This window comes from Microtus oregoni, unplaced genomic scaffold (genome assembly GCF_018167655.1).
Source record: "Microtus oregoni isolate MIOR12 unplaced genomic scaffold, Mior012 000029F_ref0000214, whole genome shotgun sequence".
Taxonomy (NCBI): Eukaryota; Metazoa; Chordata; class Mammalia; order Rodentia; family Cricetidae; genus Microtus; species Microtus oregoni.
Window position 1 is genome coordinate 14,624,669 of NW_024543088.1, and position 53,736 is coordinate 14,678,404.

The window sequence follows — 53,736 nt, forward strand, 5'->3', positions numbered from 1 at the left end:
ATAACTATTGGCCATAAATTTAAAAGTAACACGAATAACTACATAGAATAAATTTTCAGCAGTAGCTTATATTACAGAATAGATTGTCTGTAATAAACAGTGATGGAATCTTTTACTTTTAATAAAGTATACACTTCAGAAAACCTTTCTGAAAAATAGTTCAATAATTATAACTTTTTGCTTTACTATGTTAAAGTAGTTTATGATAAAGTTAGTTAATTGATCAAAATGATCATAATTTTTGAGAGTGTCCTTTGTTTTTGAAACATTTCAATATTTCTTATCAGGCCTTAGGAGTATTATGTAGCACTTTGGGAAAAATATGCACCCAAGCATCCCTGCAGTCGATGCCAAGATGGAAAAGACCTCCACAGCCACCATGACTTTGTCTTTGGTGCTGTAGTATACAGGGATGAAGGTGACCCAGACACTGCAGAACACTAGCATGCTGAATGTCAGGAACTTGGCTTCATTGAATCTATCAGGCAGGTTCCTTGCCAGGAAAGCCACAGTGAAGCTCCCTATGGCCAGGGTCCCTAAATATGCCAACACACAGTAGAAAGCAGTGACTGAGCCCTTGTTGCACAAAATGATGATGTGATCATATTCAGAGTGTACATCTGCTTCAATATAGGGAGGCGAGGTTCCCAGCCAGACTCCAAGGAGAATAAGCTGGATCAGGAAACAGATGGGGATGACAGAGTTATAGATGCCTGAGACAAAGAGCCTTCTCATTGTTTTTCCTGGTGCCGTGGCTCTAAAGGCCAGAATTACAGTTATAGTTTTGGTCAAAACAGTGGAAAGAGCCAGAGTGAACACCAGAGCAAATGTAATTTGTTGCAATATGCAGGAGGCTGTATTTGGCTGGCCAATGAAGAGAAATGGGCACAGGAAGCAGAGGAGGAGAGAGATGAGCAGGATGAAGCTGAGAGTCCGATTATTGGCCTTAACGATGGGTGAGTCTTGGTGCTTGAGAAAGATTCCAAAAACTACAACTGTGCTGACAGACATGCACAGAGCTGTGCAGGCCAGAGCCATGCCCAGAGAGTCATCAAAGGACAGGAATGTCACTGACTTTTGTAGGCAGCTGTTCCTCTCAGGGTTTGGATACTCTCGAATTGGGCAAGGGATACACTCCTGCTGATCTATGGGAGGAAAAGAACCAACATTTCAATTTCTAAAGTTATTACTCATTCCATATTTAAGTTTTGGAGAGCAACTTCCACTGAAATCGTGTATAGCCTGTCACAATCTGCTTTACTATAGTGCCAAGAAGGACACTAATGGACTAACTCTGTAGAAATTCCCTTTTACTGTCTGTCATGAATCCCTCATGATAAGCCTCGTGCAGACAAGTTTGTTACTCTTTGCCTTGGGCAATGAAATAATGATCTACTTATTCAGATAAAGTAAAATTGACATATAATCATACAAGAAATTCTAAAATTGTGTCAGACTAGATTGATCAGACTACAGATGCTCAGTTGCATGCCAAAAAAAAAACAAACAAAAAAAAAAAAAAACCTGATCTTCTGCTACAACAAAGTTCAACTTAATCACCAGAGGGCAAATTCTTTATTGGACAGAGACTCCCAGCTAGACCAGAGGTCATGTCAGGTGCCAGAAATCTAGGCCTCAAAGACGATGAAACCAAAGTGGAAAGAGAAACCAGAAACAAAACACCATTCAACAAAGAGAAATTCAAAATTCCATGACTAGAATTAATTATCCCACAGTTAGATGCCTAAATGACAGTATTCAAATATAATCAACAACAACCAGAAAAATAGGATGCCACAAGAACTTATCTATCCCCATGGCAGAAAAACCTGAATATTCCAACATGGTCAAAGCAAAAGGAAATTACGTTAAAACAACTTTATTGGAGATGATAGAGGTCCTTAAAGAGGAAATGAAAAACTTCTTTGAGGAAGCTGAGGAAAAGTTCACCAAAGAATTAGAGGACATTGACAAATCCCTTAAAAAATATCAAGAATAACAAGAAAAAACAAGCAAAGAAGAAAACATTCATGACATGAAAATTGAAATTGAAGCAATAAAGAACACAAACTGAGGGAATTCAGGAACTAGCCAATCCAGGAGAGCAAACATGAACTACAGACACAAGGAGTACTAACAGAATACAAACGGTGCCAGGGGTTGAAGCTGCAGTAGTAGAACTAATTTCATTAGGCAAAGAAAATGTTAAATCTAATAAAAACTCCTAACAATAAACATCCAGGTAATCTGTAATGTCTTGAAAAGACAAAATCTAAAAATAATCAGAAAAGGAGAAGAAGCTCAGCATAAAAATACAGAAAATACACTTAACTACATAATAGAAGAAAATTTCCTAACTTGCAAACATGACTATAAATTTTTAAGAAACTTACAGAATGCCAAAGAGATTACATCAGAAAAACAAGTCCCCTGTCACATAAGAATCAAAACACAAAATGTCCAGAACAAAAAATGCTTTTAAAAGCTGTAAGGCATAACAATAAAATAACATATAAAGATGGATCTATAAGAATTACACCAGACTTCTCACTGAAGACTCTAAAAGCTAAAAGGGCATGAACAGAGAGATGTATTGTAGACTCTAGGACTTCAAAGATGTAAGCCCAGATTAATACTCCCAGCAAATCTTTCAACAATCATAGATGGAGAAAACAAGTTGATAAATGTCAAAGTCAAATTTAAACACTGTTTATCAACAATTCCAACTTTATAAAAGGTACTACTAAAGAATAGAAACTTCAACAAAGGAAACTAAATACACCCATGAAAACATAATTAATAGATAATCTCACAAAAACAAAATCCAAAGAAGGAAAACATACACATACAACCTGCCCATCTACACACACACACACACACACACACACTACACTACACCACACCACACCACACCATACTACCACTGTCAACAACAACATAATAACAAGATATAACAAACACTGGTCATTTATATCTCTCAATGTCAATAGGACCAAGTAGACAATTAAAACACAGAATTGATAAAAAAGAAAACAGGATCCATCCTCTGTTACATACAAGAAACCCACCTCAGCATCAAAGATAGACGTTACTGAAAAGGATTGGAAAAAGGTTTTCCAATCAAATGAACCTAATTACCAAGTTGGTATAACTTCCCTAATATGTAGCAAAATAGTCTTCAAAGCACAGTTAATCAAATGAGAAGAAGAATCTGGGAGGTGGTGGTGCACGTCTTTAATCCCAGCACTTGGGAGGCAGAGGCAGGCAGACCTCTATGAGTTCAATGCCAGCCTGGTCTACGAGAGCTAGTTCCAGGACAGGCTCCAAAGCCACAAAGAAAACATGTCTCAAAAAAAAAAATCAAAAGAGGTGCAGAAGGACATTTCATACTTATTAAAGGAAAACCCACTGGGATAACATCTCAATTCTGAACATCTATGCCTCAAATGTAAGGACACCCATATTTGTGGATGAAACATTACTCAAGCTTAAATCATACATCAATGCCCACATGTTAATAGTGGGAAACTTTACCACCACACTCTAATCGATTGAGAGGTCATCCAAACTGAAACTAAACAGAAATAATGGAAATAACAGACATTATGACTCAAATGGACCTAATAGGTTTTTTTTTACAGAACATATTAATCAAACACAAAGGAATATACTTTCTTCTCTGCATCTCTTAAAATCCTCTTCAAATTTAACCATATACTCAATTACAAAGCAAATCTTCACAATACAAAAAAATTGAAATAACATATTATCTATCAGACCACCATAAAATAAAGTTGGGTTTAAACAACAACAAAAACAACAGAAAGCTTACAGACTCATGGAAACTGAACACCTCTCTAAAGAATGATTCATGGGTCAAGGAAAATTAATGAAATAAATGACTTACTAAAATTTAATGAGAATTAATATACAACAGAGTCAAATTTGTGGGACATAATAAAAGATGTGATAAGAGGAAAATTCATAGCACCAAGTACCTGCATAAAGAAACTGTAGAATTCTCATAGAGAGACTTAGCAACATATTTGAAAACTGTAGAAGAAAAAGAGAAATAGATGTCAGGGAATAAACAAACTGAGGGTTAAATTCAATAAAATAGAAACAAAATAATAAAAAGAATAAGTGAGCTGGTTTGTTGGGAAAATCAACATCATAGACCATCCATTTTCAAACTAACTAAAAGGCAACAAAATAATATCCAAATTAAAAAATACCAGAAACCAAATGGGGAACATAACAACAGACAATGAAGAAATCCAGAGAATCATTAGATCATATTACAAAAATTTTACTCCACAAAATTGGAAAATCTAAAATAAATGGAAATTTTTCTAGATGGGTACCACATACCAAAATTAAATCAAGACAGATAAACAATCCAAATAGACTTATATCCCCCAAGGAAATAGAACCTATCATTAAAAGTCTCCTGACCAACAAAAGCCTAGCTTTATTGCTATGTTCCATCAGGCTTCAAAGAGAAGCTAATACCAATACTCTTAACATTTCTCCACAAAATAAAAAAAGTAGGAACATTGCCAAAAATACATTTTATGAGGCTACAGTCATCCTGATACAAAAAACACACAAATACTCAAAACTAGATTTTCAAGCTAACTTCCTTCATGAAAATTGATGCAAAAAATCTCAATAAAATACTTGCAAAATGAATCCAACATTATCATAAATATTATCCACCATGGTCAAATAGGCTTCATCCCAGAGATGCAGGGATGGTTCAACATGCAAAAAATCTGCCAATGTAATCCACCATATAATCAAACTGAATGAAAATACTAAAGATGATTTCACCAGTTGCTGAAAAATCCTGTGAGGAAATTTAAGTCCCCTCATAATCAAAGTCTTTATAAGATCAGAGATAAAAAGAAAAAGTCTAAATATAGAAAAGGCAATATATAGCAAGCCAATAACCAATATCAAATTAGATGGAAATTCAAAGTGATTCCACAAAAATCAGGGAAAAGACTGTCTACTTTCTTCCTGTGTATTTGATATGGAACTTGATGTTCTAGATAGAGCATCAAGAAAACTAAAGGAGATCAAAGGAATAATAATTGGAAAGTAAGAAGTCAAAGTATTTCTATTTGCTGATGATATGATAGTATAATAAGGGATCCCAAAAATTCTACCATGACGCTTCCGTAGATGATAAACACCTTTCAGCAAAGTGACTGTATACAAAATTAAGTAAAAAAAAAAACCCAAGTATCCCCCCTCTATACAAATGATAAAGAGACTGAGGAAGAAATCATGGAAGCAATACTCTTAAAAATAGCCACAAGTAATATAAAATATCTTGGAGGTAACTAACCAAAAAAATTAAAACCTGTACAACAAAAACTTCAAGTCTTTAAAGAAAGAAAATTAAGAATATATTAGAAGATGGAAAGATCACCCATGCTCATGAATCAGCAGGGTTAACATAGTAAAAATGTCTGTCTTACAAAGAGCAGTTACAGATTCAGTGCAATCCTCTTTAAAATTCCACAAAAATTCGTTATAGACATATAAGAAACAATACTCAACTTCTTAATGAAAATGAGTTAGCTGTAAAAGAGAACCATGCTACATCTCACAAATAAAGAGAAACTGATGCCTAGTCCAACAATAATCAGAGACTCCAAACCTAGAAATTGATGGAAACAGAAGCATACACACAAAGAAAAATATTATGGAGGGGTTTATGGAATCCTGAGAAAGGGGGAGAGGAAGGACTATAGGACACATTGGTGTCATGGTACCAAAAGACCGCCTATGGAACCAGCTAAACTGAGCTCATAGATGCTCGCAGAGACTTTTAGACTATTTGTGTGATATGTATGTTTAAATATTTGTTATGTTAATGTTATAGAAATCAAAATAATAAGTTTTCAAGCATCATTATTTATTTACTATTGTAAAATCAGGTAGTGCATATTTAAGAATTAACTATCATGTCAAATACAAACACTGACAAACACTGGCACTGTTCTGCTCTTAAGCACAGATGATATTGTGGAGCACATGTTTGGTGAATGCAATGATGTTGCCACTTTATTATACTCAGAGAAATAGTTAGTGCTGTGTCTACTCTCAAACTATTGATCTTGTTCATTTATTCCAAGCCATAGTAATACAATATCACAGGATTTAAAAAATGTTCAAAATTTGTTTGTGTATGTATCATGTGTGAAATTCTGATTCATTTATAAAATAGAAAGTTGTGGTATGTATAGTACAGACATGATAGAAAAAGAAAATATGTTTTATTATTGGGTTCCAGCCATGTGATACTTGTATTTCATACATTGAAACTTACTTATTGGTACTTGATGTGGCTACCTACATAGTCTTCCACCGTCTCTCCCCCTATGATATAATCAGGTGAGTCTCCAAGATTTTTCCATTTTTCTTCCTTTTCAAATTCCCAAATCTATTCCAAGTCCTACTTCCGGTGCCCCAATCTAGTTTGGCCACTACCACCTTCAATCCAATCAGTGTCTAGGCTTCTACAATGATAAATACCATTAAATCAAGACCAGGTGAACAATTTAAATAGACCTATAATTCGTGAGGAAATAGAAGCTGTCATAAAAAACCTCCCAACGTCCCCCCCGCAAAACAAGCCCAGGACCAGATGGTTTTAATGCAGAATTTTATCAGAACTTCCAAGAAGAGTTGATACCTATACTCCTTAATGTGTTTCACATAATAGAAACAGAAGAGTCCTTGCCAAACTCTTTTTATAAAGCCACAGTCACCCTGATTCCAAAGCCACACAAAGAACCAACCAAGAAAGAGAATTACAGACCAATCTCACTCATGAACATCGATGCAAAAATTCTCAATAAAATTCTGGCAAACAGAATCCAACAACACATCAAAAAAATATTCATTACAATCAAGTAGGCAGCATCCCAGAGATGCAGGGCTGGTTTAACATATGAAAATATCAATGTAATCTATCATATAAATAAACTGAAAGGAAAAAATATGATCATTTTATTAGATGCTGAGAAAGCATTTGACAAAATTCAACACCCCTGTATGACTAAGGCCTTGGAGAGATTAGGGATACAAGGTTCATACCTAAATATAATAAAAGTAATATATAGCAAGCCAACAGCTAATATCAAATTAAATGGAGAGAAACTCAAAGCCATTCCACTAAAATCAGGAACAAGACAAGGCTATCCACTCTCACCATATCTCTTCAACATAGTGCTTGAAGTTTTAGCAATAGAAATAAGATAACATAAGGAGATCAAGGGGATTTGAATTGGAAAGGAAGAAGTCAAACATTCATTATTTGCAGATGATATGATAGTGTACATTAGTGACCCCAAAAACTCCACCAAAGAACTCCTACAGCTTATAAATACCTTCAGTCATGTGGCAGGTTACAGGATCAACTCAAAAAAAAAATCAGTAGCCCTCGTATACGCAAAGGACGGAGAAGCAGAGAGGGAAATCAGAGAAACTTCACCATTTACAATGGCCACAAGTAGCATAAAGTATTTGGGATAACTCTGAGCAAGGAAGTGAAAGCTCTATTTGACAAGAACTTTAAGGCACTGAAAAAAGAAATTGAAGAGGACTCCAGAAAATGGAAGGATCTCCCATGCTTTTGGATGGGTAAGATCAACATAGTAAAAATGGCAGTCCTACCAAAGGCAATCTATAAATTCAATGTAATCCCCATCAAAATCCCAGCAAAATTCTTCACAGACCTTGAGATAGCAATAATCAACTTTATATGGAAAAACAAAAAACACAGGATAGCCAAAACAAACCTATACAAAAAAGGAACTTCTGGAGGCATTACCATCCCTAACTTTAAACTCTATTACAGAGCTACAGTAATGAAAACAGTGTGGTACTGGCATAAAAACAGAGAACGTGACCAAAGGAATCGAATAGAAGACCTGGATATTAACCTACAAACCTATGAGCACCTGATTTTCTACAAAGGAGTTAAAATTATACAATGGAAGAAAGAAAGCATCTTCAGCAAATGGTGCTGGCATAACTGGATATCAACCTGTAGAAGAATGAAAATAGATCCATATCTATCACCATGCACAAAACTCAAGTCTAAATGGCTTAAAAACATCAATATAAATCTGAACACACTGAACCTGATAGAAGAGAAAGTGGGAAGTAGACTGCAACACATGGGCATGGGAGACCACTTCCTACATATAACTCCAGTAGCACAGACAATAAGGGCAACAGTGAATAAATGGGACCTCCTGAAACTGAGAAGCTTTTGTAAAGCAAAGGACACTGTCATTAAGACAAAAAAGCATCCTTCTGAATGGGAGAAGATCTTCACCAACCCCGCATCAGACAAAGATCTGATCTCCAAAATATATACAGAATTCATGAAAGTTGACTTTAAAATTCTAGTTAACCCAATTAAAAAATGGGGCACTGAACTGAAAAGGGAATTCTCAACAGAAGAAGTTCAAATGGCCAAGAGACAATTATGGTCATGTTCAACTTCCTTAGTGATCAGTAAAAAGCAAATCAAAACAACTTTGAGATACCATCTAAAACCTGTCAGAATGGCTAAAATCAAAAACACCAATGATAGCTTATGCTGGAGAGGATGTGGTGTAAGGGGAACACTCATCCATTGCTGGTTGGAATGCAAACTTGTGCAACCACTTTGGAAATTAGTGTGGCAGTTTCTCAGGAAATTCGGGATCAGCTTACCTCAGGATCCAGCAATTCCACTCTTGGGAATATACCCAAGAGATGCCCAATCATACTACAATATGATACATACATACATTTGCTCACCTATGTTCATAGCAGCATTATTTGTAATAGCAAGAACCTGGAAACAACCTAAATGCTCCTCAATTGAAGAATGGATAAAGATAGTGTGGAATATATACACATTAGAGTACTACAAAGCAGTAAAGAACAATGTCATCTTGAATTTTGTATGCAAATGTATTGAAATAGAAAACACTAAACTGAATGGGATAACCCAGACCCAAAAAGATGAATATGGTATGTTCTCACTCATTTGTGGACTCTAGCCATATACCAAGGTCATTAAGACCATAATTCACAAACCCAGAGAAGTCAAATAACAAGGTGAACCCAAAGAAAACCATATATAGATCCTCCTGGAAATTGGAAGCAAACAAGATTTCCTGGCAAAAGCTGTGAGCATGGGGGTAGGGCAGGAGTGGAGGTGAGTTCGGGAAGAGAAGGGGAGAAGGAAGAACTGGCAAGAGCTTGGGAGAGTGGGAGGTTGGGGATGGAAGAAGGGTGAATATAGGAGCAGGGAAGAAGATACCTACAGTAAGGGATCCATTTTAGGGTTGGCAAGAGACTTGGCTCTAGAGGGGATCCCAGGTGTCCACAGGATGTCTCCACCTAGGTCCTTGGACAGCAGAGGAGAGGGGCCTGAACTGTCCTTGCCCCACTATCATGCTGGTGATTATCTCAAATATCACCGTAGAATATTCGTAAGGTGACAGATGGAGATAGAGACAGAGACCCTCATCAGAGCAACAGACTGAGCTCCCAAGGTCCAGTTGAAAGGCAGAAGGAGGGAGAAGATGAGCAAAGAAGTCAGGACCACGTGGGGTTGGTCTACCAACTGAGGCAGTGAGCCTGTTCTAATGGGAGCTCACCAAATCCAGCTGGACTGGGTTTGAATGAGCATGTGATCAAATCGGACTCTTTGATTGTGGCTGACAATGGAGGTTGACTAAGAAGCCATTGATAGCTACGGAAGCTGGGTGGGCCAGGAAGAAAGAGGCAGCACCCAGGGAGTAGAGGCCCTGAAGCTAAGTAAGAAGGTGAACCAAAGGAAAAACATATAGTTATCCTCTTGGCTATGGGAAGTAGACAAAGTTGCCGTGGAGAAAATTGAGATCTTGGGGGTGGGGTGGGATGGGGGTAAGGGGAGATGGGGAGAGAAACGGGAGAAGGGGAGGAAGGGGGGAACTTGGGGAAAAAGGAGGATTGGGATAAAGGAAGGTTGGATAGGGGAGCACGGAAGCACAATTCTTAGTTAAGGGAGCCACCTTAGGGTTGGCAAGAGACTTGAACCTTGAGTGGCTCCCAGGTGCCCAAGCCAAGGTCCCCAGTTAATTCCTTGGGCAGCTGGGGATAGGGAACCTGAAATGACCCTATCCTATAGCAATACTGACGAATATCTTGCATATCATCATAGAACCTTCATCTGGTGATGGATGGAGACAGAGACAGAGATCCACACTTGAGCACTGGAGTGAGCTCCCAAGGTCCTAATGAGGAGCAGAAGGAGGGAGAACATGAGCAAAGAAGTCGGGACCACAAGAGGTGCACCCACCCACTGAGACAGTGGAGCTGATCTAGTGGGAGCTCACCAAGGACAGCTGGACTGTGACTGAAAAAGCATGGGATAAAACTGGACTCTCTGAACATGGCGAACAATGAGGGCTTATGAGACGCCAAGGACAATGGCACGGGGTTTTGATCCTACTTAGTGTGCTGGCTTTTTGGGAGCCTAGCCAGTTTGGATGTTCACCTTCCTAGATATGGACGGAGTGGGGAGGACCTAGGACTTACCACAGGGCAGGGAACCCTGACTGCTCTTTGGGCTGGAGAGGGAGGGGGAGAGGAGTGGGGGGAGGGGGAGAAGGGTGGGAGGAGGGGGAGAAGTGTGGGAGGAGGGGGAGGGAAATGGGAGTCTTGGAGGAGGTGGAAACTTGTTTTTTTTTTCTCATTTTCTCAATAAAAAAAAGAAGCCATTGATAAAGGCAATGGGACTTGTTTTTATGGCATGTTCTGGCTTTTTGGGAACCTAGTCTATATGGATTCACAGCTCCCTAGGCCTTGGACTTCCCACAGGGCAGGATTCCTGGCCCTCTCTCAAGCAGGGCATGAGAGGGAGGAGGGGATGTGGGAGAGCGGGAGGGGATTGGGAAGAGGGAAGGAAGTGTAAGTAATTGTTTGGAAAAATAAAAATTTAAAAACATAACTTTATGAAGATGATAGACCTCCTTAAAAAAATAAAAAAAATTCCCTTAAAGAAGTAGAAGAAAAGAAAGAAATTGGAAGAAATCAGCAAATCCCTTGAAGAAAGCAAAGAAAGCCCAAAAGAACCCCCCCTCCACACACAAAAGAACCAAAGCCCCACAATCAAACAAGTGAAGCAAATGCTTCAAAACTTGAAAACTGAAATAGAAGCAATAAAGAAAATACAAATCGAGGTAATCGGGAAATGGTAAATCTGGGTAAAGGTTCAGGAACTGCAGATAGATGTAAGCATAACCAACAGAATACAAGATATGGAAGAGAGAATCTCAGGTGTTGAAGATACTATAGCAGGAATAGGTTCATTGATAAAATAACATTAAATTACAAATGTTGAAAATACTATAAAGGAAATGAATTCATCAGACAAAGAAAATGTTAAAGTCAAGGAATTCTTGACACAACATATTTAAAAAATCTGGGACACCATGAAAATACCAAACCTAAGAATAATAGGGGTAAAAGAAGAAGTCCAGCTCAAAGGCACAGAAAATATATTCAAAAAAAATCAATGAAGAAAACTTGCCAAACTGAAAGAAGGACATGCCTATGAATATACAAGAAGGTTACTTAACACCAAATACACCAGACCAAAAAAAAGTCCTCTCGCAACATAATAATCAAAATACAAAATATACAGTATAAAGAAAAAATATTAAGAACTGTGATGAAAAATGATCAAGTAACATATAAAGGCAAACCTATCAGAATTACATTCAACTTCTCAATGGAAACTCTTAAAGCCAGAACTTCTTAGATAGATGTTCTGCAAACACAAAGAGGTCATAGATGGCAGCCCAAAAACTACTATTTCCATCAATACTTTCAGTCACCACAGATGGAAAAAACAAGATATTCTATGACAAACCAGATTTAAACACTACCTCTCCACAAATCTATCCCTTCAGAAAGTATTAGAGAGAAAACTCCAACCCAAGAAAGTTAGCTACATTGAAATAAATGTAGATAAACTCAAATTGATTCCACTAAAATCAGCGTTGTCCACTCTATCCATATCTATTGAATATAGTACTTGAAGTTATAGCTAAAGGAATAAGACCAAAGAGGAGATCAAGGAGATACAAATTGGAAAGGAACAAGGCAAACTTCCACTTTTTGCAAATGATATGATAGTATACCAATATCGTGACCCAAAAAGGTTCTATCAGGGAACTCCTACAGCTGATATACACCTTCAGTAGTATGGCAGGATATAAGATTAAGTCAAAAATATTCAGAAGCCCTCCTATATACAGACAATAATTTGAATGAGAAAGAAATCAGAGAAACATTCACAATCACCACAAACAACATAAGATATCTTGGGCTAACTCTAACTAAACAAGTGAAAAATCTATATCATGAGAATTTTAAGTGTTTGAGGAAATAAATTGAAGTAGATATTAGAAAATGGAAAGATCTCCTATGATCTTGGATAGGGAGAATCAACATAGTAAAAATGTCAAGCTTACCAAAGGTATCTATAGATTCAATGAAGTCCCCATCAAAATTCCAGTACATTTCTTAACAAACCTTGAAAGAACATTATTCAAATTTATATGAAAAAAGACAGGAAATATCCCAAACAATGTACAATGAAGGGACTTCGAGAGTCATAACCATTCCTGACTTTAAGCTGTACTATAGAGCTATAGTAATGAAAACATCTTAGTATTTGCACAAAAGCCGGCAGGTGGATTAATGGAATTGAATCATACTAAGCCACAAACATATGCTCACCTAATTTTTGACAAAGAAGGTAAAATTATACAATGGTAAAAAGAAAGCATCTTCAATAAATGGTTCTGGCATAACTGGATTCCAACATGTAGAAGAATGCAAATATATACTTATTTATTGCCATGCACAAAACTCAAGTCCAAATGGATCAAAGATCACAACATAATGTAGCCTCACTGAACCTCGTAGAAGAGAAACTAGGAAGTAGCTTTTGAACACATTGGAACATGAAACTACTTTCTGAATATAATACCAGTAGCACAGACACTGAGAGCAACAATAAATTAATCAGACTTCCTGAAACCAAGCAGCTTTTGTAAGGTAAAGGACTACCTTTATTGTTATCATAGAATCTACATCCAGTAACTGGTGGAAGCAGATGCAGAGATTTACAACAAACTTGGCCAAGCTTCTGAAATCCAGTTGTAGAGAGGGAGGAGAAATACCATAAGCAAAGAAGTCAAGACCATGATGGGGAAACTCACAGAAACAGCTAACCTGAACTAGTGGGAGCTCACCAACTCTAGACTGAGAGGTGGGGAACCTACACATGACTGAAGTAGGCCCTCCAAATGTGGGTGACAGTTATGTGGCATGGGTAGTTTGTGGGGCTACTAACATTGGAAATCGTATTTATTCCTAGGGCATGAAGTGGCTTTTTGGACCCTGTTCCCTATGGAGGAATACCTAGTCATGGTGGGAAAGTCTTGGTCCTGCCTCAAATGAAGCAACAGACTTTGATTAGTCCCCATGGGAGGCCTTACCTTCTCTGAGGAGTAGATGGAGTTGGGGTGGGAGAATTGTGGAGGGGGGGGAGTGAGAGGAGGGAAGGGAGGGGAAACTGAGTTTGGTATGTAAAATAAGATTATTTTAAAAATAAAAATAATTCTAATATTAAAAAATGGAAAAACAGAAAGAAGAATATATAAACCCAGGTGATGGTAATACATTATGAAATTAAAGTAGATATCAATAAAATGGGAAAAAAGAAAACAATAGGAAGAATTAGCTAACCTAATATCGGACTCTTTGATGAGATAAACCATAAGGTCAGACACTTGGCTCAAGTAACCTAAAGAAAGAAACAGAGGACTTAATTTAAAAGAATCATAAATGGCAAAGAAACATTACAGCAAATATGAAAGAATCTCAGAATATTGTTAGAAAATATTTATTTATTTATTTTGTAAAAAGAAAGCAAAACATATTTTTAATTTTACATACCAATCCCAGTTCCCACTCCCTCTCCTCCTCCCATTCCTTCTACCTTCTCCTCCACCCCACCCTCCACTCACTCCCCAGAGAGGGTAAGGCATATTACTCTGAGGAAGTACCAAGGCCCTCCCCACTATATCTAGGCTGAGAAAGGTATCCACTCAAAAAGAATGGGTTCCAGAAACCCAGAATGAGCAGTAGGAAAAAAATCCTAGTGCCACTGACAGTGGTCCCATAGTCTGCCCCAGTTATACAACTGTAACCCACATTCTGAGGGTCTAGCTTGGTCCTATGTTGGTTCCTTCACTGTCCATCTGGAGTTGGTGAGCTCCCATTAGCTTAGGTAAACTTTTTCAGTGGCTATCCCCATCATGGTCTTGACCTCTCCACTATTGCTTAGGGTCTTAGCTGGGGTCATCCTTGTGGATTCCTGGGAATTTCTCTAGTGCCAGATTTTTTGCTGTCCACATAAACACTCCCTCAATAAAAATAGCTCTTTCCTTGCTTTTTGTCTCAGTCCTTCCCCCATCCTGACTATTTTATTACCTCAAATTATTCTCCCCTTTCCCCTTCTCCTCTCTCCTCTTCTTCTGCCTTCCCTTCTTTCCCCATCCCCATGTTTCCATTTTTTCCAGGAGATCTTGGTAAGAGAATATTTTTAAAAAGAAAAGAAAATGTGTATTTCAGTAAGTGTGTAAACCTTCATGAAATGGATAAGTTTCTACCTTTGGCCATGCCATAAAAATTAAAACACCAAGTCAAGAAGCTAAACAAACCCATAACACACAGGAGATTGAAATAGTAACAAAAGTCTTCCAGCTATATAAATATTAGGACCTCATGAATTCAGAGCAGAATTTCACCAGAGATTCAAAGAAGATGTGCAGTCAATCCTACTTAAGATATTAAAATAATAGAAAGAGAAAAATAATTTCCAAGTTCCATTAGAAAGCCATTTCATCCTAATACCAAAACCAGGTACTGACACAACAAAAAAGAAAACCATGCACCATTATTTCTTATAAATGTAGGCTCATAAAACTCAATAAAATTTTTGCAAATAGAATACAGATTTACAACAGAACTATTGTATAATACGACTAAAGTGGCTTTTTCTTTGACATAGAGCAGTGGTTCAACATAGTTAATTCAATAAATGTAAAACCCACAAAAATGGATGTATAAAACATTAGATGTTAATGTGACAAAAGCGTGACAAAATAAAACTGCCTTTATCATAAATGTTCTATACAATATACAGAAAGAGGGAACATACACCAGCACAATAAACACTATATATAAGAAACTCAAGCCAACACCATTCTCAATAAAGAAAAACTTAAATCAATTCCACTGAAGTGAAGAATTAATCAGCTATATCTACCACTACCACTCCTTTTCATTAGTGTGCTCAAAATTATAGCTGAAGCAGTAAGTCAAGACAAGTAAATTAAAGGAATAAAAGTAGAGAAAGAATTCAAACTATCTCTATTTGCAGTTTATAAATACTATGCATTAGTGATCCAAAAAAGTCTACCACAAAAATTCTTCAAGTGATCAGCAAATGCAACTATGTGGCAGAATACTGAATCAACCTACATAATCAATGTTCTTTCTATATATAAAGAACAAACATAGAAAGGAAATCTGGACACACTACCATTCACAATTCTATGAAATAAAGTACATTATTTAGGAATAAATCTAAGCAAGGACACAAAGGAATTTGACAAGAGAACATAAAAACTCCAAAGAAACTGGGAAAGGCATAAAAAAATAAGAAGATATCTCATTTGAAGATTACAGGTAGGTAGAATTAACTTAATGAAAAATATTGTACAAAATCTATTTATAAATTCAATGGGCACTCAATAAAAAATTCTGATATTTTTCTATGCAGACAGGAAAAAAATATTATACCAAGACTCAACACACCAAGGCAGTCCAAAATAATATTGGATGAAAAAGCACCATGGTATAGGGATTACTATTCTGAATTTAAAGTTATATCACAGTGCTAATGTTAAATAATAACAACATAAACAACCACAAAATTATATGACATAGGCAGAAAATAATCTGTAGACCAATGCAGAAACATATCCAAGACCGAACTTGAGCACATGTTAGCTCAATCATTTAATACTCAGTAAGTACACCAAAAGCATAAGTTAGAGAATGGAAAGCATTATGAAGACAAGTAGAACAATGAAGTTAAACCTACACTTATCACCTTCACAAATTCTAACTCCAAAAGGATCAAAGACTTAAGCCTGAAACCTCTAAAACAAACTCTTAGAATAAAACATAGGCAAAATCCTCTATGATCTAGTTTTAGTTAAAAAAAAAACTTCATTAAATAGCCTTCATTTGTCCAAGAATTAAGGCTAACAACAGACAAGTAGGACTTCATGAAACTAAAAGCCTCTGTTACAGTCAAAGAAGCAATCTACCGAGTGGAGAGAAACCCCTCAGAATGGGAGACATTCTTTGTCAGGTATATATCTGACATTGAAATTATAGAGAACTGAAAAAAACCCAAAGAGTTAAAAAGTCAAATGCATAAGAAAAATGACCCTGGAGTGACATACACCTTTAATCCCAGCCCTCAGGGGGTGGGGACAGAGGCAAGCGCAGCTCTGTGAGTTCGATGTCAGTATGGTCCACAAGAAATAGTTCCAGGACAGGCTCTACAGGTACAGAGAAACTCTGTCTTGACACACCAGAGAGAGGGGTGGGGGGGAGGATCCTAGGATCTGAACAGTGGATTTTCATTGAAATAAAATGGATAAGAAATATTTCAAAATATGTTGCCAACCTTATCAATATAGAAACATGAATAAAAACAACATTAAGATTTCATCATACCTGAGCCAAAACAGCAAAGATCCAAAGAACAGCCAACAAGAAGTGTTTGAGCTGACCCAGAGGAAAAGGAAACACTATTTAACTTATGCTGGGACTGTAACTGGTTTAGATAGACACCTTGGAAATCAGAATGGGGAATTTTATAAAGCTAAAATTAATTCTGTCATATGACCACCCCTTGGCATATGTCCATATGACATGCCATTGTACTCCACAGGTATTTGCTTCACATGTGCAATGCTGCTTTTGTTCACTGTATTTAGGACATAGAAAAAACCTAAGTGATCTAGTTCCGTCAAGAGGGTAATAAAATTGTGATACATATACACCATTGAATACCATTTATCTGTAAAGGTGAATGAAATAATAAACTTTATGGGTAGGTGGGTGGAACCAGAAAAGATACTGAAAAGTTGAGTCATGAAAGCCCAGCACAGAAAGACAAATGTCAGGTGTACTTTCTTATCTGAGGCTCCTAGTTCCAAATATTGAGGTGTGAACTCATGTCCTGAAGAAACTGCAGAGGATAGGAAAATGAGCAACAACTTCAGGAGCTTGAGGAACAACAGAAAGAGATAGCAGGGAACAAATAACATGAAACGGGAAAAGCAAAAGATGGAGATTCTAGTTATAGAGGGAAGAGGAAGATAAATACAGTTGAAGTGAGTAAGAGAGTGAAATAACAATAAGGATGTCTGGAGAGAAAGGAAACATGGGGCAGGGGTGAAAGGGATGCAAATACAGAAGAATGAGGTGTTAAAACATCAATAAGGATGTCTAATAACCCACAAAGAATCATAATATCACCATTTCCTGAAAATCACACCTAGAATAGAGTTAATCCTCTTTACACCTTACATATAGTTTTAGTAAACTTTTCTTTTCTGGGCTTTTCCTTCCAAGAGCAGACAACATATACAAATCCAGTAGCAGACATGGGAAGCTTCCTTTAGAGGTGTTGGCTAGGGTTGATAAAGGGACACCCAAAGCCTACAGCCTATTGCTAATGCCTTTGTTTATCATCCAGAGTTGAAAAGTGAGTCCCTATTGTTGAAGACACCATGTACTTCAGAAGTAGTGTCCAGAGACCCTTGAGGTGGCTCTGATATAAATGTCCTGTCCCTGAGGATTAGCTTTCAAGATTCCAGAAGACATCATGTAAGCTTTCAAATGATGGAGACAGTCAACAGTGCTATTCTTCTATGATAACTATGAGCCACATCAATGACCAGACTATTTCTTCTTCTACTTAAGCAGTTTGAGGAAAGGGATTATTTTTCTACCTGTCTGGTTGGAAATGTGCCCTTCTGGACAAAACATACAAGAAAAACAGCATATCGGTCTTTCTTCTTCTAGAATTTTCCAGAAACCTGGAACACAGCTCTGTGAACATACAGATTGAGGACTCTGAAGGCAAAACAGAAAACCTGGTCATAAATTTGCATATCAGTCACAGGTTTAAAATATTTTTAAGCTAAATAATTTAAACTGCAAGTATACTATGACAGTTGTACATATTTATGAGGTACTGTGTAGTTTTCTCATAGGCGTATAGTGTGTAGAGTTGAAGTTTGGACACTTCCCATTGGTAAATGTTCAAAGTTTCTTTAAGGTGACAAACTATGACTCACTTATGCTACCTTTTTAAGAATGTGTAGAACAACCATATATCCTCTCCTGGGAGACAGCAATCTGGAACTTCTACTTTGTATGAATTATGCAACAGTTGAATTGTCAGAGATACAGAAAGATGCCCTGTCACTCTTTTTTTTAACAGTTTTTAGTTTTTAATGAACTTGTAAACAAAAATGTCCCTTTTCCAAATAAAAACAAAATCCCAGATCATATAGATGTTTACAGTGATCACATTTATCTAAGCAACACACATACATGTTCAGTTGTAAGACAGTAACTAAATTTGTGACAAATATGCTTTATAGTAGCAAGAATATTATAGAGTTAATGCAGAGTCCTAAGGATAATCTAGTAGTCGCTATGTTTTTTTTTCTTAAGTCTTCACTTTAGATGCTTTTATTACTAGCACAGGTAAGCAGGCAGAGTCTATCAAATGCTCAAACACTGGAATCTTTGGTTGCTACCATATCAGCTGGCTTGCAAACAAGAAGCCAGCCTTTTAAAGAATGTTTTAAGTTAACAACTTGCAGACCCCAGGGAACACACAATTGTGAACATTCACAACCATCACAACTGTGGCTGAAGACTGTTCATGCCGTTCTTCTGAAAAGAGATCACAAAAGCAGTATAGTTCAAAATAAAAGGTTTTAAACAAAAGTATTGGCATATGCACAATTTCTCCACCAATTTGTGTGTCAACCATTTAGTTAACTTTTCCACTTGAAAAAAAATACAACGGAAAACCGGACACCATGTTTCACTACATCAGTTAATATTCACAATTACAGCAGCTACAGCTCAGGGTCAACACCAGCAATGCTGCCCAGGGCCAGTTTATACTGAAATTAAGTTCTTTACACCACGGAAATGGTTGTCCACAACCACTGGCTAGTGGACATATGAACTAAAAGTCCAGTTTGGGGAGGAACAAAAGCTGCTCCAATCATCTGCTCTGCTGCTTCTCTTCCTCAATTCTTCTGTTTCTATCTTTTGCTTCCCTAGCTTGTGGTCACAACCATTCACTCTGATTCACATTTCCCATGAAAGAGGGTTTGGCCATTGATGACTAGTCACAGCTTCTGCTGGCTCCATCACATATTGATATTCTATAGACACTGAAATACTATCCATTACTGTGACTTTCACCCTTGACACCTAATGCTCAGAATAATGCCATGTTCTCTCCTTTGAAATGCTAGTGATAATATTGCTTAGCATTTTTTCAATTGCCTTATTTAACCACATTAATCATACTAACCACTATACTTCTATCACAATTTTAGTTTATTAATATTTTTAATTTTTGTATATTCAAGCATATTTTTCTATTCTTCCCTTAGACATGCTTCTTGCCATGATTTAGACACAGTTTTTGTCTCATAAATATCTAGGTATGTGGGGGTAGAGATTTGGCTCACCAATTACGAATTTATATATGTTCCACAGAGAAACCTGAGTTCAGGTCCCAGCGCACAAATTAGGTAGCTCATAAAAATCATTTATGAAGATGATTTGTAAAAAAAATCCATAATATCTTCTTTATGAAAACTATGGACATGTTATCTTAAAAGGAGGGATTTAATGGGGTGGTGATGGCACATGTCTTTAATCTCAGCACTTATGAGACAGAGGCAGGTGGATCTCTGTGAGTTTCAGATTAGACTGTTCTACAGGAGCTAGTTCCAAAACCGGCTCCAAAGCTACAGAGAAACCCTGTTTTGAAAACAAAAACAGCAAAAGAGAGCTGTATTGAGCATCATCATGCTTATATAAAAATGTGTATGATTGTGTGCCCATGTGTGTGACTTCACACAGAAACACCCAGACACATACTTCTATATATAGCAATTACTGCTGTCTAGGAGAACAGCTTCAAGAAGCACAAGTCTTTGAAGGAATCCATGGAGTCAGTGATGTTAACCTTTTCTATCTGAGAGGGGTTAGAGAAAAAGGCACTCACAAGCTCTCTTAATGTTTTTCTTCTTTATTCCTTCTCTTCTTTATTGTTTCTCTTAATTTTCTCTCTCCTATCTCATGTTGTTTTGCAGAACTTATATCCCAACAGAATCTTCCAGGCAGTGCAAGAATCAAAACAGTTACATTCCACTTTTTAAGTAAATGGTTATAAGTAAAACATACTTTTCATCTCCCTCACATGATTGAACATTTTATGTATTACAGAGAAAAAACAAATCATCCCAAGAACCCACATACATTCATACTCAAGCAACTTGTTACAGATTAAGCGCGTGCAGAAACCAAAGTGTTTTAGTCAGGTCTTTTACTATCACGCTATCACGCTGTATTTTGTAGTTACAAATAGAGGGCCAATTACTTTATTACTTGTCTTGAAAGATAATTTTATAAGAAATCTTAAAGAAATTAGAAATGAAAACTTATAAAAAAGAATCAGTCAGCTTTACCTAAACTTTTTAGGATATATAAAGATGTAGGAATCATTTTTTTACATCAGTACATTGAGGACAGAAATGTGTATAAGTAATTCACAACCATCACCTTTGGTCATCAACCAAACCTAAAAAGTAGAGTATGTCAGCCAGTAATAATTGGGTTGCTTTGTTCTTGCTCCATGACATTAAAGAGTTCCACATTCAACTATTCCAGTATGTGCCTTTCAAAAACTTTAAATTGTCATCTTGGGGTTTTTACCTCAAACTTATTTAACAAAAAAATCTTAGTCTAACTTTGTTAATTTTAAAGCTTTGTTTCAGCTGTGATGTACTTCAAGACCTATGAACATCTCCCAATATTAAGATTAAAATTATTTAAACAATGGGCTAATGGGACTCAATTGCTAGTCATTAACATGAACTATAATCTGTGCAGCTCCTTAGGTGAGACTCACAGACCCTGGCTGTGAAACATATCCTTGTATTTATTTTCATTCATCAAAACTCTGTATAAGTTATTATTATTATTATCATCATCATCATCATCATCATCATCATCATCATCATCACATTAGGCAGTAAAGCTTAGGGAGGGGTAATCTTCTTGACAGTCCACAGGTAAAAGTGCCCACTAGAACAGGTAGTTTCCAAGAAATTAACATACTATATTACAGACAGTGGAGATTTCTTACATCTGCTCACATCATGCTAGATACCAGAGAAAGAGAGTAGCAGCAAACGTGTATATACATAGCAGAAGTAAAATCATTCCAGTGTCTGTAGTCCCATGGCCTTGCCTAAATGAGATTGGCCCATCAGAGGATTCACTTCTGGTGAACTGACCCCTGGAACTTCAACTGAAACTCTCTGCTCCTCTGGCATGGGCAATGGCAAGTCACAAATAGTGACTTATTCATTTATTGCAACATGAATGAACACACACAAATTCAAATTCAATTCAAACGAATTCTAACTACAGGAATTAGTTAAAAATATGTGAGTGCTTGTATGTCTATGTACAGGTACATATACAAGTATATGCATAAATACCAAGGTCAAACTCAAAAGACTGATTTAATTCTAAATTAAAGACATGAAACAGATCTAAAGAGATGGGTCAGTATTTAATATGCTTGCCACATAAGTATGAGGTCCTGAATTTGATCATTCAGAAGGGTAGTATAGAAAATTTAGGCACAGAACTTTATGGCTCTATTCTCAATATGGAGGTAATAAAGACAGGGAGAAAGCATGGGGCACATTTCTCCAGAGTACAGTTAAGTCAGAAATCAGGGAGTTCAGTTACAGTTTCTGTTTATAATAAAATGGAGAAAAACTGAGGAAGGTAATCAGGGCTGACTGTCCCCACAATAGACACATGCACTAACATGTAAGCACATTCATACAGTACACAGCAGAACTAAGAACTTCGAATATAAACATCTCTTGAAATTTCAAAGAGACATCACACAACCAATCTCATAACTCTTCAGATACTTCTTGACATATTAATGACTGAAATTTTGCCAGACCTGATTGAAGTTGCTTGGCCATTTGATCAGAACTTCATTGATGAACAAGTCTTGATCTTGTAGACTTTTGGAGACAAACTCTCCTACTTTAACTAGAAATGGAAAATGATTAGCATTTCTCCTAATGTTTTGTATATCATACTTTTCCATATGATTCTTGCACTCTTCAAAGCATATCTGGTCTCCAGCAGTGTTTGTAAATTGGATTTTCCTCAGAAATGGATGAAGCTGGAGAGAAAAATCATCTGGATATGAATGGTGCATACAAATTTCTCACTGATGGTCCCTAAGAGCAATCCTTTCTCTCTTCCTACTCTAACTTTCTGTTTGAAGAAGCTTCATTTGAATAATTGTCTCCAAGTTGTTCCAATAAGATGTAATTTTATCTCCATGAAATTAATGTAGGAGCAGCTGAACCCGAATATGGTACATATATGTGTGTATGATTGGGTATATAAGTATCCATGTAGATATAAAGAGTATCATGATGTGATAATATTAGCAGCTGTTTATGCAAAGCTCCAAGTTCATGAAAATATATATATATTAAATGTACAGAAATTTTGTGTGTCTTTATAATTCAGGAAAAAGAAAATAGACCCCCTGCCAGCCTCCATTCCTCCTTGATTTGATATGGATCACAGCATTTGACGTTCAACTTTGATATGAACAATATTGGAGACAAAATTAAAATCCGAATGTTACATGCTATAGCTAAATTTAAAAAAATAATTTCTTTGTAGTTTTAGATTTTGTTTAGTTTTGTTTATGAGTTTCCTTACTTCATATATGTATGTGTACTACGCATGTGACTGATGGCACTGGAGGACAGAAGATGGTGCTGGATCTCCTGGAATGGAAATAATGCAAGCCTGTTATGTAGACACTAGGAACTGAAACTGAGTCTTCTTAATTGCAGCGAGTATATCTAACCACTTAGCCATCTCTGACCCCTATATTTGTTCTAATTTTATTTCTGTGCAATGCCTATAGGCATTTATATATATCAACTGCATCCCTGATGCCTGAAAAGGACAAAAGATTGTGTCATATTTTTTAGTTCTGGAATTACAGACATTTGTAAGGTATCATGGATGCTAACAAGCAAATTTGGATTCTCTGGAAGAGAAAGCAAGTCCTTCTAACCACTTCGTCATCCCTTCAACATGATTTAATTATATATTTAAATTAGCACAATGGGTTAATTCTTCAAATTCTGACATTTAATGTTGTGTTATTATCTAATAACCTATTTGAAAGTGAACATCAAGGATCATAAGTATAAATGAGTCATAAGTTTGAATAAGGGTGTCTTAAAGCCAACCATATCCACTTATCAAGAGCAATGGAGGTGTGGCCTCAGTTTACCCTATTTCAGGAGTGGGTAGGAGTTGGGGGTTGGAGATATTAAAGGGAAACTGTTGCTGGTATGTAAGATGAATTAAAAAATTAAAAAGAAAATGTTTAGAATAATTCCCAAAGAGCTAATTAAAATAAAATAATCAAAGAAGGCAAAACAGAGTAAATAATCTGCAAAGAGCAAGTACTTTTTCAGCTACTTTTGAGTTTATGGCAGACTATTTTTATTTCCCATAAGAGTTTCTTCCTATACTCTTGGATCTTTAAATGAAAATTACATTTATATGAATTAGCTGATGTTAGAGATTGTCCCTATGTTTCAATCTGATTATTAAACTTGCCAAATTTAATGTTACTTGCTTTTCGATATCTTACAAAATTTCACCTCATAACTAGGAAAAAATTTGTTAAAATATGTACAAATTTAATATCTTGAATGCAAAACAACCAACTCCAAAATGATGCACCACAATTACAGACACAAACACACCCATTGTGAAAGAACGCATTTACATTTTATCTAATCTTTTAAGCATAAACTGAGAATATTAAGTGTATTTGACCTCACTGAATTACCTTCTAACATGTAGGTTCCCAATGCTTCTTTTGCTTATTAGGTAGGCTTACCTGCCAAGGCAGAAGCCAGTCCTGGTTTGCATCTTTGTGAGGTGCTATTTCTGTTTTCTTCAAAAGCAGTTTATGGAGAGCATGGGCCACTGCATACACTGCATTCCATATGGAAAAACTGAGATCAGAAGTTACCATCACTGCAATTTTCTCTTGCTTATTCTTTAGGGATAGATTCAGTGGGCAGGGTTTTTCATTTCCAGATAGCCAAAGAGGAGGTGAGCAATTAAAAGTGTTAACCCAGAATTCATGGAAGTAAAGATCACCTGGGTACTGGGATGGCGTAAGTGACTCAAGAAAGTATTTGAAGCCAGGAATATTTCTCTTCTTTGAAAATGAGAAGCTTCCTTCAAAAAAGTTCATCAACTCATTCTGCTTATTGAATCCAGATTCTAAGTAAACTAAATGGGGTTTTGCCATGATCCACACCCTTCTTCTGATTGACATGATTTCATTTCGAATGCATAAAAGCTGTAATTCATTCATATCACCATAGAATACATTTACATTAACTTGTATATATTGAATGGAATCTACCAACCCAACCTCAGACATCTGAGGTTTCCAATGAGTTGGGATTTTTTCTGTAAAGGCCACACAAATATCTTCTGATGCCATCTCTGCTTTCAAGTCTGAGAGGAACTCCGTGCCTTTCAGATCATCAGATACAACGATACCCACCCACGTCCATCCAAAATGCAGCAATAAAGAGATCACCCCTTGGGTAAGAGCTGTGTCTTTATGAGATATCTGGTAAAGGGATGGGAATGTATCCTTGTCACTTAGAAAAGAATCAAACATTCCATATGTGACCTAAGGAAGTAAAACAAAAAAAAAAGTGATTTTGAATTTGTAGGTATTTGTAATCATCACCATTAGAAAGGAAATGAGTTCATATTCACATAAGAGAATCAGGGAACTGAATATTGGTTAGGAAAATGTCTTCTGTGAGAATAGCTTCTCTCATTCATTTAAATATGGAATGTGGCTTTTGTCAAATACTATGGACTCCCAAGTTACTAACAGTTATGAAGCAGCTAAGAAATGAACAGTATTCGGTTAACAATGTATTTCAAGAACATGATAGAGTTTTATTGTTCCAATTGAAATGGAACAGAGTACTGCCTGTAGAGAAAGACTGCAGAAGTATTACTAAGTGCTTCACTCTGACCACAAGACATCATCTACGCTAGGACTTCTAGTGTTAGGAAAGCAAATAACAAATTTTATCATAGATTTTGCTACTCCATTTAGAAAAGAGCATCTATAGGAACATCATCAAGTATTGTTGCCTCTTCCTTCTCTTATAATAGATATGACAAAATCATCACACAGTAACTAATGTAAAATTAAAATCTCTGAGAAAGATGGAAATTATTGTATATATTGTTTTTCATACATTAGGATGCAATGCATTTATGAGTTGTTTAACCAAGTTATAATAGTGTTACTTTGTCTGGTTTTCTAATCTTGATTATTACTAAGCATAGGGCTCATCTACTGTTTCCTCTGTTTGCAGTGGTGCCTGCTGATGGTTGCTTTGCTTCAGCAGTGCCAGGCAAGAGCAAATTGCGGGTCTATATTTATGTAAGTAGCTGTTTTCTGTCAGTGCTATTCAGAGATCTACTTTTTTGAATGAGAATTAAATTTCTTGGAACATTTTCACTAGTGATGGCCTTGAGAATTGTTCCAAATTTATTTACATGTCCTGGACTTTCTATTCCTTTTTCTGTTAGTCATTGGCCACTGGATGAACTGTGAGATATTTATACTCCAGTTGGGGCAGTTTGTTATCTGTGATGTATTTTGACTTATGAACAGCATTCAGCTTTGAGCTGCCACAACACATCTTGACAATGATTTCAGATAATGCAAAAGTGATCTAAGTGATCCTCTTAGAAAACCACAGTATTTACTGTCTATGTTTTTGCCACACTTTACTGTTGATCATAGCAGGACTCAGGTTATTCATTTATTTCTATGTTAATCACTGGTAGTAAACTTAGGCAACTATTCTATTTTCTTTTATCAGTTATCCACTTTGACTATGGACACCAAAATTATATTAACTTACTTGTGGAATTTTGTACAGCCCCAAAAGGGTTTCAATTGCAGCAGAAAATTCAGGACTGATTCCTGCAATGATTCCAAGAGCATTGTATTGAGTTTTGAATTTGTAGTTCACAATAAACTCACTGCTTCCAGACAGCCACATCAGAGGGCCCTCTAATGTTCTTTTGTGAGAGTCAAAGGTGTTGTACATGTGGAAACCCAAGGTCACATTGGGAAGCAGGTGAGAATCTTTATTGATCTCCTCAATGGCAAAGTAAAAGGTCAGCAAATATTGGTAGTTCTCCCATCTTTCCCTAAACAGCAAGAGCAAAAGGATGAGCACACTCAGGACATTATTCTCAGAAACTCTTTAGGAAATTCAGGAAATATGGAGACTAAAAATCAGAAAGACGAAGCTAAACCACTAGAGGTCAGGCAGTGGTCGCACACAATATTAAGCCCAGGATTTGCTAGACAGAGGCAGATGGATCACCCTGAGTTCAAGGCCACCCTGGTCTATACATGATCAATGCAGAAACATTCCAGGTGGTGATGGCCTACAAATTTTATCTCAGTACTAGGGAGTCATATGCCTTTAATCCAGCAATAGAGGGAATATAAAATGAGAGGAGAGAGGCTTAGTCTGTGCTTAGTGTGCTCAGTCAGCAGTCACCCACCCTTGGAAGATGGAAGATTCTCTAACGTCTTGGCTGCTTTTCTTTTCTGGTTTTCTGGTTGAACTCCAACATCTGACTCTGGGTTTTGTTATTTGTGCTGCATATATGTGTGTAAATGTAAGCATGAGTATAAATGCATGCATGTATGTAAATATATTGAAGTGTAGAATGTCTATGTGTATAAATGCACACATGTGTATAAACATGTACCTTTGCATAACTGCAGGTATGAAAACTCCTAGAAAGTGCTGTGTCTTCAGACTGACTGATTAGAAATTCAGTGACCTGAGGAGATTGGAATGTTGCGGGTCTAGAAGCTTGTTATCTTATTCCAAGGTAATAATAGCACCCTGAAGAGCCATTTATGGGCACCTTTGCAGGTTAACAAATCTCCTATAAGTAATAAATAAAACCCTTTTGGAATTTAGTCTCTTAGTAGAGCACTGGCTTCTGACATCCTAAAAGCCAATATTGAGATGAAGTAGCATCTTGGGCTTGTAAGATAACTTTTCCCATTTTGCCTGTCACCTCCTCTCTGATTCTTCCACTAACTGATTGACAGATTTCTTAAATTTTCAGTGAAAAGTTCATGAAACTACCTCGACATTAGAACATGGTATCTGGGATCAACTAAATTTGTGTTCACTTGCCATAGACACACAAATTTGGATCTAGAATAAATTCTCTGTTTTCCTATTTGAGCTAAGGGTTGAGATCTTTTTCCTATGGCACAGAAGAAATATGCAGCACCAAACAATTGATTCCGGTGGTTATTTTTATTTATTTATATATATGAGCATTTTCTTCATAGCAATAATTCTAAAACAATGACTTCGAGAGGGAATGGAGCTGGGGAGACAGGATAGAGTTGGAGGTAGGATAGGAGTGCAGGAAAATTATGAACAAGAGGATCAGGCAGCAGGTAAGTTAGTCTAGGAAGGCATAAGAAAGTGATTCCAGCCATGGGCAACCACAAACCAAGCTTCTTACCAGAGAATTATCCTGGAGTTTAAATGAAACCTCTGAGCCTGAGACCAGGAGGAGGGTAAAAATACAGAAATGTGAATCTGTTGGTCATTGCAGTGAAGCACATGACCATGAGTTTCCTGTGGTCTGTCTTAGAGCCACACACAAGCCCCCTTGTCTGGTAACTAACAACCAAAAGCTTTTCAAGTGTCAGGACCTTTACTGTTCTCAAATCTTCCCAGTCTCAAACCACTATGGAGACACCCTCCAACTGAAATCAACCACAGCAGTATGGCCTGGGTTTACTTCAGAGAGTGAGAGAATCCATCTAGCACTCAGAATTCACAATTCAATATGTCTACAGAATTCTGATGTTCAAAGTGAGAAAATGGGTCCTATTAACACAGGCTGGTCGACATTAGACAATAAAATAGAATCTCAGGTACAACTTCAACCAAAGAAAAGGGAAGAGTCCACACTGTCAGTTGACCTCCCTCCATATGTACATCTGGAATCTGCAATGACTGAGAACAGGGAGAGGCCTTTCTCTAATACTTCATCTTCCTTTCTGTATTTTAAAATTTGATTCAAATTTTCTTCACAAAATTAGTAGAGTAGGTATGTTTTCATTACATGAGACTATCTTGCATGCATAGAGTGTGCTTTTATCAAATATGCACCAACTCTCACCATCCATGAATGTTAGCAGGTAGAAATAAAGTTTTCAAGTCAGCCTCAACTTGATTTCTCCGTGTCCTATGACTTGACTATGTGATGTGCTATTAAACAGAACCTACCATCAAATTCTGTAGGGTAACCAAGAATAGTGGAAATAGCTTGTAGTGTCTGAGTGTACATGGACAACATTCACAAATGATTTAAAACAAGCAACCCATACCTAGCACGGGGCATTGCATTTAATGGTCCATGGTATCTGGGAGAAGCATGATCCCCCAACTATAAAATAACTCCATTTAAATGAGTTTTAGGTGTATATATTTTAGAAAAGAGACTACAGTCGTATATTTCCATTAGGTTTTCTGCAAGGTCTTAATGTTAGTTATTCATCAACACCCTCTCTCCACTGGGCTCTCCCATCATTCCTCACAAAACACTTTCTACTCCAGTATTTCCAATTTCTGCTTTGCATCACATGTATTCTATTTCCCAAATTGTGAAATCTCAACTCTTTTGCACCTTTTATTTTACTGATATATATATATATATATATATATATATATATATATATATATGTGTGTGTGTGTGTGTGTGTGTGTGTGTGTACTCCAGGTAAGTAGAGATACATGAAAATTCAAAACTAGAATCTGCATATGAGCACATTTAGCATAGGAAGACTTATCTTTCCTGAGGAGTGAATGGGGGATTGGGAGGAGGTATAGATGAGGTGCAGTGGGAGGAGGGAAGTGAGGGGGATCTGTGGTTGGTATGAAAACTGAATAGAAAATTTATAATAAGAATAAAATGAAAATAAAACAAAGTTGTAATCTATAGAAGATAATTAAGACATGCACGTTACAATCCCTTACTTCAAGCTCTACTACAGAGCTACAATACAGAAAATAACCTGGTATTGGCATTAAAACAGGCTGGAGGACCAATGAAACCAAATTGAACACCTACATATTAATCCACACACCTTTGAACACATGATTTTTGACAAAGAGCAAAAAAAAATATCGAATGAAAAAAGGAAAGCATATTTAACAAATGGTGCCTGCATAACTGGATATCAACATGTATAATAATGAAAATAGAGCCATATCTATCACTGTGCACAAAACTCAAGTTCAAATGTATGAAAGAACTCAACATAAAGACAACCACACTGAACCTTATAGAAGAGAAAGTGAAAAGCACACTTGAATGCAATGGCACTGGAGACCACTTTCTAAATATAACTCCAGCATCACAGACATTGAGAGAAGCAATTAATAAATGGGACCTCCTGAAACTGAAAAGCTTCTGTAAAGCAAGGCACACGGTCAACAAGACAAAATGACAGCCTACAGAAAGGGAAAAGGACCTTCACTAACCCCACATCAGACAGAGGTCTGATCTAAATATACAAAGAACACAAGAAATTGGTCATCAAAAGAACAAACAATCAAACAAAAATATGAAATACAGATCTAAACAGAGAACTCACAACAGAGGAATCTAAAATGGCTGAACGACACTTAGGAAAATGTTCAACATCCTTAGTCATCAGAGAAATGTAAAACAAAACAACTCTGACATTCCATCTTACCTATAAGAATGGCCAAGGTCAAAACCACTGATGACAACTTGTGCTGGACAAATTGTGGGGCAAAGGGAACACTCCTGCATTGCTGGTGTAAATGCAAGCTGGTAAAGCCCTTTTGGGTGTCAGTGTGGTGATTTCTCAGAAAATTAGGAAACAACCTTCTTCAAGACCCAGTAATATCACTTTTGGGCATATATCCAAAGGATGTTCAGTCGTGGCACAAGTACACGTGCTCAGCTATGTTCATAGTAATATTGTTTGTCATAACCAGGACCTGGCAAAACCTAAACGCCCTTTGACAAAAGAATGGATAAGGAAAATGTGGTACATTTACACAATGGAGTACTACACAGCAGAAAAAAATAATGGCATCTTAAATTTTGCAAGCAAACGGATGGAGCTAGAAAACATCATTTTGAGTGAAATAACCTCGACCCAGAAAGACAATTATCATATGTACTCACTCATAAGTGGTTTTTAAACATAAAGCAAAGAAAACCAGCCCACATATCACAATCCCAGAGAACCTAAACAACATGAGGACCCTAAAAGAGACATACATAGATCTAATCTACATGGCTACTAGAAAAAGACAAGATCTCCTGAGTAAATTGGGAGCATGGGGACCTTGGGAGAAAGTTGAAGGATAGGGGAAAGGCAGGTAGGGGAAGAGAGAAAATGGTAGAGCTTAATAAAAATTAAAAATCAAAAGTCAAAAAAGACATGCAAGTTAATGATATTCAAAATATTCATGTAAGATTCAGAGTGGAGCCTTTTAGCCACCTCTGACAGATCAAACAGACTCCAGATAAGTGTTGTTATCAGTTAATAGTGCAAGCATTTCTGCCTACTGCCTATTCCTGAGGATTCGCTTTCTACATCCCCTGGTCTTGGCACTCCTTCTACCTCCTGTTTTACTGGGTTACTAAAGTTTCCATGCTCTGAATGTATTCCTAAGAGTACTTAAAATGACAAATAAATCAGTCATTTCCAGAATTTTCTTTTCACTTACTCTATAACGCCACAAATACCTAGAGGCCTAGAAGGGTGATTCCTGCTCACAGAGAAGTACATGGCTTGAACTTTCAAGAAACTACTTCTCAGTAGAGGACCCTCTTATTTTAGAATCAATGTTCAAAAGAACATGGGTAACAATTATAGGAACAACAGGGGAAAACAACAGGAAATCTGAAAACTCAAGTTAAATAACTCCTCCACAATATCATAGGTAACAAACAAATGAAGTCAAAGGTATTCAGAGAGATCAAGTGCCAGATGAGTAAATCGAAAAGTGAAAAGATGAATGACCTAGACGAAAATAAAAACAAGCAAGTGAATTCAACTGGGCATTGAGACAAAACACAATGCTGTACAGGAAGAAAAAGTCTGAGGGGAAAGAAAAAAAGCAGTATATATGTATATGACTCAGTACCAAGAAGACAAATAAAAAATATAAATACTAATAGGATATTGAAATTCCTGGAGAAGGGAATAACAAATAGGAATGCTTGAAATAAAAATTACAAAACCTTCAATAAAAACACTGGAAAGTGACTCCAGCAGAACTCACAAAGCAAAAGACAGAGTATCAAGCATGAAGAATGTGATTTTCTAACCACTGCATTAAAATGTTAATGAGAAATTAGTAAGTAATAAACCTGACTACAGTGTCCAAACTCTGATGTCCTTTAAATAGAACCATGTGGGATAGGAGCATATGGGATAGGAGATGATATGATATCTATTAAAGACATGGGTATTTAACAGAAACTCTCCAAGTCTGTAGAAAAAAAAACAAAACCAAACATATAAACATATGACATTTAGATCCCTACATATATGTAAACAGGGTGGAAACTCTCCTTTTCCTCTCTGAGTCAGTGTGTGTAAAAATAATATAAGCTAACCATAGAATCACAACATGGACAGACACAAAATTTAGTGATTTCCCTCTTTTTTTCACTAACTGACTAGAAAAATGAAGAAGAGGAATACAATGGGCTGTAGTAGCTTAATGAAAGAATAAAATTTGCAACTGAGTTTTACATTTTTGTGTTTATAATTCATTATTCTTAAAGGAGTTACATGTGTACATGGAGCATGAACTGTCATGTAGCCAGAATACCGTCAGCACAGTCACACAAGTACTTACGTATTGATATTGAATAATAGATCCGGTTTGCTATCAAAAAATACCTTGGTTTCTCGAAATAGTTCTACTGTTATATAAATTGGAATAAAAGCACCTAGGATTATGTCAGCCTTCATAAAGATGCTGGACGTCCTGTATTCAGAATAGTCCCGTTGACATGTTTCTGCTAATGTAAACAAAGACTGCAGGAATAGGAAGAAGAGAAGCAAAGAAATGGACATGTCAGGTCTGCACGGAGACAATGCCCTGCAGTTAGGATGAACCAAGGAGATTATTGACTTAGGTCATGGAACACCTCATCAGTATCACAGAAGACTCTGTTAGCTACAAATGGTTCCCGATGTTGCATCAGTCTCTCAGGCTGCACATAGACTATGGTTGTCATGCCAGGCATAAGCACTGACAGAAACAAAGTCCAGACAACTGAGCGTAAGTTGGAGTGTTCAGATTCCCCTCTAAATGTAACCAGTGTTGTCCTGAATGCACTGGCTTTTCTTGCTTCTATTTCCCTCTCATGCTCTGGGGATCTCATAGCACTAGGACACTGCACCTGTACCCTCTATGTTTTGAAAAACATACTTGTTTTTTTCCTATTCCCTCAACTCTGTGATTTCATAATCAACCACAGTTGACTTTGGAAAGCACCATTACTTGAGACATAACTGTATGTCACAGAAATTCTGCTTCTATGTTTTGGATTGCTATTTTGGATGACCCATAGCAAAAGGATGAGAAAAGGTGAGAAAAAGCCATAGCTGGACCACACAAAGCATTCAGTTGCAATATTCCATACAATGGTTTCACAAGAGGAAGAAGTGGTGATATCAGTTTTTAGTGTCTGTTATCCAGAAACACAATAACCTTGCATCTGTCTTGACCACCTTGTCTGCTCTCTCATCCTTGTAGCAATAAGTCTGAAGATGTAGAAATGAGTAAGGACATTCCAGACAAGTATAGAAGATCATTTTTAACCTCAGCTATTCACGGTATTAATGTCTCCAACCAGCAAACTCATTGTCTGTACTCTGCTGTTAGTGCACTCTGATACATCCTCTCCCCCCACAAAAAATTCAAAAAACAACTAATAAATAGTAGAATAATACTTCATCTCTTTATTTCTTCCTCTTTTTTCTAATACTACTTATCAGAAATACCCTTGATATATTTCAGAGTTTTGGTATATATTACTGATAATTATAGTATAAAATAAATCAAATTTGTTATTATTTGTATACATGTTACATATAGAACAATAATGTATGAAAAAAGAAGGAATAAATTTTCAAAAGAATAAAGAGGGATACAATGAAATACATGGAGGAAGGAAAGTGCAAGAAAAGTCAAATAGTTTTGTCTCAATAAACAAACAAATAAATAATTACATGGATGTCCCTCGTGTAGAATCTTACAAAATTTTGTTATTGGAATCATTAAAATATACACAAAGTACTTTTGAATTGAACAATATATGTTACTATTATTAGCAGTTCTACACCGAGTTTGAAGAATTTCTTTAAATTATCTGTTTTATCACTGAAATTTGTTCTTTGACAAGCCATTCCACAATACCCTGATCTCCAGACTCTCACAGTCACCTTTCAAACTTATTTCAGGGGATTGACTCCTTAGGATCCAATTATGGTTGAGGTCAGACAATATTTGATTTCTGTTGATACCTTATGTCACTGAATATAATTTCTGCACTGGTGTACATATTCAAAATAAAATATTGTCTTTCTTGAAAAGTTCAGTATCATTCATATGTATGTAGAAACCACATGGCTGGAGCTGCCAACTTCTGCTGCTTATTGAGAAAAGAACATGGTACCCTCTTCAATTACAACTTTATAATCTTTGTGTTTTAAATGGATATCCTAAGGTTGGATATTCTGGACCTTGATATGTAGATGAGGCTAGCCTCAAACTCAAAGTTTCACCAGCCTCTGACTTCCAAGTGCTAGGATTAAATATTGGACCAACACACCTAGTTGTAAGCTTTTCTTTAATTGTATTTCTCAAGTTTAAAACTTAGCTGGGTGGGATCTTGCCCCAAGGTCCATTAATCTTTTCCATTTCTAAATCTGTTTATCTCCTTGTTCAGCATGCTCTAGTTTAGTAGAAATCCTCATAGGTTTTACCACTAATAACAGAGGAAAAAGCTTATACATGATGTTTACAGATTTCCTCTGCCAATGGAAATAATCCAAATTATTTTAAAATTCTTCACTTTAACCTCAAGCAGACTCTTTGGTCAAGATAAAAATAACCATATTCTTTATCAAAGTATTACAAGCATGATCTACAGACCACATATTAATATTATTCTCCTCTCTATCATCTTGTGCAAGGCCCCCAAATTTCATCAAATCACATTCATCACCAATGTCTTCCATGCTACTGTTTCTGTGGCTAATTAATTAGTACTTCAAGCTTTCAACTGCAGAAACACAGCTTCCTACAATACAGAGAATATCAAGAGCTAAATGACCAGCTACCTGGTGGATACCCTACTTTCTAGGACCTCCTTAGTGAGGTAAAATCCAAGATCCCTACCCCATCTACCTCAGCTTCTATCGCCAGTCAGCAGGAGAATTTTCTGCAAAAAGGCTGCCTCAATACCAACCCCCCATTCACTGAATCCCACAAGCTACAAGCCGCATTCCACATGATCATTGCATTAGATACTAAAAAATCACTCACAAAATCCAACACCACTTCATGATGAAGGTCATGGAGAAATCAGGAATACAAGGAACATATCTAAACATATAAAAGCAATATATAGCAAGCTTACAACCAATATCACATTAAATGGAGAGAAATTCAAATTGATTCCACTAAAATAAGGAACAAGGCAAGGCTGTCTACTCTCTCCATATCTCTTCAATATAGTTTATATAGTTCTGGATAGAGCAATAAGAAAACAAAAGTATATCAAGGGTTTTCAATTTAAAAAAGAAGAAAAGAAACTTTTGTTATTTGCAGATGATATAATAGTACATATGAGTAACACCAAAAACTCTACCTGGGAAATCCAACAGATGATAAATATTTTCAGTAATGTGGCAGGATACAAGATCAGCTCAAAGAAATTAGTAGCTGTAACATGAGGGGCCTGCTTGTTGGAGTTTCTATTCTACCTGGTATCCTACAGCTGGCAAGTCTCAAAAAAAATCAAGTAGAGTCTGCATTACTTATAATCTGATTGGCCCATTAGCTCAGGCTTCTTTTTAGCTCTTGTAGCTTATATTAACCCATTATTCTTTTATATGTCACCTTTTTCAGTGGGGCATGTCACATGTTGCTTCTTTGGTGGTCTGGGCTTCCTGTTTCCCAGAATACTCCTGTTTTCATCACCCCACCTCTACTTCTTGTCTGGTTGACCCACCTATTCCTCCTGCCTGGTCTGTCAGCTTTTATTTAAAACATGATTGACAGAATACAGACAATTCTCCCGCACCAAGTAGCTCTCCGATATACAAATGAAAAAGAATCTGAAAAAAAATCAGAGAAACATCACCTTTCACAACAGTCACTAATAGCATAAGATATCTTGGGGTAACACTAACCAAAGAAGTGAAAGACCTATTCAGCAATAACTTTAAGTCTTTTAAGAAAGAAATTGAAGGAGATACCAGAAAATGAAAGGATAACCCCTGTTCTTGGATAGGGAGCATCAACATAATAAAAATGCCAATCCTACCAAAAGCAATCTTTAGATTCAATGCAATCCCCATTAAAATCTTAACACAATTCTCCACAGACCTTGAAAGAACAATACTCAACTTCATATGGAAAAACAAAAACCCAGAATAGCCAAAACAATCCTGCACGGAAAGGAACTTCTGGAGGCATCACCACCATAGACTTCAAGCTCTATTATAGAGCTGCATACTGAAAACAGTTTGGTATTGGCATAAAAACAGAGGAGTTGCCAATGAAACTGAATTAAAGACCTGGATATTAATCCACACATCTATGAACATATGATTTTTGAAAAGAAGTTAAAATTATACAATGGAGAAAAGGAAGCATCTTCAAGAAACAGTTCAAGTTCAACAAACTGGATGTCAACATGTAGAAGAGTGAAAATAGATCCATATCTATCATGATGCACAAAACTCACGGTCAAATGGTTCAAAGACCTCATTGTCAATCAGCCCATACTGAACCTGAGAAAAGAGAAACTGGGAAGTAGTCTTCAATGCATGGGTACAGGAGACCAATTATTAAATATAACCTCAGTAGTACAGACACTGAGAGTAACAGTAAATAAATGGGACCTCCTGAAACTGAGAAGCTTCTGTAAAGCAAAGGACACAGTCAATACAACAAAGGCAGCCTACTGAATGGGAACATCTCCAACATCAGACAGAAGACCGATCCCCAAAATATATAAAGAACTCAAGAAACAAAATTATAAATAACCAAATTTAAAAATGGTAGGTAGAACTTAACAGTATTCTCAACAGAAGAATCTCAAATGGCCAAAAGACACTTAAGAAAATGGTCAGCATCCTTATACATCAGGCAAATGCAAATTAAAACAATTCTGAGATACCATCTTACACCTGTCAGAATGGCTAAGATAAAAAACACTAATGATAGTTTATGCTGAATATCTTATGGAGTAATAGGAACACTCATCAATTGCTGGTGTGAATGCAAACTTGTACAACCACTTTAGAAATCAGTATGGTGGTTTCTCAGAAAATTGGGAATCAACCTATCTCAGGATCCAGCAATAACACTCTTGTGCATATACCCAAAAGACACTCAATCACACTACAAAGACATTTGTGCAAAATGTTCATAGGAGCATTATTTGTAATATCCAGAACCTGGAAACAACCTAGATGCCCCCTATCCAAATAATGGATTAAGAAAATGTGGCATATTTACACATTAGAGTACTACTCAGAGGTAAAACACAATGATATCTTGAATTTTGCCTGTAAATGGATAGAATTAGAAAACACTATCCTGAGTGAGGTAACTCAGACCCAAAAAGATAATAACGGTATGTACTCACTCATATGTGGATACTAGGCATAAGCAAAGGCTATTAAGCCTATAATTCCTGATCCTAGAAAAGCTAAATAATAAGGTGAATCCTAAGGAAAAAAATATAGATCCACCTGAAAAGTTGAAATAGACAAGATAGATGGGCAAAATTGGGATCATGGGTGTGGGGTGAAAAGGGAGGATGGAAGTGGAAGAGGAGGGGATAAAGGGAGTGGTGAGGGGATAACTTGAGGGAATTTTATAGTCAAGATGGAGGAGAGACAGATATGAGAGCAAGGAAAAAGATATTTTGATTGAGGGAGACATTATGGGTTTTGCAAGAAACGTGGCTCTAGAGAAATTCTTAGGAATTCACAAGGATGATCCCGGCTAAGACCCTAAGCAATATAGGAGAGGGGTGCCTGAATTGGCCTTGTCCTGTAATCAGTCTGATGAATTTCTTAAATATCACCCTAGAACCTTCATCCTGTAGCTGATGGAAACAGAAAAAGAGACCCTCAATGGAGCACTGGACTGAGTTCCCAAATTCCAGTTGAAAAATGGGAGAAATGAGAAAGTGAGTAGAGAGGTCAAGACCATGACGGGTTCACTCACTAAACAGACTATCTGAGTTAATGGGAGCTCTCCAACACCAGGTGGACTAGGAAAGAACAAGCATAGGACCAAATTGGTCCATCTGAATGTGGTTCACTTTGCATGACTTGGGGAGACTGAGTGGTACCAGAATTTATTCCTACTGCTTTCTTTTTTTTAATTTTTATTTTTTACTTTATAAATAATACCAATCAAAATTTCCACTTCCTTCCCTCCTCATACTTCTCCCCTCTCCCTCCCTCTCCCCTTTCCCCTCCAGTCCTAAGAGAGGGCAGGGTACCCTGCCCTGTGGGAAGTCCAAGGCCCTCCTCCCTCTCTCCAGGCTTAGGAAGGTATGCATCCAAATAGAATAGGATCCCAAAAAGCCAGTACATGCAGTAGAGACAAATCCCTGTGCCATTATTATTGGCTTCTCAGTCTGCCCCAATTGTCAGCCACATTCAGAGTGTCCAGTTTGATCCCATGGTTGTTCAGTCCCAGTCCAGCTGGATTTGGTGAGCTCCCATTAGCTCACACACACTGTCTCAGTGGGTGGACCAATCCCTCGTGGTACTGACTTCCTTGCTCATATTCTCCCTCCTTCTGCTCTTCAACTGGACCTTGGGAGCTCAGTCCAGTGCTCCAACGTGGGTCTCTGTTTCTATCTCTATCCATTGCCAGACAAAGGTTCTCTAGTGATATTCAAGATAGTCATCAGTCTGACTACAGGTCAGGGCCAATTCAGTTACCCTCTCCTCCACTGCCCAGGGTCCTAGCTGGGGTCATCCCCATGAACTTCTTTGGATGAATACCTTGCTCAACCTAGATATAGTCAAGAGTGCCTCAGACCTGCCCTAAAGCAATATGCCTTATCATCTCTGAAGGGTGGATGGAGGTGGGGTGGAGAGTATATGGAGTAAATGAGAGGAGAGGATAGAGGGGGAACTTGGATTGTTATATATAATGAAAAAAGTTTCCTTTTTTAAAAATAAAATAAAAAAGAAAGAAAATTTATTAACAAGTAAGAGAAGAAAACAGGTTTCTCAAAGCTTGCTGATTAAAAACTAAGTGGAGACTCTTGTGTAAGGCAGTGAAAAAAGTCAAAATAAGCAAAAATAAAATATTAAAATGAGAAAAAGATCCCAAATCCATGATGGTGGTAAAAGCATGCTCAAAACAAGAAGAAAGGAAACTTTGGAAGCAAGTAGGTTGCCTGAATTTTCTCACTCATTGCATTCAGTGGTTCAGGAGGGTTCCTCAGGAGTTACTTTCAACCCATAGAAGATGAAAGCCTGGATAGCCCCATTGGAGGCAAAAAAGAGCACATGATACTCCAGTCTGCCGGGTTTTGTTGAAGCAGAGATTCTGTCATGAGATGTGTGGACAGCATACAATGACATTTGGTTACATTGTGTTAAATTAAGGTCTATTGCTAAATGCCATGTTAAGAGAGAATCTGTTGTTTAAAAACCTGGCAATAAGCCATAACTGAAAGATGGAGAAATTAGTCTTTCCCAGGTTTTATTCAATATTAAATGTTCTATGGTGTAAATTCATAAATGTGTAGAAATGCATACATGTGTATAAATGTGTACATAGGTGTAAATGTATATATGTGTAAGTGCATACATGTGTATAAGTATATACATATTTATAAATGTCTAAATGTGTATAAGTACCTATATGTGTATAATTCCCTACATGTGTATAAATGCATACATTTGTTAAATTTGAAAGTGTGTATAATTATGTAATTTTGTATAAAAGCATGCATGTGTATAAATGTGTGTGACTGCATAGATAAATATTAATGAATGAATGTGTATAAAAGTATGCATTGTATAAATGCATATATGTATACAAACGTTTACATTTTATTAACGTATACATGTGTACAGTTATATGGCATTATTTTAAGATGTGCTACATTTGTTTATGCTATGGAAAATTTGTTTAATGGTACAAAGATGTTTTGCATTCTTTAATGTTGCATATGTTTAACTATGTGAAGCTGTCTTACTTTTCCTGTCTAAAACACATGATGTTATAGCAAAAAGCTTAGTGGACAATAGCAAGAAAAAAGATAGGTAGGGCTGGCAGGCATAGACAATAAATAGAGAAATCTGGAAAGAAAGAAGGAGCAAAAAATCAAGGAGAGGAAAATGCTAGGGATCAGTCACCTAGGCACACAGCCAGAGATGAGGTAAGAAGTAAAGAAGTGAGATTAGGTAGTACAATTCATGGGCAAATTTTTAAGGCTCCATCCAATGTGACATAGGTAAGATGCTCTTGGCCATGTTTCCCCCAGAATATCTCTCATTCTCCCATTTTCAATAAACTTCCAGTAGTTCCTCAGCTATCAAGAGGGATTTCAGGAGGTACCTCCTCAACCACATTGGAGTTTTGACCTACATGATCTTATATAATCATTCTATAGACAATCATTCCTTCTGTGAATTGATTTATATCTCTCATGTCATGGCCAGGATAAAGAATTTTAGTTCTCTATGTGCCCCTGACTTACTACATTATTCTTTTAGTTTTTATTTCCTTATTCTTAATTCATAATTTAGAGTTCTTTTGATCATTCAACGTACACACACACACAAAACACACACACACATATATACATATATGATTTATTTTGATAATATTAACCTCCATTGTCTTTTCCTATTTACTTAAAAATCCAGTTGATAAACTTTTGTGCAACTAGTATGTTGTCATATGCTCATGTCTTTTTGGTGACCCACTGAATTTTAAAAGATTGTTTATATGAAAATGATTCAGGCATGATTTACTGGAGTATGACAAATATATCAATGACTTTTTGACTGAAAAAAAATGGCGCCTCCTTTACATGAAGCCATCTAAGGTCAATTCTTTCTCAATGAAGTACAAGTCTTTTAAGCCCCTCTTCTATCCAGAAGAGAATATTTAAAACTGGAATTTTGCACAGTAATTTTTTGGCTGTTGGTTTAAAGTTCATATTTGTATTAACTGTCTCATATCCAGAACACAGTATTTATATTTACTCCACCCAAATCCTTTTGCTCTTATATGATTTCTGATGTCTCTCTTGCAATGTTCCCTGGTCTTTAGAGGTAATATAGATATCCCACATAGAAATGAGCTCCCAGGCTATTCTCTTTCTTTCTTTCTTTCTTTCTTCCTTCCTTCCTTTCTTTCTTTTTTTAAAAAAGAGGAGGAAGTTGATTCCTCCCACTCCTGCCCAGACCACCAAAGCCACAGGATGTGACATGCCCCACTGAAAAAATGTACTGAGCCGCATGGCTAACATAGATCACAAAAATGGGTTATTCAAGGTGTGAGAGTTAGCCAGGGAAAGGCTAGAGCTAATGGGCCAATAAGCTTTATAAATTTATAGAGACCTATGTGTATTTTTCTTTGGGGCTAAACAGTTGTGGGTACTGGGCAAGACAGAACAACAACAACAAATAAGCCGGCCCCCCTCGTGATACAGTTTTCTTTTGCATGTTATATCTATATTGGAATTTATTTGGAGAAGAAAATTGTTATATCTAAAATATTTTACTTTTAATACATTTATTAATGATTTAAGAATACCTTACAGTGTCATTTGACCAAGTTCAGCTTGCCACCTTTTCCATGTTTCATTTCCTACAGACTTCTTTGGTTTTTTTTCTCTTCTTTTTGTTTTTACACTCACACAGTTCAATCTGTAATTCCCATAGAATCCTGAGTGTTGAGCATAGTATGCAATATAGTTGAACTATCAGGAGTTGCACATTATTGAAATAAACTTTATTCCCTTTCTCTAAGCATTTTTTTAGATGATAGGAGCTTGTCAGCAAGGCATGGGTCTCCACGTCCCCTTACACTTTTTTCCTAGGGTTACCATCTGATTTGAGCTTGCTCATATCTGATACATGCAATCCTAATTACTTGAGTTCACATGGACAACTGCCATGTTGTGTACATAAATACTATTTTCTTATAGTCATTCATGACTTCCTGACTAGGGGTGGTGCTGTAGTTGATTGTTAAGTTTCCATGTGTTTGTAGACTTTCTGGGAGTACTAACGTTGAATTCTTTTTTTTTTTTTTTGGTTATTGAAGGTCCTTTACTATTACTTGTTTCCCCAAACAACATTCCTCTATTTTTTATTTTGTTTTTGTTTGTTTATTTTTTTTAGTTGTTGCAAAAAAAATTTCCGCCTCCTCTCTGTTTCCCATTTCCCTCCCCCTCCTCGCACACATTGCCCCCTCCCTCCACTGCCCTCCCCTCTCCCCACCACTTCATTCCCCCTCCCTCTCGAGAATGAAGAGCAGTCCAGATTCCCTGCCCTGCAGGAAGTCCAAGTTCCTCCCACTTCTATCCAGGATGAGGAAGGTGAGCATCCAAACAGGCTAGGCTCCCACAAAGCCAGTTCATGTATTAGGATCGAAACCTAGTGCCATTGTCCTTGGGTTCTCATCAGCCTTCATTGTCCGCCATATTCAGAAAGTCCAGTTTCATCCCATGCTTATTCAGTCCCAGTCCCACTGGCCTTGGTGAGCTCCCAATAGATCAATTCCACTGTCACAGTGGGTGGGTGCACCCCTCGTGGTCCTGACTTCCTTGCTCTAAATTTCCATGTGTTTGTAGGCTTTCTGGGAGTACTAATGTTGAATTCTAACTTTACTCCATGGTGGTCCAATAAGACACATTGGATTACTCCAATTTTTTTTTGCATTTGTAGATGTTTGCTTTGTTACTGAGTATCTGATCAATTTTAGAGAAGGTTCCATAAAATGCTGAGAAGGTTATTCGTTCTTTGGGTGGAATGTTCTATATATGTCTGTTAAGGCCATTTGATCATGACATCTGTTAGCTCTCTCATTTCTCTGTTAAGTTTCTGTCTGTTTGACCTGTCCATTGTCAAGAGTGGAGTGTTGAAATCTACTATTGTTGTGTGGGGTTTGATGTGTGATTTAAGTTTTAGTAATGCTTTTTTTACATATGTGGATACTCTTGTATTAAGGGCATAGATATTTGGGATTGAGACTTCATTTTGATGAATTGTTGCTGTTATGAATATAAAGTGTCCTTCTCCATCTCTTTTGTTTGATTTTAGTTTGAAATCAGTTTTGTGAGATATTAGTATAGCCACAAGCACTTGTTTCTAAGAACCATTTGATTGGAAAAGCATTTCCCAACCCTTTACTCTGAGGTAGTGCCTATCATTGAGGTTAAAGTGTATGTCTTGGTAACGATAGAACATAGGATCCTGTTTTCATATCCATTTTATTAGCCTGTGTCTTTTTATAGGTGAATTCAGACCATTGATATTAAGTGATATTGATAACTAGTGGTTTTTTAACTTTGGTTATCTTTCAGTAGTAGTATTTGTGTGTTTTGCTTCTTTGGGTTATATTGGTGGGGGTTTACCAGATGTATGTGTTATTGTGGGTGTAGTTAGCTTTCTTGAGTGGAGATTTTCCTTCTAGTACTTTCTGTAAGGCTGGGTTTGTGTATATGTACTGTTTAAATCTGCTTTTTTGCCATGGAATATCTTGTTTTCTCCATTGATGGTGAAAGAAAGCTTTGCTGGGTATAATAGTCTGGACTTACATCCATGGTCTCTTACTGTCTGAAGCACATCTCTCCAAGACCTTCTGGCTTTCATGGTTTCCATAGAGAAGTCAGGTGTAATTCTGATTGGTTTACCTTTATAGATTACTTGACCTTTTTCCTTTGTAGCTCTTAATATTCTTTCTTTATTCTGTATGTTTAGTGTTTTGGTTATTATGTGGTGAGGGGATTTTTTTTGATCCAGTCTATTTGGCGTTCTGTAAGCTTCTTGTACCTTCATAGGAATATCCTTGTTTAGGTTTGGAAAGTTTTTTCTATATATTTGTTGAATATATTTTCTGTGCCTTTGAGCTGTAGTTCTTTTCCTTCTCCTACACCTATGATTCTGAGGTTTGGTCTTTTCATGGTGTCCCAGATTTCCTGAATGTTTTGTGTTAAGAATTTGTTGGATTTAGTGTTTTCTTTGACCAATGAGTCTATTTACTCAATAGTATCATCAGCTCCTGAGATTCTTTCTTCTATATCTTGTATTTTGTTGGTTATACTTGTCTCTGTCATTCCTGTTCATTTTTCCAGATTTTCCATTTCCAGAGTTCCCTCGGTTTGTGTTTTCTTTATTACCTCTATTTCAGTCTTCAAGTTTTGAACTGTTTCCTTCACCTGTCTAATTGCTTTTTCTTGGGTTTCTTTGAGGGATTTATTAATTTCTTCCAGTTTTTAGTTTGTCTTCTCCTCCATTTCTTTTCCTTTCTTTCTTTCCTTTTTTTTTTTTTTTGATTTTTGAGACAGGGTTTCTCTGTAGTTTTTGGTGCCTGTCCTGGAACTAGCTCTTGTAGACTAGGCTGGCCTCAAATTCACAGAGATCCTCCTGCCTCCGCCTCCCTAGTGGTGGGATTAAAGGCATGTGCCACCACCGCCTGGCCTCCTCCATTTTATTAAGGAAGGTTTGCACTTTAAAGGTCTTCATCATTTTCATAAAGTTATATTTAAAGTCGTTTTCTTCTACATCTTCTGGTTTAGGATAATCAAGTCTTCCTGTTGTGTATACTCTGGTTTTTGGTTTTACCCTGCTGTTTTTTAGGATGTTCGAAGAATTATTGCATTGGTGCCTACCCATCTCTTCCTTCAATGAGGCCTATAGTGTCTTGGCTTCTTGGACCAATACTTGCTGTGGCTGTCTCTTAGTCCACTCTGTATTGTAGCAGGCTCTTAGATATACTCAGTATTGGCACAGGCTGTGTAGTAAGGTTCTAAGGAGCTCACAGGGAAAAGCATGTTGGGGTCTGGGTGGTTTGAGTGCTAGCAGGAAAGCTCCCTACTGTCAGCTAGAAATGACGAGAAAGCTTGTGAGGGGCCCCTGGTTTTTCTCCCACGTAGAGGTCCTAGGGTGCCACATCCACGGCTGTCTCGCCTGTGTGACTAAATGCCTCTCAGGTGGTGGCCATCTCAAAATGAGGGGCTCGTGCTTCTTGGAGCTTGGCCCCCGGCGGTTCCCTGGCAGTCTGCTCGAGTTGAGGTGCCTGATTAGCCTCAACGACCTCGTTCACTTTGTTCCTGGCGATGGTTTCTTGCATTGACTCTGCTATCCTTTCTTCTGTTTTATTTTTCTCTTGACAAAAACTTAATCTGTTCAAGAAACCAGGAAACACTGCCAACGGCTCCTTGAATATGGAGGAATTGATGTGTCAGTTCTCTCCTTTGATTCAGGCCATTAATGTTATGATTAAGACACTGGCTCACTCTCTGGGGGAATTTACAGATACCCTAGAACAGAAAGAGCTCATGATAGGAGATTTGGTAGAAGATGGGTAAATTATGAAGGAAAATGTATGGAATGGCATGAGTTACCATTTATGGAGAGGCTAGCCAGAATGAGAAACCCCTAGTACATTTTAGATAGGAAAGAAAGGCAAGATATTCTTGATAACATGAAGTCAGCCATTCAATAGTGGAACAAACCCTGGGGGTGGAATCCTAAAGAATGGTGTTTGGGTTACCTTGGTTACCTTGAGGGCAGATATGATTTAGGGCCATGAGAAAGCACAGTTAGTTAGTGGTGTGAGACAAATTTCAAAGAACAGCTCTGCCCACCTGGCCCTGACCACAAGACTTGTTAAGAATAATCAATTGTCTGTAATCATTTTTCTATGGAAATTTTTATGTCTGCCAACTTCCTTCTGTAATCTCTTAAAAGTGATGCTTGAATTTTAGTAAAGTTGCAGCAGATTCAAATCTCATTAGAGTTGTATCTGTCTGTCATTCGCCGAATCCCGGATTCTCCTAAGCCTTCACCCCTGTTCTCCCTCGGTCTTTGATCTCCAAGAGAGTCAGTTCCCGGCACTAGGACAAGGGGCATCCAGGGTTACAGGCCACTGCTGACTCATGTCTTAGGTCCACTCAGTATTGGCTGAGGCTGTGTGGCAGGGTTCCACAGAGCTTGCCTTCAATTACATCTTCACCAAATTCCTGTCCTTCACTGCTAAGCTTGAATGCCCTGAACCTCGCTCTGTATATCAGACCAGGCTGGCCTCAAATTCAGAGATCTGCCAGCTTCTTCCTTCTCAGTGTGTGCCCCACCATACTGGCTCTAAGCTATTCCTTAGCTCCTTTTTACAAGTTGGAACCTTAGGTACATGGAATCTTGCCGTTTACCACTCCCTTTATTCTATTTCTTAATCTGTTTATCTCCTTGAACATAGAATTTTGTCAGAGGCCATAGAAATATACAGCCTATGGCAATTGATAATTCAGATGTCAACCTAACAGAGGAGTGATTCTGATGGAGGGTGATCCTGTGCAGGCAAGGCCTACAGGATCATTGACTCTGGAACTGTTGCTCACTTTTGCTAAAGCAGCTTGGTGTCTACCCAATATCCACACAATAATGTGTAATCTCACGTAATGTTTACATGTAATCTCATTTTTATGTCTCAATCTTATGGGCACATATATCTGTTCAAGGTCAAGAAGATGGCTGTTCATTTAGCTATATAATTTTGGTGTATAGAATGTGTTGGAACATGCTTCATAACTACTAGATCTATTTGTCCTACAAGGATTGTAGACACTTAAAAGCCTTCTTTGTTCTTTTTTTCAGACTAACTACACCCAATTTGCTCACTTTGACCTCAGAACAATTTCTTAGGAGACTAACAGCTTTTTTCTTTTTTGTTTTTTTTTGTTTTTTTTGTTTGTTTGTTTGTTTGTTTTTTGTTTGTTTGTTTTGTTTTTTCGAGACAAGGTTTCTCTGTGGTTTTGGATCCTGTCCTGGAACTAGCTCTGTAGACCAGGCTGGTCTCGAACTCACAGAGATCCGCCTGCCTCTGCCTCCCGAGTGCTGGGATTACAGGCGTGTGCCACCACCGCCCGGCCAACAGCTTTTTGTAAATAGATCATAAGTTTGGAACTTGATAGATTTACCCAAGGTCAGAGTCACAGATGTTCAACCAAGGTTGCAACACAAAAGCACCCTAGAAATAACATGTCAAATTTTCACTTACCAGATTGCTGACAATAAACCAATGTCTTAAAATTTGTCAATGGGCACTGTGCCTTCCCTCCAATCTGGTCACACTCTTACTCCTGCAACATTGGAACCTTGTGTTGCTATGACAATGGCTCAGCTCCCAGTTGCTTACCTTGGGAAGTGCTCTTGACCAATGAGAGCTAACTCTTGTAATTCTTTTTATAGCTTCAAGACTCCTGTAAGAAGAGAGAGAGATTTTAGGCTAGAGTGGAGGAAGAAAAGATGAAGCTAGGAAAAATTAGAAGTAAGACAGGAAAATTAGAATAGAAGAAGAGAAATGAAGAGACTGATTTGGAAATGCACACAGTGAAAGAGTTCATTCATTTACCTCCAAATATCCCAAGAAAAAAGTCCCTTTTGGCTGTTGTAGCATCCAATCTGAACCCTGAAGAGAGTCTTTCGGCTGGACCTCAAAGGCCCTCATTAGAATTTACCTTCATTCCACTTCCTAGGTTCTCTTTTTCTCCTCAAAATTTATATTTTGTATTTACCCTGCTCAGCATGCTCATTTTTATTATAAATCTTTATAAGCATTAACATTTATAACCACACGACAGAGTCTAAGCTAGGTGGACTTGAGATTTCTTCTGCCAACAGAATTAATCCAAAACTCTTCACTTTAGTTTATTATCCCAAGACCTCCCTGGGTGACTGACATCATGATTGGGAAGTTGAGACATGAATGTGGGACAAGGCACCCAATCACAGTTGAATAAACCAATGAGAACAGGGTAAGTGGACCAGAAACAAATGTTCTCAAGAAAGGAACCTATCTCTGAATCCTGACCGGTGGAAATTGTAACTGTAACTTGCACAAATGTTTGTGGCATTTGTGATTTCTATGCTTAAAAACTTGGTAGCATTCTGGCTCAGGGTCACAGTTCAGCTCCCAGGTCTCTTCTGCAGCCATAATTGAATAGTAGTGGCTTGATTACAATGAGGTTTTCTTTTCTTGTTCACTTGGTGTTTGAGTTGTGTTAGAGCCAAGCAGACCCCATAACGTGTCTAGTTCCCTTCCCACCTTCTCTCCTTGTCTCTCATTAGAAAACAAACAGGCATTTAAGGTATATACTAAAACATAATAAAATAAAGCAAAACAAACACATAAGAATAAGACAAGACACTTCCTGGCCATCCTACAGGGGCTATACTGCCCTATACCTCCTCTCTCTTCCTATCCCATCCAGCTTACATCCAGATCCCCCCACCCCCTGTCTCCCTCCCTCCCTCCCTTCTTTGGTGGCATAGCGCCTCCCTGCTCAACCTGCGCGGGCGCTGGGACCGAACCCGAATCGGGAGGGCAAGGGGAGGGCAGTAGCTCCTTTGTCCCCATAGCCTGCCTGCAGCAAGCAGGGTGAGCCCTTTGTTTGCGAGCTAACCAAGCAGCACCGAGTTTCGATCTGGGCACCCAGTGAAACATCATTGTGGTGAGTGAGTGCTGCGGCAGCCGGGAACATACCTCAGCCAGCCTACACTTCCTGGCCATCCTACAGGAGCTATACTGCCCGATACCTCCTCTCTCATCCTATTCCATCCAGCTTACATCCAGATCCCCCCACCCCCTATCTCCATCCCTCCCTCCCTTCTTTGGAGGCATAGCGCCTCCCTGTTCAGCCTGCTCGGGTGCTGGGACCGAACCCTAATCGGGAGGGCAAAGGGGAGGGCGGCAGCTCCTTTGTCCCCATAGCCTGCCTGCAGCAATCAGAGTGGGCTCTTTGTTTGCGAGCTAACCAAGCAGCAAGGAGATCTGATCTGGACACCAGGAGAAGCATCACTGGGGAGTGACAGCACTGAGAAGGTACATCAGTGGGCAAGAAGACCTGATCCTGTAAAAGAAGATCCATAGGGGAGTATTGGGAGGAAGAGATGGGCAGACGCCAATGCAGGAATTCACCCAACAATCTGAAAAACAACACAAAACCACAAGAAGCCAGCGACCTCACAACAGGAGGACATGAACACCTTAATCAAGAAGAAGTAGAAAAAACTGACTTCATGAAAGTGATTGACACCCTTAAACAGCATGTAAAAAATGCCGTTATAAAAATGGATGAGAAGTATAACAGAAAGTTAGAGGAATTGAGTAAATTAGTGAATGATACCCTAGGAAACCAAGGAAAAACAATTAAGCAGATGATGGAAACAGTTCATGACTTGAAAACGGAAATGGAAGCAAAGAAGAAAACAGAAACAGAGGGCTGGCTGGACATGGAAAATCTAGGTAAACGAATAGAAACTACAGAAACAAGCATAACCAGCAGAAAACAAGAGATAGAAGAAAGAATCTCAGATTCTGAGGATAACATAGAGAAAATAAACGCACTGATCAAAGAAAACAGCAAGTCCAACAAACTCTCATCACAAAACATTCAGGAAATATGGGACACAAGAAAAAGACCAAACCTAAGAATAATTGAGGTAGAAGAAGGAGAGGAAGTGCAGCTCAATGGTCCAGAAAATATACTTAATAAAATTGTAGAAGAAAACTTTCCCAACCTGAAGAAAGATGTACCTATGAAGGTTCAAGAAGCATACAGAACACCAAATAGGCTGGATCAAAAAAAAAAAGAAAAATCCCCTTGCCATATAATAATCAAAACACAAAATATACAGAATAAAGAAAGAATATTAAGAGCCGCAAAGGAAAAAGGCCAAGTTACTTATAAAGGTAAACCTATCAGACTTACACCTGACTTCTCTATGGAAACCATGAAAGCCAGAAGGTCCTGGATAGATGTACTGCAGAAACTGAGAGACCATCGATGCAAGCCCAGATTACAATACCCAGCCAATCTTTCGTTCACTATAAATGGAGAAAATAAAATTTTCCAGGATAAAAACAAATCTAAACAATACACAGCCACAAATCCAGCTTTACAGAAAATAGTAGAAGGAAAATCACTAACCAAGGAGTCCAACAATGACCACAATAACTCAGACATCTAGAGACCCTTCACATACACAAAACAAAGTAGGGAAACACACAAACTCTACGACTAAAAAAATGACCGAAGTTAACAACCACTGGTCATTAATATCACTTAATGTCAATGGACTCAACTCACCTATTAAAAGGCACAGGATAAGAGATTGGATACGCAAACAGGATCCAACATTCTGCTGTCTACAAGAAACACACCTCAACCACAAAGACAGGCACCTACTCAGAGTAAAGGGCTGGAAAAAGGCTTATCAAGCAAATGGACCTAAGAAAAAAGCATGTGTGGCCATACTAATCTCTAACAAAGTAGACTTCAAACTTAAATCAATCAGAAGAGATGGAGAGGGGCATTTTATACTCATAACAGAAACACTTCATCAGGATGAAGTCTCAATCCTGAACATCTATGCCCCTAATATAAACGCACCCATGTACATAAAACAAACATTGCTAAAATTCAAGACAGCCATCAAACCGCACACACTAATAGTAGGAGACTTCAACACTCCTCTCTCACCAAAGGACAGGTCAATCATACAGAAACCTAACAGAGAAATTAGAGAATTAATGGAGGTAATGAATTAAATGGACTTAACAGACATCTATAGAACATTCCACCCAAATAGGAAAGAATATACATTCTTCTCTACAGCTCATGGAACCTTCTCAAAAATCGACCACATAGTCGGAAACAAAGCAAACATCCACAGTTACAAAAAAAAATTAGTAACCACCTGTATCTTATCAGATCACCATGGATTAAAGTTAGAATTCAACAACAATCCTACCCCCAGAAAGCCTACAAATTCATGGAAACTGAACAGTCAACTACTGAACCATACCTGGATTAAGGAAGAAATTAAGAAAGAAATTAAAGTCTTCCTGGAATTCAATGAAAATAAAGAAACAACAAACTTAAACTTATGGGACACTATGAAACCAGTCCTAAGAGGAAAGTTCATAGCACTAAGTGCTCACTTAAAGAAAACAGAGAAAGCTCACATTGGAGACTTGACATCCCACCTGAAAGATCTAGAAAAAAAAGGAGCAGACTCACCTAGGAGGAGTAGAAGACTGGAAATAATCAAACTGAGGGCTGAAATCAACAAAATAGAAAGACAGAAAACAATCCAAAGAATCAATGAAACAAAAAGCTGGTTCCTGGAAAATCAACAAGATTGATAAACCCCTATCCAAACTAATCAAACGGCAGAGAGAGAATTTGCAAATTAATAAGATCAGAAATGAAAAGGGGGACATAACCACAGACACAGAGGAAATTCAGAGAATCATTAGATCTTACTACAAAAGAATATATGCCACAAAAGTGGAAAATGTAAAGGGAATGGACACTTTTTTAGATAAATACCATATACCAAAGTTAAACCAGGACCAGGTGAACAATCTAAATAGACCCATTAGTCGCGAAGAATTAGAAGAGGTTATCAAAAACCTCCCTACCAAAAAAAGCCCAGGACCAGATGGCGTCAATGCGGAATTCTTCCAGAACTTCCAAGAAGAACTAATACCTATACTCCTTAATGTATTTCACAAGATAGAAACAGAAGAGGCATTGCCAAATTCCTTTTATGAAGCTACAGTTACCCTGATACCAAAACCGCACAAAGACTCAACCAAGAAAGAAAATTATAGACCAATCTCACTCATGAACATCGATGCAAAAATCCTCAACAAAATACGGGCAAACCGAATCCAAGAACACATCCGAAAAATTATCCATTATGATCAAGTAGGCTTCATCCCAGGGATGCAGGGCTGGTTCAACATACGAAAATCTATCAATGTAATCCATCATATAAATAAACTGAAAGAAAAAAACCATATGATCATTTCATTAGATGCTGAAAAAGCATTTGACAAAATTCAACATCCCTTTATGATAAAAGTATTGGAGAGATTAGGGATACAAGGGTCATACCAAAATATAATAAAAGCTATATACAGCAAGCCGACAGCTAACATCAAATTAAATGGAGAGAAACTTAAAGCCATCCCACTAAACTCAGGAACATGACAAGGCTGTAGACTCTCGCCATACCTCTTCAATATAGTGCTTGAAGTTCTAGCAATAGCAATAAGACAACATAAGGGGATCAAGGGGATTCGAATTGGAAAGGAAGAAGTAAACTTTCTTTATTTGCAGATGATATGATAGTGTACATAAGCGACCCCCAAAACTCCACCAAAGAACTTATACAGCTGATAAACAGCTTTAGTAATGTGGCAGGATACAAGATCAATTCCAAAAATCAGTCGCCCTCTTATACACAAAGGATATGGAAGCAGAGAGCGAAATCAGAGAAGCTTCAACTTTCATGATAGCCACAAACAGCATAAAATATCTTGGGGTAACTCTAACCAAGGAAGTGAAAGATCTATTTGACAAGAACTTTAAGGCATTGAAGAAAGAAACTGAGGAGTATACCAGAAAATGGAAGGACCTCCCTTGCTCTTGGATTGGGAGGATCAACATAGTAAAAATGGCAATTCTACCAAAGGCAATTTATAGATTCAATGCAATACCCATAGGTTTGACCCACAAATCTATGAATACCTCATTTTTGATAAAGGAGCCAAAAGTATACAATGGAAGAAAGAAAGCATCTTCAACAAATGGTGCTGGCATAACTGGATGTCAACCTGTAGAAGAATGAAAATAGACCCATATCTATCACCATGCACAAAACTCAAGTCCAAATGGATTAAAGACCTCACTATCAGTCAGAACACATTGAACCTGATAGAAGAGAAAGTGGGAAGTACCCTACAGGAGATGGGCACAGGAGATCGCTTCCTATTTGTAACCCCAACAGTACATACATTAAGGGCAACATTGAATAAATGGGACCTACTAAAACTGAGAAGCTTCTGTAAAGCAAAGGACACTGTCACCAAGACAAAAAGGCAACCTACTGACTGTGAGAATATCTTCACCAACCCCGCAACAGACAAAAGTCTTTTTGTATTTTTTTTTTATTTTTTTTATTTTTTTTTAACTTTCTTTTTGTTTTATTGAGAAAAAAACAATTTCCGCCTCCTCCCAGCCTTCCACTCCTTCCCCCCCCTCCTCTCCCCGTCCCCCCACTCCTCTCCCTCTGCCCCCACTCTGCTCCCCCTCCCTCTCAAGTGTGAAGAGCAGTCAGGGTTCCTTGCACTGTGGAAAGTCCAAAGTCCTCCCCCCCCCCCCCATCCTGGTCTAGGAAGGTGAACATCCAAACTGTCTAGGCTCCCACACAGCCAGAACATGAAGTAGGATCAAAACCCAGTGCCATTGTCCTTGGCTTCTCAGCAGCCCTCATTGTCTGCCATATTCAGAGAGTCCGGTTTTATCCCCTGCTTTTTCAGTCACAGTCCAGCTGGACTTGGTGAGCTCCCAATAGATCAGCCCCACTGTCTCTGTGGGTGGGTGCACCCCTCTTGGTCCTGACTTCCTTGCTCGTCTTCTCCCTCCTTCTGTTCCTCATTAGGACTTTGGGAGCTCAGTCCAGTACTCCAGTGTGGGTCTCTGTCTCTGTCTCCATCCATCGCC

The 53,736-nt window shown here is 37.6% G+C and overlaps 1 protein-coding gene across 1 annotated transcript; it reads right to left on the reverse strand.

Moving 5' to 3' along the window:
- Positions 1–232: 232 nt before the first annotated feature.
- Positions 233–32,949, reverse strand: LOC121464683 (vomeronasal type-2 receptor 26-like). The gene is given in 8 exon segments (XM_041677707.1): positions 233–276; positions 279–1,145; positions 18,171–18,294; positions 22,466–22,693; positions 24,452–25,264; positions 26,526–26,817; positions 32,565–32,746; positions 32,860–32,949. Coding segments are annotated over 8 exon segments (2,640 nt in total).
- Between the last annotated feature and the right edge of the window lie 20,787 nt (positions 32,950–53,736).